Genomic DNA, 71,490 nt, shown 5'->3' on the forward strand with positions numbered 1-71,490 from the left:
TCCTGAAGGTCCCCAGGCACCTCCAGGACCAGGGTTCATAGGACCACAGCACCCCCAACCTCACCAGCTCCCTTTGCAGATGGAAACCCAGGTGGAGATGGGGTGGTGGCTGCGGGGCCCTGACTTGCTTCAGCTTCTCCAGACTGTGCTGAACCTAGAGGGACAGCGGAGCCAACTCCTGCCCTGAAAACAGCCCCACGTCTGTCCTTCCTGGCCCCACACAACACTGCTACCCACACCGTGAGGCCAAGCTCCAGACCCAGAGTTCAGGGAGCCGGACACTGTCACAGGTGGCTGCATCTCGGCCCCAGGTGGCTCCCTGGAGCCTCTGTTCTCAATTCAAACTGGTGACAAGAATTCCTGCTGCGCTGAGGTCACAGAGTTACGGTGAGGAGGACCACTCGCTGACTGGGAGGGTGCCTCTTACCTGTTATTCTTCCAGGTATCTAGGGGGAAGCTGGGGACAACACGAGACTTGGATCTTCCCCTCCCCACATTACAAAATGCCCCAGGCCTCTCCCTGGGCTACAAGGAATATGCAAATGGCTCAGAGTAGAGGACTTGAACAGACACCGTGTGACCTTGGACAAGCCACTTTCCCTTCCCCCAACAGCAAAACTGTATGGTTTACCTAAATTGTCAGAAACCCCTCCACTGAACAGAATGCTGCCCTAACCTGAGCAGTCCCAGTGGCCCCAGAGTGGCCTGCGGCTGCCTTTTCCCCATAGACCCCCCCCACCTGAGCCAGGGGCTTCTACCTTCTCTTCTCTAGGGGAGAGTGGGGGATGAAGTGGGACCCTCAGCGGAGCCGCACTTCCTAAAGGTGACCTGCAGATGCAGTGCTGCAGCCCACGGAGGTCCCTGCCCAGGCATCTGGGCTGCTGCCCCCTACCCCCTGCAAGGTGCAGCGCCAGGGATCCGTTCCGTCAAACATTTCCCTGGCAAAGGTGGTAGGTGAGAAGGAGTCACAGCCCGGCCGCAGCGAGGTTCAAAGACAGCTTGGCAGAGCAGGAACAGGGGAGAGAAGGGGGCGGGGGTCGCGTGCCTCACCTTTAGGGAGAACGCGAGGGGTTGGAAACCCAGGACGAGATCCGGGAGTTACAGGGACCCTGAGTCCTCTACAAAGCGGGGTCCTGGCAGGTATAGCCGGCCTCTTCAAGCCGGCTCACCGGTACTCTTCAGTACACCGCGCCCACCTGGACACCCCAGCTCGCTGCGCACCGCAGCACCCCAAGACCTCGCCCTGCACGCCCCCAACACTCCAGCACCCGCACAAGCCTGTAGCACCCCAGCATCCCGCGCGCACTCCAGCACCCCGGGCACCCACAGCCCCAGGAGGGGCCGCGGCGGTGAGGCTCTAGCTCCGAGGGCCCCGCCCGGCCCCCGCCCGCCCCGCCCCGGCCCCAGCCCCGGCGGGCGCCCCCCGCGGCGCTGCCCCGCCCCCGCCGCCCCGGGCCTCGGCCCGCCGCCCGGCCGCCGGCCCACCTGGCGCAGCGCCGCCCTCGGAGCCCGCGCACCGGTGCATACCCGTGCACACCGCGCACCCCGCGGCCGCAGGAGGGCCCAGTGTCGCCGCAGCCGCCTCGCCAGCTCCCAGGGCCCGGCCGGCCCCGGCGCCCGCGCTCCCCAGCCCGGCCATGGCTCTGCTCGGATACTTCTTCGTGCTTTGCAGCCTGAAGCAGGCTCTGGGCAGCTACCCGATCTGGTGGTGAGTGAGCCTCCTCGCGTTCGCCCCGACCGGGGTGCTGCCCAGAGCAGTGGTCCCCGCGGACACTCCGCGCCGGCAGCAGCGGAGTGGGTTCCTTACCGCCACTGGGACCCGTGCGGTCCGCGGGCGGCCGAGCTTCGGGGACGCTGGCTCCCCTGGCCTGGAGAGGGTGGTGAAGGTCCCAGCTGTCGCCGGCGTCGAACAGGGCGAGGCGGAACGAGGGTCAGCAGAGATGGCACGGACGCCAAAGCGATGGGCGAGAGAATAGGGCAAGCCGGAGGCAGCCCCGGGAGAGAAATTCACCGGACTCTCCTCCTGGGTCCGTATCTTACACACACACACACACACACACACACACACACACACACACACACACACACACACACTAAAACAAAGTCAGAGAGACAAGACCGAACAGCTCGTAGCAGCGCAGTTACGTAAAGACAGCCGGGGACGGCGGGGAGTGGCGGGGAGCCGGCGGCGGGGGGTGCGGGGTGCTGGGCCAGCTCTGCGCCCTGCGCGCCTCCCTGCGCTGCCCAAGTGTGGGGATCCCCAGGGGCCACCTGTGAACCCCCACCGGCGTCCGCCTGGTGAGGAAGGGCTGCTGGCGAGAGGGGTAAAGGAGAGGTGAAGCCGTGGAGTTGAGGAGGGCTTCCCGTGAGGGCCCCAGGACCCCGCGTCGGAGGGCGCACCGGGTCCTCCACTGCAGAGGAGACGCGTTGCTGTGAGTTCCCCCTCACTCTGGGGAGGTACGTGCTGATAAACCAAAAGAAAGGTGTGGAGTCCGAGGCCTCCCTTCCCCACTGCACACGCCCTCGGTGGAATGGGGGCTACTCTTCCCCGGGGGTGATTCCGCAGAGCACCCCTACCACCGCGCAAGGGTCGCCTCAGCTCCAACGCGAGGGCGCTCTCTGACGCCCAAATCCGAGGAGCCCAAGCGGGAGGCCTGCCGGCGCCCCCGCGGGGTCGCGCGGCTGGCTGGTGGAGACCCACTTGTAGAGAAGCCGCCCCACAAATATTCACACACACACACACACACACACACCCAACACACACACCAGGATCTCTCTCCGACGGCTTGCCTGGAATTATAATAATTACATCTAGGGGAAGGAGGGGGAACCGAGCGAGCCGGAGTACATCTAATCTGATAATTTTTCTCCTTCGGGAAAGGAGCTGGCGAGCTCCAGGTGGGATGTAGAGCGGGCGCAGCTAGGCGGGGAGAGAAGGTGGGCAGCCGGGAATTGATGGAGAGAGGGGCCTGAGAGAGGCTTCGGGGCAGCAGAGGCCTGCTTCGGAAAATGCCGCGCGCGGGCGCTCCGGAGCTGCACCTGCGGCTCCAGGTGGCCTCGGAGCGCCAGCTGCGACGGGCGCGCCCTGGGGCGCGGGGACACAGACGCGCGTCCCGCCGGCCGCGGGGAGACAGGGGCAGCGCGTCCGAGAGAGCCCCGCGGGCTGCCCGCTCCTGCGCCAGGCTTCTAATTAGAACCCGCCGCCGCCGCCACATTCCTGGGCGCAAGAGGAAGCGCCTTCGCCCCCGCTCTCCTCCTATAAAGAAGGGCCTTGTCGCCAGGCTCCTGACCACCTTGAGCCCTCGAATCTTTGTCCCGTCTGTCCTGAGAGTTCCGGATCTCCCCACCACCCCCATATACCCTTTTTACCTGGAGTGCACGTATTCTATCCAGAATGGACCCTGGGATATACTCAGGTGCACCCTGGCACTCTCCAGGTGGGGAGGGAGGGAACCCACGGAAGTGAGGTTCTTTCCCCCGTCCCGCCCCTCCCCAGAAGGCAGGGGTGGCATGGGAACCCACCTCCTACTGATAGGGCTGGTGGCAAGGATCACCTCTCCACCCGCCCCCCACTTGCACTTTGTTCTCAGTAGGATTCTCACACTTAGCTACTCTGCTTCCTGAGAAGAGGCTAACCCCCCACCTTGGGGTGAGTGATTCCCTGGGGATAAGATCCAGTCACCAGCTCCTACCTCCTCCATCCCCTCGCCCCAGACAGGCACTCCCTGCTCTTCCATAGCTGAGCAGGAGCACAAGAAGGGCTCCCAGAGAACCGTGTGTATCATCATGGCACATTATAGGCCATGGCATACTGCATTACAAGGAGCAGTAGCAGGCTGCCCTGTGCGGGTTTCCTCTCTTTACCTGCACCTTCTACCCTGCTAAGCTTTAGTAGCCTCTGTGTTTCTCCTGCCTACTCTTTTCCTGAGGAAGTGGTTCCCCAGGAAAGGAGAAGGGGCATCCTTGGCTTTGCTGCTGGCGAGCCTCTCAGGTAGCAGAGAAAGGGTGGGCACTGGGCTTATAACTTGTCACCTTCACCTTCAGCGTCCCTGATTTGTTTCACCTCCACTCTCTAAAATGAAGCCCCTGCCCCCTTCCTCCCCACCCCCTCCCCAGCACCTTGCATATGAAAGTGAAAGTGCCCAGGGAGACCGGCCTCACCTGGAGAAACAAAATCAGAAACAGCTCAAATCCGGAGTGGTTAGGCTTTTGAAGTCAGTGTGGCTCTTGGCCTGCCTCCCTGGACCTGCTCAGAAGGAGGTGGTTCACCAAGGTCTCAAGGACTGAGGTTCTAAGGCCAACCAAGTAGGCCAGAGCTATGCTGGCCTCCAGGATTGTCCATTCTGGGCTCCAAGGGTGACAGAAGGGACTGAACCAAGTCCTGGGCACCTGCAGACTCAGGTGTGACCCCACCTTCCTCCACTATTCTGCTCTTTTCATGGAATTGGGGTTGATTGGAAGAGCCCATGTGGCAGAGGAGAGGCCACAGGACTAAAAGAACATGGGTTCCACTGGAGAGCAATACTCCATAGGCCCCATTGGCTTTGGGCGCCTCCCTCTTACCCAAGTCAAGGCTAACAGCATCTCATGTCAACAGACAGGGCCCTAGAGGTCTGTCTTGTCTCTGCCTCTCCTCCCCAGGGTCCAAACAACTAAACACTTATCTTTCAAGTTTCTCTGCCTCCTTCCTAGGTAGTACTCCTGCCCAGCACTTCTTGCCTCCATTCTCTGTTCTCATCCCTCCCTTGTTTGGCACCCTACACCTTTTTGGTCCCCTGATCTCCTGTCTGGTGTGCCCACTGCCTACTAAATTGCAGCACGGTGCACTTATCCCCTGCAGGAGAGCCAGCCCCAACCCCTCTCCTCTTGGGCCCCTCTTCTGTTCTTCCCTCCCTTTGCCCCTTGCTGGACCACAAGGCTTCTGAGCACAGAGGCCATGCTGCTCAATGACTTCAAGGTTCCTCTGAGGAACCTTCTGTACTCTCTGAGTCTCTGTACCTGTATCCCAGTTTCAGAAATGCTCCAGTGGAGATGGGTGTGGTGGTGCATGCTTGTAATCCCAGCATTCGGGAGGCTGAGACCGGAAGGATGGTGGTTCGCGGAAAGCCTCAGGTACTACTTAGTGAGGCCCTTTGCAACTTAGTGAGACTCTGTTTCAAAAAAAAAAAGAATAAAAATATGGGGCTGGGGTGTCACTCGGAGGTAGGTTCCATCCCCAGTACTGCAAAGAGAGAGAGAGGAGAGAGAGAGAGAGAGAGAGAGAGAGAGAGAGAGAGAGAGAGAGAGATGTTCCAGTGGCCCCCATTTCTGCAGGGGCAGCTGCACATTCCTTGGCTCAGCAGGCAGCACAACCAGCCTCAGCCTGGCTTCCTAGCTCTTGCTGGGCCTGGAGATACTGGTCACCACTGGGCCCCACTGCTTGTGGGAAGAAGCATTCAAGCAGAATGCAGAGGGGGAGTGGAAGAGAACAGAGCAGGGTAGTTGCAACCCTGGGGTGGTGGATGTAAAGGAGCTAGACCCCGGGAAAGCTCGCAGGGTTGCCAGCTGTGATGAGCAGGCAGGCAGGCTATAGCATGGAGCAGATTAGATCAAGAGTCCAGCCAGGTTGGGCATGGTGGCACACTTTTGTAATCCCAGTACTTGGGAGGCTGAGACAGGAGGATCCCAGGTTCAAAGCCAGCCCCAGCTACTTAATGAGGTTAGTGAAAACCTGATTCAAAATAAAAGAATAAAAAATAGGCCTGGGGCTGGGCACTTGTAATGCCAGTGCTTAGGAGGTTAAGACAGGAGGATCTCAGGTTCATAGCCAGCCTCAGCAACTTAGTGAGGCTCTCAGCATCTTAGATTCTGTTTAAAAAAAAATTTAAATAAAATAGGTCCGGGTATATAGTCCAGAGGTAGAAGGCCCCTAGGTTCTATACCTAGTAACACACACACACACACACACACACACACACACACACACACACACACTCCAACCGGGCAAAAGGGTCATGGGAGAAACATTTGTGACTAGCCCCTGCCAGAGCACAGAGAACATCCTTGGCCTATTCTTCTTTCCTCAGCTACCCTGGGAGCCCTGTCTGAGTCTGGGCTCTCCTAGGTTGGCAGCTTCTCCATTTCATTAGGCTTGTGCCTTTTTTTCCTTTTCGGGTAATTTTTCTGTTTTATTTGCGTAAATCTCTGGCCCCCTTTGTAACCATGCAATGGATGGGTTAATACAATCACAATGAATACAATCTCGGGGGACCCAGGTCCTTGTACCAACCTCTGGCCTGGGGACAACAGAAAGTTCCGGTCACCTGGCAGCTCTTCTGGCCTTCCCATGGGTATGGTCAGAAGGAAGGAAGCAGGACTCAGATTCATCACCTCCAACCAGGAATCCTGATCAACACTTCTCAACCTGTAGTCCACCAGCCATCTGTGAACAACTGGTCACTTGTGCATGAAGAAATAAAAACAGAAATTGAAAAATAGTTCTTGGTGACTCCTAGCAGCTTGACAATGCTGCGTTGCTTTGTATGTATCTTGCCACAACGGATTGGAAGTTACGACAAACCAAGTCCTTCTCTGGCCAGTCTGAGGAGCACCTTCCATGCCGGCTGGCTGGGAGAACTTAGTCCTTAGTAGGACTCTCCACAGGGATGACTGCCCAGCTCCTGTGGTTTGAATGTTCACATTTGCCTCACTAAGAGAAGTTGAAGGACTGGGGCCACTGCTGAGAAGTTTCAGGAGAAGATCCATTTGGCCCCTGAGGAAGGAGGATTTACGTCTGCATGACTGTAGTTTCAGCAGCTGTGAACAAAGGTTGTAGGTGGGATGAGGAGGCTGATTTGGGCTCAGGGTGGGAAGAGGCTTCCTAAGCGTTGGAGCTGGTGCCAACAATGGCACCTGGGAGATGGTGAATTGCAGAAACCAAGGCAGAGTGAAGGGAGCTGTCTGTGGCGCGTCAGAGGTCTCATGGAGACTGCTCAAGAAGCAGAACCTTGCAGTTCAAGCATTTGAACTGCATGAGGTATACTTTAGGGACATTTGGCTCAACCATGATCTGTCGATGCAGGCTACATTTGTAGAGGGTCCTGGGCTGCAGGTGCAGAGTGACTGAGGTGTGGATCTGCCATGCCCACTACATGTCCCTACTCACATAAGACCTGCCCCTCCCTCTGGAAACAGGACCTTCCCCTGCACCTACACCATCAGGGCGTGAGGTCAGGGAAGGGACTCCAGACTCAAGCTGTGTGCAGTGTTTACCTTCACCTTTTGGCCTGGCCCTTGCCCTCTGCAGCCCCTCAGTAAGGTTGTGATGAATGAATGAATGAATGAATGAATGAATGAATGAAAAGGTCTTGACTGTGGAAAATGGACACTGCTTGAGCTTGGGAAGACAAGGTAATGTTTTCATCCACCATCCCACTGTTTGATGAGTTCCCAGCCCTGAGGCTTGGGGGAACCCAGCCTCTGCCTCTGCCTCAGTCTCCCTCCTGGCTCCCCAGGTGACACCCTGGAGGTGTCTTACACATGGTGCTTCTACATTCCTTCCCCGGCGGAACGTGCTGCCGCCGCCCAGGGAGACTGGCAAATACATGGCCGCGGGCATGGGAGCCTCCGCCTGCCAGGACTCGCTCGAGGTATGTGTCAGTAATCCGCTGGCCCGGTGGGGCAGGACCAGGTGCTGCTGGGAGGGCTCCAGGCAAGGCTGCGCTGCCTGGGGTGGGACACAGTGGCCCCCATCCTCAGGGAGATGGGAGACCCCCTTACTGGGTCAGAAAGTGCTGTGGCTTCCAAGAAGAGGCCCCCCCTTTTCTGGGGATGTGATCCATGAGCAAAGAGGAAAACCAGAACCCTGGTGGTCTCTAACGAGCAGACCTTGGGGCAGCCCTCTGTCCAGGTGGCTCCTGGACAGAGCAGCCCTGATCCAGAGAGGATGGACTACTGGGGTTACCCATTGACAGGTGAATAGCCCACACTTGGAGTCATAGGCCTGAGGATGGAAACCTTGTTCCAACTGTGGAAAGTCCCTGAGTTCCAAAGACAGTAATTTGGATTAGGACAAATACTCTAGGAGACTTGCAGCACTGAGACACACCAACCAGCTGGGGTCCTTAGAAGCCCCCCCCAACCCCTGCCCACAGTTCCTCCTTGTTCCCTCAGGGTGGGGCAGATCTGCTGTGTCCTACCTGCCTAGATTCAGTTCAGTTCATTGCTTACCTCACCCAGCTCTGTGCGGGCGAAGGACAGGAGAAGATAGGAGAGGCACCTCTGCATTTGGGCAGATGTAGGAGAATATGGGCAGGAGTTAAAGGGTCCCAGGGGGCAGCAGCAACAGGGCTGGGGCACAGGACATCTGGTGGAGGAAGGCCCAGAAGACCTGAGAGAGAGAGAGCAGAATATGGCCTGGTCCCTGTAAGGGCTGAGGACGGGAGACCTGGGAGTGGGCCCACTGTTCTTCCCACTCCTCATGCCCTCTCTTAGAGCCTCAGAATAAGGTCTGACCACTTCATCTGACAGGGAAATTCAGGCCCAGGAGGGAAGATGATGTTAGGGTAAGCAAGTGAATAATGGTGCTAGAGTCAGAGCCCACACCCAGGCTCAGCAGAATATTACCAGTCTCAGTGACCCTGCTGAACCCCACAGCGCAGAGCCCCTGTCTCCCTGGAGAGCCCTCCTTAGCCCTGGAGTCCCTTCTCCCTACCTGTGGTCTGTACTAAGAATGGCAGGTAGGTCCTCTGCTCCTGGAGTTCCCCCGGAAACATACAAGCACAGAGAAATGCTCTAGGTGCACAGGTGCTCTGAGTTTGCCAATTTTACTACAAAAAGAAACCTGAGAACCTGCCAGGCCCAGGATAACTTGCCAGGGAGCAGCAGACCCCCTGGGACAGGATCCACATTGGTTATCAGGACCGATGGTCTCACATGGTGGTGAGGGGCTCTGGCCTTTGTCCTGAGCTTCCTTCCATGAGCATCTGCTGACATGCAGTGAGGGCCATCGCACAAGGACAGTAAAATTCACAAGAGACCAAACAGGAGCCGGAGGCCCTCGGCCCAGAGAGGCCTACGCTGGCCCAGGCTGGGCTGGCCTGCCGCCTGCCATAAAGCCCTGGGCCAACTCCTTCCCCAGCATGTCACAGCCAGCGTCTCCACTGTATCCCTGGCCAGGAGCCCGGCTTTTCAACAGGAGCAAGGGAAGGAGGGAGGGAAGAAAACCATTAGAGCTTGCGGCTGCAGGCGGGGGCTCACGTGGCCGCCACCACTGGCTGAAATCCTGAGTCTAGGTGTAGGAGCCGCTTTCTAAAACAGCATTCTGCATGCTGTGAGTTGAAGGCAATGGCCTCCCCTCAAAAACAAGCTATGATTTAAAAACAAAGGAAACGAACAACACTTATGAAAATTAAGGAAGATGAGCCTGCGATTGGAGAACAAGCATTCTTACTGGTGCAGGTGGATGCCATTTTACCCATAGGCACATTTTCAACAAGGAGGAAAAAAATATCTGGATTCTGTGATCTAAGGCTTGCTGACATGTTAAACATCATCTGCTTTCTGGAACCTTCTCCATGATGACCTTGGAAGTATATCAGCTCAGTGCTGCTCAGGGGAAATAGCCCAACCTTCTTCTATGTGGAAGGTCCCTCCAGCAGGGAACACCAGGATATCGCAGAGAAGCAGTGAAGTGTGTTCCCCTTGGGACACTGATTGGGGGGTGAAGGAGTGGGGAGGAATTGTATTGTCACTTTCAGTTGGGCAGTTAAATAGCTGCTTGGCCAGGTGGCAGCTGAAAGTGGGAATGTATACGCCTCCCAAGACACTGTCCTCTACCATAGGGTTGGCAGCAAGAGGGGAATTGGAGTGAATTCCTCACAGGGTGAATCACCCAGGCCAGGTGCAAAGAAATGGGTGCAGCAAGGGCGGGCCGGCCTCTCAGCTTCTCCCCAAGGCTGGGCAGGGCCCCCTGCCCTCACTGCTCACCCTGTCTCCAAGGCAGGGTCTGGGCCTCACTGTGACCTGGGCAGAGATATGGACAGGATCTGGGATATGAATAGGGGGAACTGATTATGGGGTCCCTACCCCCAGTGATCGCCTGGCAAAAGGCAAGGATGTGCCCTGAGCCAGGACACCCTGGCCCTTCCTGTGAGCAACCTTAGGTAAGTGACCGTCCATCACTATCTGGACACAGGTTTGTACCCCATGAAACACCCATATGAGAGAATAAGCAATGGGGAAGCCCACTGGAAGCTGCAGGAACCCAGGTGGGCACTCCAGGGCACCTGGGGCTGGTTCATGAGGGGCCAGATGAGGTTTGGCTGCTAGGCCTATGGCTGTCTCTCGCAAGCAGGCCGGGGGGGGGGGGCACTGGTCCCATCCCTCTCTCAGTACTTGGCAGCTTTCTGTCCTTGCCTATTCTGGGACAGCCCCCATAGCTTGTGCATGAATCTAAAGTGCTTTGCTCTTTGTAGCACTCTTACAACTTCCAGAGGGGTGAGGTGCAGTTCTGGATACCGGCTGGGTAGGCATGCTCATGGGTTCCCTGGAGGACAGGCTGGGAGAAAGCAAGAGGGCAGATATCAAAGGCCCTTGGGCCCCCTGTTAAGGCAGGCTCAGCCATGGAGGGCAAATGCATTTTGCACATGGTCTCAGGCCCTAGAGGGTCCCTCGTTTACCAGGGGCCTTTGGACACTTGGAACATTTGAGCCTGAGAATCCAGCGGTTCTTACACACCAGCAGGCACTGCCCACCTGAGACTGCCCTGGGAGGACCCTGATCTATGTAACTGGGGAAACTGAGCTGCCTCCAAGAGCCTCAAAGGGTCGGCCAGGACAAACCAGCCCTGGGTGGAGGGAGACACCACACTTTCCCTCACAGTGACTGCTCCATGGTGGAAATGGGGTGGTACTGAAGGCGGGTTACCCTGATGGAGACCTGTATCCTTAGCTTCGTGGTGGCTGCACGTCGGTGCCCTTCGACTCCTTTCATTCATATTGGACTCGTTCGGTAGTGTTACTTTGTATGGACTGGGGCTTAATACATCTTAGTGGCATTGTAGGACATTACAAAGGGGGATCCTGAGTGGGGTTGAGGGAATGTGCCGAGACTCCTGTTCTGCTGTATTAACCTGCCGTCTCTGCCCAGGCTCTGTCTCTGGGCATCAGCCTGGGAGGTCGCCGGCTCACCCGTCCAGACTGTGTGGCTGAAAGGACTCACACAGCAGCCTGTGAACTGTCATCCATGAGGATAGTCAGAGGGCTTTGAATGTGTTTAGTACTGATTTGGACTTAGGTGGCATTAATTAATGAGTGCTCTTGTTGGCATTAAAAATCAGCAAGCTACTGGCCAGGAACTTAAGCTTGCTATCAGGCTGTCAGGAAGCATGGTTCCTTCTGAAACTCTTTCTTTCTTCTCTACCTGTACTTTCCTTCTTTGTCAAAGCCAGAGAGCCATGCTGGTGTGCCTCTACTTGAGAAACACATACAGGCCTTCCATTTTGTGTGAATGATCTGAGATCCTGAGTGTGTTTGCTGTCGGGTTTTGGGCCTCCTGAGAACGTGTTCTGAGACCAAGACCTGGGAGACAGAAGACCTGTCTGCCCAGGTGAGGACATGGTGCCCTGTGGGAGCTGCACTCTTTAGTTTATGAAGCCCTCCTGTGTTGAGTCCAGCCACTGCTCCCTGGGAGGCTCCTCCAAAACTGCCTCTCTCTGCCTGGAGGCCAGAGTCCCTTCCCACATCCTCCCAGAGGCTGTGGGATAAGGAGTTGTAGATGGTTTTCAAGTGTTGATTCCTTATGAACATATTTCTTATTGGATTAGAAATTTGGATCCTGGGGGCATGAGAGAGAGTGTATGTCCAGTTTGAACTCTTTGTGATTTTTTAATACTGGAGATAGAAACCAGAAGAATTGTATCACTGAGTTATATCTGTAGTATTTTTTATTATTTTTTTTATCTTAAAACAGGGTCTTATTAAGTTAACCAGGCTAGCCTCTAACCTGTGATCCTCCTGTCTCCACCTCCCAAGTACTGGGATTAAAGGTGTGCACCACCACATCTAACTTTATGATTTTTTAAATGATCTGACTGATCCTTTAAGGCCCAGCTAAAATCTGAGGACTCCTTGAGCCCTGTGGCCCTTCCCTGCCCTCCCTCATCCACTGGGAGCCGCCTCTCAGCTCCCCGCCCTCCAGGGACAGGGCCCACATCCTCGCCCAGGCTTTGCTGGTGGCCCAGGGAAGGAGAAGCCATTTGGGGAGCAATTCAAGGAACTCTAGGGGCCTTCAGGTCCAGAGAAGAAAGAAAAGCCCCCTCCCTGCAGCCCCCCAAGTCCATGAGGGAAAGTGAGAAGGATTCAGTTGGGGCTGGTGGAGGCTGGAGCACTTGGAGCCACCTGCACCCTGGCCATGTTTGCTAGCTAGGGGAGGTAGCAAGTTAGGGCCTGCCCAGAGGAGGGGGAGAGCAGAGCGAGCTAATGCAGTACCCCCAAAGGAAGGAACTAGGGAGAGGCTGTGAACCTGGGGAGCCCTGTCTCCACCTTCCCTGGAAGGTAACCTTTTCTGACCTTCCCTGGCCCAACAAAGTGGGAAGGGGACTGAGATGGCGCAGGCACTGCCCTGTCTGCAGAGGTTGCAGGGTTCTGGGGTGGGCAAAGTGCCCTCTTCATGAGCTCGAACTCCCACCCACTATCATTAGCCCCATAGTGAGTCCTGGCTTCCTGCAGACAGAGTAGAAGCCATTTGTCCTTTGGAACTGGCCACAGCACCAGGGGCAGTTTCTATTTTGAAGACTGCAACAGAGTCTGAGTCCATTTATGCTCTTTCTAAATAGACTAACCCCCCCCAACTTTATCTTAGTCTCCAAATCAACAAACACATTCAACAAGACTCTCCCTCTTATGGATGGATACACAGGAAAATGCTTCTTGCTTTTTCCCTGGGTGTCTGTGAGCAACTAAAGAGAGAAAGAATGGGCCCCATGAGCCTCAGGATCTTTGAAATTTCCTGAGACCTGAGGCAGGATGTGTAACCCTTCTACCCAACATTGTTAGGGAGATTTTCAAACATTCAGAAAAAATGCAGGCCAGGCGTGATGGCGCACACTTGTAATCCCAGCATTCGGGAGGTGAAGACCTGAGAATCATGGTTCACAGACAGCCTCAGCTCCTTAGTGAGGCCCTTTGCGACTCAGTGAGACCCTGTTTCAAAAAAAAAAAAAAAAAAAAAGACTAAAAAATTGGGCCGGGGGAGTGTAGCTTTTGGGAGGCTGAGACAGGAGGATCAGATACAGGTTCAAAGCCAGCCTCAGCTACTTAGTGAGGCTCTCAGCAACTTAGTGAGACCCTGTTTCCAAATAAAATATAAAATAGGTCTGGGAGTATAGCCCAGAAATAGAAAGCCTCTGGGTTCCACCCCCAGTACCATAAAATAAAAAATAAAAAAAAAAAGAAGAAGCCAGGTGTGGTGGCTCACCCTTGTAATCCCAGCATTTGGGAGGGTGAGACAGGAGGATCGCAGCTTGTGGCCAGCCTCAGCTACTTAGGCCCTCTGCAACTCAGTGAGACCCTGTTTCAAAAAATAAAGAATTAAAAATAGGGCTGTGGGTATAGCTTGGAGGTAGAATGCCCCTGAGTTCAACCCCCAGTACTGCAAAAAAAAAAAAAAGAAAGAAAGAAAGAAAGAAAGAAAGAAAGAAAGAAAGAAAGAAAGAAAGAAAAAAGAAAGGAAGGAAGGGAGGAAGGAGAACTTGGACCACAAACACCTGAGAATCCACAACCCATATCTTACTTGGCCAAGCATATTCATATCCAACTATCCTTCTTATCCATCTACCATGGTCATATTTTTCATGCAAACACCAATCCACAGTCTCTGAATATGTGGGCAGGCACATCATTAATTAGCATTCCACATCTAGGGGAGGATAGTGAGGGTTAGACTCAGGGACATTGTACTTCTGAGCTACACTCCCAACCCTTTTTATTTTTTAATATATTTAAACAAGATCTCACTAAGTGCTGAGGCTGTTCTTGAACTTGTGATCCTCCAGTCTCAGCCTCCCAATACTGAGATTACAAGGCGTGTGCCACCACGCCCAGCAGCATTCCTCTTTTACAAATGATCTTCTGTGTAGAGTCACCATGTGGAAAGGGTGGAAATGGAGCACTGTGGCTGGTGGAGTAGATAAGAATTCTGTCCAGGGAAGTCTCACCAGGGTGACCAGCTCATTCCTGCTTAAAAAACAGAAGACCCCACAGTCCTGGGCAAACAAGGATGGTTGGTCCCACGGCGTCACACTTGACCACAGGCCCGCAGGCAACTCTGGGAGCACAATTTAAAACCCACTAGCCTGACTCCCAGGTCACCTTCTTGGCCAAGTAACCCCTTCTCAGCCTGAGGTGGCCTGGCCAGTGGGCAATGGGGCCAGCCAGAGGGGGACATGTGAGCCTGACCTGGACTCCAGCATCCCCTCCACCAGCACCTGTCCTGTGCTCAGAACATTCACCAGGTCGCTGGCTGCTTGGTTTTCAGGGAGATCTCTTCCTGGAACACTCCACTCAGGAATAAGAGTGTCATGTGCACCCCTGAGGCTGCCTGTGAGGACAGAGTCCTGAGAGGAAAGGGATCCTACGAGTTCTGGGTCACATCCCCGAGGCCAGGCAGGAGCCCAGGCTTTCCCGAGGGAGGCTCACAGCCTGGACAGAGGCTATGTGGTCATCAGGGTGGGGACACAGAAACCAGGCTGGAGCAGGCTGCATGGGAGGCATTGCCGAGGACAAGAGGAGGTATGGCTTAGTTTGCACAGGTGGGAGGCTCTTGGGGCAAGCATGGATGCCAGTGGACGACCATCTCAGAGGGATGGCTAAGGCACTGAGGAAAGAGCTGGGGCTCTTCACGGTCCACTGTCACAGGAGGGAAGCAGGTGTCAAGCAGGAAGGCCTGAGGAAGGTGCACCCAGGAGCTCCTGGTTTGAGAGATAGACAAGATGGCCATCTGAGAGCAGCAGAGCACAAGGCCCAGCCTCTCCCCTCTGTGCTGGGGGCTCCTGGCCCAGCCCTTCTTTGGCTTTTGAGTACAAGGACTGCTGATCCTGCCCACTATGCCATCGTTTCTTGACCCTCAAGCCAGGGCTGAGAACAGAAAGCTTTCCTTCGACCAGGCATGGTGGTACACCCCATTTTTTGTTTTTTGTGGGTCTAGGGATAGAACCCAGGGGCACTCAACCTCTGAGCTACACCCCCTGCCCTATTTTGTATTATTTATTTTGAAACTGGGTCTCATTGAGTTGCAGAGGGCCTCACTAAGTAGCTGAAGCTGTCTGCGAACCACAGTCCTCCGGTTCTCACCCTCCTGAATGCTGGGATTACAAGTATGTGCCACCATGCCTGGCTGGTGTGCCCCTTTTATCCCAACTACTTAGGAGGCTGAGGCAGGAGAATCACAAGTTCAAGGCTAGTCTGGAAAACTTAATGAGACCCCTCCATATCAACATAAAATTTAATTAATTAATTAATTAATTCAGTCCACATCCAGAGGCACTCCGTATGGTGCACTTAGCAGCAGCATGGGCACTAGGGGCAGGGACTTTCATAGTCCATACCCAGTGAGGAAAATGTGAGCCATTTCCCATCTCCTGTGGGGCAGGCTGACTCCTCTGAGCTGGACCAAAGAGAGAAGTGCAGGGGCCTAAGAGGGGGAAAGACCATACAGCTCCCAAGAGCAGAGGTACCTGCCCAGCCTGAACCAGGACCGGCCTTAGAGACAGCAGTGTCTATTGGGTGGGTGTACCTGCAGGGGAACTGCAGGTGATGCCTGGCCAGCAGACCCCACAAATAGCGAGAGGATGAAGGAGTGGACAAGCAAGCTCACCCTGCAAGGTGTGTACACAAGGGACCCAGACATAAGGGTGAAGGTATAGGAGGCCTGTAGGCTAAGGGAAGAGAGAGACTGGCTGGAGGGAGGGCAGACCCCCAGGGCACAGACACACTAGGCACCCAGGACACTGGTTCTGTCTGGAGGGATTGGATGGGGTGGACGCATCAAAAGGCAACTGTACTGTGAACAACTCTGTTCCTTCCAGCCCCGCCATTTGCCAAAATGACTTGGCGAATCTTTCTAATCTTTTACATTGAGATATATGGGAGGGCTCTGCATCTGCAGTTAACCAACTGAGGACAGAAAATATTTAGGAAAAATTGCATTTGTACTGAGCATGTATAGACATTTTCCCCTTGTCATTATTCCCTAAACAATATAATGAAACAACTATTTTGCACAGTGTTTACATTTATGTTAGGTATTACAAGTAATCTGGAACAAATGCAAAGTTATACAGGACTATGTGTATAGATGATATGCAAATAGTGTCATTTTATATAAGGAGCTTGAGCATCTGCAGATCTTGGCATCCTCAGGGGTCCAGGAGCCATTCCCCACCCTGTTGGTAGAGACGAATGACTGTGATCTTGAACTCATCCTATTGAGGACATGTTTTTATATCTTTGGAGCAAATGGCCAAAAGTGGGCAAGAATTATTTTAGTGTGATTTTTGCAGGGAATCGCAATTACCACCCCAAAGCCTGTCTTCCTGCAACTTCCCCAGGCCTGACATGTCCCTCTCTTGGGCCACCCCTCCTCTGGGGGTCCACCCCAAACCCCTCAACAGCTGTCACCCACCCACTACCCAGAGTTCTCAGTTCTAGTCTCGGTGTCCTTCAAAGGCCACGGCCTCTGTCCTAAGGGGAAGAAAATCCTGCAAGCACAGGACAGGAATGAAGTTTTATGTTACACATCGTGACAATTAGTGTTTGGGGCTGTCTTCAGCATGCAGTCTTATAGGGTCCTGGCCTTTCCCTAAAGTCAGGTTTCCTTCATGACAGAGCATCTTACCCCTCAAATGCACATGTGACTCCTAGGTACAGAGTCTGTCTGTCTCCCAGGGCAATCTCTGGTGCCATCTTACCAGCCATCTTAACCTTCCCATCTTCCCTCCAGGTCCCTGGCCATCGGGCCCCAGTACTCCTCCCTGAGCACACACCCTATCCTCTGCGCCAGCATCCCGGGCCTAGTCCCCAAGCAGCTGCGATTCTGCAGGAACTACGTGGAGATCATGCCCAGCGTGGCCGAGGGTGTCAAGGTTGGCATCCAAGAGTGCCAGCACCAGTTCCGTGGCCGCCGCTGGAACTGCACCACGGTGGATGACAGCCTGGCCATCTTTGGGCCAGTGCTCGACAAAGGTACAGAGGGTGAGGGATATGGGGCCCTGGAGAAGCTCATGCAGCCTGGACTCGGGCAGCTTCCTCCTCCCCTTTCCAGGAAGAGCAATGGGTCTCTCAGAGCCAGGGCTCCACGTGGTCTCAGAGAATAAATGGGAGATGCCCCTTAAAAAGGCAAGAAGGGAGATGCCTGGGCGCATGTGGAGGCAGCATCCAGAGCCAGAGCGCTGCACACTGGAACCACGGGTTGGTTTGGGGAAGGCGAGGTCAAGGGGAGGGCTGGATGTGGGTTAGCTGCTACCAAAGAGCAAATTATCCTAAAATGTGTTTGTTTAAAGAATAATTACTATCCTGTCCTCCTACAGCACAAGGTCAGGGGCACAGCACCACAGAGACAGGGACAGAAACAGAGACAGACAGGGAGGAAGACAGAATGAGAGGGACAAACGGAAAGAGAACACATACAGAATGGATGTTTGTGTGACTTTTTAAAAATCTGAGGGGAGCAGCCAGGTGTGGGGGCACAAGCTTATAATCCCAGTACTTGGGAGGCTGAGACAGGAAGAGCACAGACTTGAGGACAGCCTCAGCAAATAGTGAGACTCATCAACCTAGGGAGACTCTGTTTCCAAATAAGAAATAAAATAGGATGGGGGTGTAGCTTGAAGCTAGAATGCCTCTGGGTTCAATCCCCAGCACCCCCACCCCACACACACACATGCCACCACCACCATTACCACCACCATCACTACCACCACCACCACCAACAATCACAACTGAGGGGAAAATCATATAATTTTAAGTATGTTTAAGCATACAATTCTGGCACATTTAGTATATTCACAGAACCGTATAACTACCACCTCTACCTACTTCCAAAAGGAAACACCCTTTTCATTAAGCATGCCCTCTCTGGTTCTTTTCCCTCCTCAGCCCCTGGCAACCACTGATCTGCTTCCTGTCCCTGGCAGATTTTCCTATTCTGAACATTTCCCACAAATGTAATATATAATATGTGACTTTTTCAGGTGAGCGTTGTGGCACACTCCTGTAATCCCAGTATTTGAGAGGCTGAGACAGGAAGATCGTAGGCATAGGCTCGTGGCCAGCCTCAACTATTCAGTGAGGCCCTTAGTGAGACCCTGCTTCCAAGTAAAGAATAGAAAATAGGGCTGGGAATGTAGCTTGGAGGTAGAATGCCCCTGGGTTCAATCCCTAGTATCCCCCTTCAAAAAAAGATGACTTTTTGTCTGGCTTCTTTCACTGGGCATTCTGTTTTCAGGGTAGAGCCATGTGTAGCATGTGGTAGTGCTTTATTTCTTTTAATGGCTGGATACTATCCCATTGTGTGGATGGATGGACCATATTTGTTTATTCATTCCCTAGTTGGTGACTATTTGGGTTGTTTTTACCTTTTCAGGACTGTAAATAGTGCTGCCATGAACATTCTTAGGCAAGCATTTCTTTGAATAACCTGCTTTCAAATCTTTCAGGGAATATAATTAGGAGTGAGAATTGCTGGGTCATATGCTAATTCTATATTTAACTTTTTAGAAAGGCTTGTAATTCTAGTACTTGAGAGGCTGAGGCAGGAGGATGGCAGGTTTGAAGCCAGCCTCAGCAACTTAGCGAGGCCCTTCAGAACTTAATGAAACCCTGTTTCAAAATAAAAAAATAAAATGGGGTTGAGGATGTAGCTCAGAGGTAAAATGTCCCTGGGTTCAAACCCAAGCACCACAAATAGAAAAAAGAAAAAAAACTTATACTAACTTTTTAAAAGTGTGTGTGTGTGTGTGTGTCTTTTTGGAACTGGGGTTTGAACCCAGAGCACCATACCTGCAAAATAGTCACTTTGCCACTGAGCTACATCCCAGCCCCTTATACTAACCTTTTGAGGAACTGACAAAATGTTTTCTATAGCACTTGCTCCATTACACATTCCCACCAGCAATGCACAAGAAGTCCAGTTTCTCCACATCCTCATCAACACTTGTTCTTATTTATTATTTTTTAATTTTTTTAATTTTTTAAAATTTTTTGGTGGTACTGGGGATGAAACCCAGGGGCCTTCTACATCTGGGCTACACTCCCAGACCTATTTTATATTTTATTTGGAAACAGGGTCTCTTAAGCCAGCTGAGACTGGCTTCGAACCTGCTCAATCCTCCTGTCTCAGCCTCCCGGAATTACAAGCGTGGGCTACCACACCTGGCCACTTGTTCTTATTTTAAAAAGCCATCCTAAGCCGGGCGTGGTGGTGCACAGTTGTAATCCCAGTACTTGAGAGGCTGAGACAGGAGGATCGTGCAGATTCAAAGCCAGCCTCAGCTACTTAGTGAGGCTCTTAGCAACTTAGTGAGACCCTGTTTCCAAATAAAATATAAAATAGATTGTAGTGAGACCCTGTTTCCAAATAAAATATAAAATAGGTTGGGGATATAGCCCGGATGTAGAAGGCCCCTGGGTTCCATCCCAGTACCACAAAAATAAATAAATAAATAAATAAATAAATAGCCATCCTAACCCATGCATGGTGGTACATTCTTGTAACTTCAGTACTTGGGAGGCAGAGACGGGAGGATCACAGGTTCACAGCCAGCCTCAGCTACTTAGTGAGGCTCTCTGCAACTTAGTAAAACTGTTTCAAAATAAAGAATAAAAAGCAGGGCTGGGAATTTAGCTAGGAGGTAGAATGCCTCTGGGTTCAATGCCCAGCACCACACACACAGACCAACCCTAATGTATGTAAAATCATATTTCATTGTATTTTATTTGCACACACCTAATAGCTAATGAGTTGAGCATCCATTCATGTGCTTATTGGCCTTTTACATGGCTTCTTGAAGAAATGTCTATTCAAGTTGTTCACCCATTTTTTAATTAAATGTTTGTTTTTGTTATATATTCCAGCTACTGGATACTTATCAGAGATGATTTGCAAATATTTCCTACCATTGTGTTCGTTATCTTTTCAGTGGCCTTTGGTGCACAAAAATTTTGAGCTTTGGTGAAGTCCAATTTATTTAGATGTCATGCCAAAGTAAGTGTCCCCTAATCTAAATTCACAAAGATTTACAGCTTTGTTTTTTTCTAAGAGTTTTATATATGTGTCCTTTTTCTTATATTCAGATAACATTAGAGATCTATTTTGAGTTACCATTTGTGTTTGCTCCAAACATGTCCATTTGCATGTGAATATGCTATAGCTCCAGTACTTTATGTTGAATAGATTGCCCTTTCCCCTTAAAAATGACCTTAGCCCCTTATCAAAAATCAATTGTCCAAAAACAGGGTGTGGTGGAACACACTTGTAATCCCCGCTTGGGAGGCTGAGACTGGAGAATTGCACAGGTTCAAAGCCAGCCACAGCTACTTAGTGAGCTCTCAGCAACTTAGTGAGACCCTGTTTCCAAATAAAGTATAAAATAGGTCTGGGAGTATAGCCTGGAGGTAGAAGGCCCCTGGGTTCCACCCTCAGCACCACAAAAAAAAAAAAAAATCAATTGTCCATAGATACATAGGTTTATTTCTAGACTCTCAATTCCATTCCACTGGTTTATATGTCTATATTATTGTCAGTATCATACTCTTTTGACTGTTGTATCTTTGTAGGATGTCTTGAAATCAAGCAGTATGAGTCTTCCAACCTTTTTTTATCTTTTCAATATCATCTTGACTATTTGGGGTCCCTTACAATTCTATGTAAACTTTAGGATCAGTTTTTTCATTTCTGCAAAAAATGCTGTTGAATCTGTGGACTGCTTTGGAAAGCATCGAAGCATCCTGAACACATCAGATCTTTTGATCCAGGAACACAGGATGAGGCTTCCTTTCATTGCTTTCAGCAATGTTCTGTGGATTTCAGGGCATAGGGCTTGTACCTACTTGGTTTACTGGGGGGGACTAGGGAAGGCTGGGATTGAATCTGAGAATGTTCTACCTCTGAATTATACCCCAGCCCTATTTTATTCTTTATTTTGAAACAGGGTCTCACTAAGTTGCTGAGGGCCTGGCCAAGTTGTTGAGGCTAACCCGGAACCTGTGATTCTACTGTCTCAGCCTCCCAAGTACTGGGATTGCAGGTGTGTGTCCCCACGCCCAGCCATTTTATTCTTTTTGATGCTATTGTACAGGGAGTTGCTCTCCATTTCATTTTCAGCTTGTTCATTGCTAATCTATAGAAATATAACATTTTTATAGAAAAATAGAATATGTGTGTTTTGATCCTGTATCCTATACTTGTGCATAATTTGTTTGTTGGCTCTGTGCAGATTGCTTCCTCTTTGGTGGGTTCCTTAGAGTTTTCTATGTATGGGATGATGTCATCTGTGAACAGATAGCTTGACCACTCCTTTCCTTTCTTTTCTTTTCTGACCTCCCCCTCTGGCTTGGCCCCTGTTGCTCTGCAGGCATGGAGGTGGCAGAGTAGGCACCTTTGCCTTGCCCTGATCTTCCCTCCTTTTGCCAAAGTGTCTGGCATGGCCTGTTGGTTTACCATGTGCCCTCTATCCTGTTGCTCTAAGGGGTGGAGGCTTGCTTGCAGGACTTTGGATATCTTTAAGGAAAACCCTTTGCTTAGCTACTGTTCCACTCAGACAGCACTCTGTGTTTGGCAAAACAAAGTTTTTTGACCCAGATGAGCTAAATCAGACAAACACAATTCCTGGGAGGAAAGGTTTTCTCTGCTCCCAATAGAACTGGCCCTGGGAATACAGGCTGTGGTCCCCAAGACTGCCTTTGCCCACAGTGTGGTGGATACAACCTCAAGAAAACATCACCCTTCCTCTCACTATATCCGTGTCACCCTGTTCTGGGTTGCTATACAACTTTGGCTGTTTTCCAGAGGCCTGACTATGTGGATTCTGGTTTTGCTTGATTTTTTTTTTCCTTAGAGTTTTCCTCTGGATCCTAGGGTAGGGGACACAGACCCCACTGCTTGGTGGCATATCAAGGTCACCTTGGAGAGCAGCATGAAGTGTGGGTTTGCATGGTACAGGTGGCCTGGGGGCAGAGGCAGGTGGTGATGAGAAGGTCCTTCCCCAGACATCTACCTGAGGAGCCTTTCCTGACAGGACAGTCAAGGCTAGGTCCGTCCTGTGTCTGTACAAACCTGCTTCTCTTCTGGCCTCCGCATCTCAGAAGGCAGCCCCAACCTTCTATCAAGAGCCCTGGGGGTTTCCAGTGAGTCCTCTCCTTTCAAAGTCCTTGTTGGCTGGGTGTGGTGGCACATGCTAATAATCCCAGCATTCAGGAGGCTGAGACCGGGAGGATCGAGGTTCATGGGCAGCCTCAGCTACTTAGTGAGGCCTTCTGCAACTTAGTGAGACCCTGTTTCAAAATAAAGAATAAAATAGGGCAGGGGGTGTGGCTTGGAGGTAGAATGCCCCTGGGTTCCATCCCCAAACCCACACACAAGAAAAAAGTCTTTGTTGACAACACTTTCAGCTACAATCCAAAACCTGGTCTTTTGCACCAAGAGCTCACACCACCCATTACCCCTGCACCACCACAAGGGCTCCCATGAGACCCTCGCCCTATTCCCAGAGCCCCACACCAGACTCCCTGCCCTCACCAGCCACCCTCAGTCCTCAGCTCCGGAAGCCCCTGGCTCTGGCTGACCCTGGCCCCTCTTCTTCCCCTCCTTGCTGAATATGTGCATTACCAAAATTCATAGGTTGAAAGACCCCACAAGGTGCTGGGGGTAGGAGGCAGGGCATTTGGGAGATGAGGAATGAGATTTGTGACCTTATAAAAGGGAACCCAGAGAGCCCCTGTCCTTCCAACATGTGACCCGTTGTGACCCAGAAGGCAGCCCCCTGCAGACACTATGTCTTGACCTGGGCTTCGGCCTCCAGAGCTATGAGCAGCAGATCAGTGGCTGACCCTGCCCAGGCCAGGCTGTTTTTTCCAGCAGCCCAGATGGCTAAGGCACTGTGACTGCTCCCCAGCCCATGGCCTCCTGGACACTTCTCTGACAGAGCATAGCAGGGCCCTCTGGGGAGCACTCTCCCCGTTGTCTGCATGGCTCACCTGCACTTCGCTCTGTTCCACCTGTGGTCCTCATACAGTGACACAGTGCCCCAGTCCCTCCCCAGTGGGCTCTTGTCCCTCGTCCAAATTCATGGGCTGCCATTGCTTCACCATCAACTTGCTGATTATATCCATCAGTGTGCCATTCTTGACCTTCCAGAGCCCATGAGCCTTGCACATGCTTGGTTCCTACCTGTGGAAGGAAAAGATGGCCTTGCTCAACCCAATTGTAGTAATACAGAGGGAGGAAGAACAGAGGTGTGTGGTGGGAGGAGACCTGGCTTTGAGCACCACCAGTGTTGGGTGGAGGCCAACTGAGGCGGGTCTCATGTGCAGTCTGGACAGCAGACTCTGGCTCAAAGCCTGGGCTCCGTTCACTTGGCTCTGGCAGAAGGAGGTTCTTGTAGGTGAGGAAGCTGGAGCTGAGGGCACTGGGGTAGCCTCCCTGTCCTTTAAGGAGCGTCAGCTCACTTCCTGGAATGTCAGCTACCCTGTCTATAAAATGGGAGAATCATTACAGCTCACAGCTTCATAGAGCTGCTGGTTGGGGTAATTACAAGGCTGTTCTCCAGGGGGACAGTGGCTGCTGAACATGGAGGAGTTAGGTCTCCAGGGTGGTAGGGCTCATGAGGCATGTGAGTGTATGTGTGGCACATTGTGTGTATGCACATTGTGAGTATTTGTGCACATGCAGTTTAGTGTGTTATCTGCACATACAGTACATGTGTGCACACACACATAGTATGTACATGCATGTATTGTGTGTGCACAGCTATAAGTAATTAGTATCTGTGTATATGGTTTGGTTCCTGGGTGTGTATGTGTAAGAATATTATATGCATGTGTGTGCACATGGCTGTCATATACACATGTATGGGTAGCTGTGGTATATGCACATGTATGCATGTGCATGTGTGTGGCTGTGGTATATGCATATGTATCTGTATACTACTGTGGTATATTTATGCACGTGGCTGTGTGCCTTTGGTGTGTGCCTGTGTATTGTGTATGTGCATGTGCCTGTGCATTCATCTATGTATGTGTGTACAGCTATATGCACGTGCATATGTGGTTTGGTGCATGCACGTGCCTGTGTGTACACATGGTTGTTCTGGTGGTGTAGTTGGTGCCCCTGATCTCCATGCCATCGAGCTGTGTGGCCTGGGGCAGGGAGATGTGTGTAGATGTGTAGAAAGATGTGTGCACTGCGGCTGGGAGGCCCCAGACAGGGCCCTGGCATCAGGTGAGTGTGTACTTCAGAGCCAGAGTGGGTTTCCAAGCCCTACCTCCTCATGTCAGAAGAAGTAGAAGAGATGGGAGGCAGGAAGCCTGCCCTGCTTGGAGCCACAGTGTCAGAGGAAGGTGTTGAGTAGGCTGGGGAGGGCCACAGCCATTCCCTGCTACTATATGGAAGTCTAGGAGACATGTGCCCTGAATATCAGGTGTCCTCTTGGGGAGCCGGGTATTTGAGCCCTGCTGAAAGCAGGGGGACAAGTCAGCCCTGTGGCCCAACTAAGTATTAGAGCTGATGTGGCCCTCACCCCACAGTGAGGGACGGGCAACAGGGGGACCCACCTGCTCCAGTCAAATCCCTATTCAGTGAATAGGAGTTGCCCCACAACTGAGTCTCTGGAGCCCGCCCACCCCCACCAGGCACAGTCTACACAGACAGGCATCCTGGCCAATGAAAACCCCAAAGTCAGTCTACAGCTCTGGCTGTGTCTCAGTGTACTGATGGAGCCTGTGAACATTTCCCTCTCTCAAGTTCCCCAAACCATGGCATGCATCTGAACTCACTGTCGAGGGCTGAATTATACTTCATGTATGGCCAGACCACACTTTGCGTGCCCATCTACCCATTGATGGTGATTGAAGTTGTTTTCACTTCTTGCCTATTATAAATCATGCTGCTTTTTTATGTTTTCAGTCCTCTGGGATACATTCTAGGTAAGCATCACTAGGTCATAGCATCACTCTATTTAACGTTTTTGAGGAATTGCTAAACTTGTACACAGTGTCTGCCTCATTTTACATACTCATCAGCAATGTGCAAGGGTCTGATGTCTCCACAAACTTACCAGCATTTGTTATTTTCTGTTTGTTTTATTATAACCATCTTGGTAGCTAAGGAGTGGCATCTCATTAGGGTTTTTATTTGGATTTCCTGGATACCTCAGGATGTTGATTATTTTTAATGGATTCATTGGTCTATATACCCTCTTTATTTTATTTATTTATTTATTTATTTATTTATTTATTTATTTATTTATTGTGGTACTGGGGATGGAGCCCAGAGGCAACGTACCTCTGAGCTACACCCCCACCCTTATTTTTTTTTAATTTATTTTTGGTGGTACTGGGGTTCCTGGAAACCCTTCTACCTCCGGGCTACACTCCCAGATCTATTTTTTTTATATTTTAATTTGGAAACAGGGTCTCCTAAGCCAGCGCAGCTGGCTTCGAACCTGCACGATCCTCCTGTCTCTCCCTCCCAAGTGCGGGGATTACAAGCATGCACCACCACGCCCGGCTATTTTTTATTCTTTATTTTGAAATAGGGTCTCACTGAGTTGCAGAGGGCCTCACTAAGGAGCTGAGGCTGTCTGCAAACAGCGATCCTCCCGTCTCAGCCTCCCAAATGCTGGGATAATAAGCATACGCCACCATGCCCAGCGTGTGCCCTCTATAGAGAAATGTTTACTCAGTTTTCTACCCACATTTTAATTGTGTTGTCCTTTTGTTATTGAATTGTAAGACTCTTTTATATAGTCTACATACAAGTCCATTATCCAAAATATGACTTGCAAATATATTTATTTATTTATTTATTTATTTATTTATTTATTTATTCTGTGTGTGGTACTGGGGTTTTTGGAAGCCCTTCTACGTCTGGGCTACACTCCCAGACCTATTTTATATTTTTATTTGGAGACAGGGTCTCTTAAGCCAGTGCGGCTGGCTTCGAACCTGTGTGATCCTCCTGCCTCTGCCTCCCAAGCGCTGGGATTACAAGCATGCACCACCACACCCGGGTCATTTTTTCTCCTTTAAAGCACAAAATATTTTAGTGTGTGTGTGTGTGTGTGTGTGTGTGTGTGTGTGTGTGTGTGTGTGTGTGCGTGTGTGTGTGTTACTGGGGATGGAACCCAGGGGCATTTTACCTTCAAGATACACCTTCCCATGAACATGGGAAGTCTTTCAATTTAAATAGGTCTTAAACTGGGCGTGGTGGCGCATGCTTGTAATCCCAGCATTTGGGAGGCTGAGACCTAAAAATCTAGGTTTGCGGCCAGCCTCAGCTACTTACTGAGGCCCTCCACAACTTAGTGAGACCCTGTTTCAAAATAAAAATAAAATTAGGGCAGGGAGTGTAGCTTGGAAGTTGAATGCCCCTGGGTTCCATCCCCAGACCTGCAAGTAAATAAATAAATAGGCCTTAATTTCTTCTAATGATGTTTTGTAGTTTTCAGTATATAATTCTTGCACTTCTTTTGTTAAGTTTATTCTCAATTATTTTATTCACTGTAAAGCTATTGTAAATGGAATTTTTTTTTTTTTTGTGGTACTGGGGTTCCTGGAAGCCCTTCTACCTCCGGGCTACACTCCCAGACCAATTTTTTTTTTTTTTGAAACAGGGTCTCTTAAACCAGCACGGCTGGCTTCAAAACTGCACGATCCTCCTGTCTCGCCTCCCAAGCACGGGGATTACAAGCATGCGCCACCACGCCCAGCGTGTAAATGGAACTTTAAAAAAAAAAAAATACCTTGTTTGAAGCTAGGCGTGGTGGCGCACACTTGTAATCCCAGCATTTGGGAGGCTGAGACAGGAGGATCTGGGTTTGCAGACAGCCTCAGCTACTTAGGCCCTTTGCAACTCAGTGAGACCATGTTTAAAAATAAAGAATAAGAAATAGGGCTGGGGATGTAGCTTGGAGGAAGGATGCCCCTGGGTTCCATCCCTAGTACCACAAGAAAAAAAAGAAACCTTATGTTTACTAGTGTTTCGTTGATGGTAATAGTTTCATTTGTTTTTTGTTTTTTGTTTTTTTTTTTTGCAAGGGCTCCATATGCTGTACAAGTACTCTACTGCTAAGCCATATCCGCAGCCTTTTTAATTTCATTTGAGACAGGGTGTGGCTTGGTTGCCCAGGCTGGCCTTGAACTTGCCTTCCTTTTGCCTCAGCCTCCTGAGTAGCCTGTACTAAGGTGTGTGCCACTGTGCTTGGCACCAGTATATTTTTTAATATGGGTCATGTGCTCTGTAACCTGATTGAAGTTTTCATAGGTCCTAACAGGGTTTTTTTGTAGATTCCTTCAGGTTTTTTATATATAAGACAGTTTTTAAATTTTGTTTTGTTTTTGTTTTGTTTTGTAAAGCTGGGGATTGAACCCAATGGCATTCTACCTCTGAGCTACACCCCCAGCCATAATTTTTATTCTTTTTTTTTTTTTTTTTTTTTTGCAGGTCTGGGGATGGAACCCAGAGGCATTTGACCTCCGAGCTATACCCCCTGCCCAATTTTTTATTCTTTATTTTGAAACAGGGTCTCACTGAGTTGCGAAGGGCCTCACTAAGTAGCTGAGGCTGTCCGTGAACCGCGATCCTCCAGTCTCAGCCTCCCAAATGCTGGGATTACAGGCATGCACCACCATGCCTGGTTTATTCTTTATTTTGAAACAGTGTCTCACTGAGTTGCTGGGGGCCTCACTAAGTAGCTGAGGCTGGCCATAAACCTGTGATCCTCCTCTATCAGCCTCCCAACTACTAGGATTACAAGCGTATACAACCACACCTGGTTTATAAAAGATAGTTTTCCCTTCTTCTTGCAATCCAGATTCCTTTTATTTCTTTTTCTTGCTTAATTGCCCTGGCAAAACCTTCATGACCATGTTGAATAGCAGTGGAAGCTGGACATTTGTTTTCCTCCTAGTCTTAGAATAGCTTTGAGCATTTCACCATTGAATACGATGGTAGTAGGGGTGAGCCATCCCATTTTTAAATCCATGGATCAAGGTGTGAAAAACCTTGTTCTCATAGATAAATAGATAAAATGGGAGAGTTTTATTATAACAAGTCTCTAAATTCTTTGAATACTTTTGTAGTTACATGTGCCAAAAACCATTTGGCAATCTATCAAAAAGTTTTAAAAATCTCTTAGCCCATGACTCAGATCTTTCTGAACTTTTGTAGAAAATAGGGACTGAAAGCAACTAATTTTCACAAGGTCCAATTGTTATTAGCAGCACCCCTCTCCTGATTTCTGGGACAAGGCTGAGCATATTTTAGGAAGATTTCATGAATCTCCCAGGACCAAAGCTGGGGCTTGTAGGTGTCCCCATGGGTCTGAGATATGACAGTATCTCCTATCACATGTTGCAGGTACACACACAGGCCGTGTGCACACAGTTGGTGCCCTGCAGGCAGCACAGAGGTGTGCTGTAGTCCACAGCATGTGTTTTGTTAGAATGTGTTAAGGGAATGTCACATAGATAGGGATTCCTGCCTGGAGGCATCCCAGAGGGCATCCCAGGGGAAATAGCACTTGGCTGGATCTTGGAGGACTGACTTTCTCTCTGCCTGTCAATACACAAAGACTGTGCTTCCCAGGTACTGCTTCAAAGTTCAACATGCAGTAGCAGTTGAATCCTGGCTTCAGCATCTCACTGTTCTCTCCCCACCAATTTCAGTCATTTTCTTGCCACTGGGAGTAGCCAGCCCTGTCTGTCCCCTCTGCAGACAGATCTGAGTCCCACCTGTTTGCAGCCTCCTTTCTCTATCCCTTCCTGTCCCCTTTTCTCCACTACTCTCTCTGGCCCTCCTCCTCGCCCTCATCTGTCCTCTTAGGCTAACTCACCCTCTCCTCATTTTCTACTGAGTGAACTGGCTCTCAAAACCCAACTGTTCTCACTGCTTGATTTAAGTAAAAAAAGGGTGCCCAGGCTAAATGGTAGGATTCCTGGGGGGAGGTGCCACCAGGTGCCCCAGAGAGAAGCCAGCTACGGAAGCTATTGTGGAGGCCCCCTGCCTTCTACCAGCCTCCTCCATAATCAATCTGATTGGATTAGGGTCAGAGCGACCTTAATCATGTCAAAGGTCAACCCAGGCTTTGTAGCAGGGACCAGAGGGATGCCTGGCCACCCTGCTGAGGCGGCCAGGCCTCGTTGAACAGTTTAACATCTACCAGCCTGTGGCCAGCCATGCGTGTGTGTGTGTGTGTGTGTGTGTGTGTGTGTGTGTGTGCACTATGTGTGTACATATGTGTGTGCACACATATATGTGTGTGCACATATATGTGTGCACATATATTTACATGTCTTATGTAGGCACATGCCAGTGTGCGAGGGCACATGTGCATGATGTGCATGTGTATTTGTGTAAATGAGCATGTTGCTGTGCATGAGTGTGCTACATGTACTTTGTACATGTGTACACATGGGTATGTGTGTGTCTCTGTGTGGCATGTATCTATGCATGTGCATCACACAGGTGTGAGTGTATGGATGTGTTATGTGTGCATGTGTGTATTATGTGTATGTGCATATGTGGGTTTGACACTGCACAGGCATGCGCATGTGTGTGATTGCAGCATGTGCATGTGTGAATGTGTGCATGTACAGTTTGTGAGGCTATGAAGGAACGGGTACATGCCCAAACCTCCTGCTTCTAGACCCATCTGCCCTCTACCACCTGACTTGAGACTGGGGGCCAGGTCAGCAGAATGAGCTTGGGGCAGCTCCAGCCCCTGGAACATGGGGTTCAGCCACAGAGGCCGACGAGCCCTGGCCCTGAAGAGTTCTCTCCTATTTTGTTCAAAAGTAGCAGGACTATTCAATCTGCCTCTGGGCAGAAAACATTTGAAGAATTTTGAGTGCATGGAGACTGGGTGCAGCTTATCTGTCCCCGGAGGCAGGCCCTGGACACCTGGAGGGCCAGTCCAGCTGACACCCCTCTCTTGACCTCTGGCAAGGTGACAGGGTGGGGAGGCTGCAAGCACTAGGGGAGGGACTGGCTGGGCTGGCAGAGCCTGGGGCCGCAGGATGGCATCAGGAAAGCAGCAGGCATGCCTGGGGAGACGCCAGAGGGCAGTGCAGGGGGTGTGGGGACCCAGGGCACAGCAGGCACTTTGTGGGTGGCATGTGGCTTTGGGGAACTAGTCTTCCCCTGGCCAGATGGGACATAGTCATCTTAAAGAAGTTACAGGGGCCATGAGGGACCAGTGCAAATGCCCAGGGACCCCTGGACACAGGGGCCTCGGCCTGCACCTATGCTAATGTGGTTGCGCCCAGAAGTCCTCACAAGTCCCCACTCCCTAGCCACTCAGCCCAGCCCCTGGCACATCCCCTGCATTGTCCCAGTGGCCTCTGGGGCTGGCTGCCCTTACCTACCACCTGCCTCTGGTTGAGTGGGGGTTTCCTTCCCATGATCCCCAGACAGACCCACTCAAAGCATATCATGGTCAGACTGGGGGGCCTCCCAAGGGACAGCAAGTGTGCAAGTTTATGCGTGTCAGGATCTTGGGTGAGCTGAGTCCTGCGGCACCTGCCCCTGGGCTGACCCAGGGACAAGCCTTGTGTCCCCAAGTTGGTTCTCCTTTGGAGTCTGAGCAGGGAGGGACAGCCCAGCCTCCTCCCTTCCAAGGCAAAGCCCTTCCTAGGACTGTCCAACACCCAGCCCCTCAGGGGGTGGTCCCTCGCCTCCCTGTGTGTCCGCAGCCTCTGCAGAGAGGGGCCAGCTGGGCAGGACAACTGAGCTGCGGTGTTTGGGCAGGACAGAAAGGTCGGCTCTTCAGGGAAACGGCTCCCCAAATCCAGGTTGCGACCCCTGACCCCTCCCATCCGAAATTGTTGCCATTTAGGACGGTTGGTGGTGGTGGCTTCCCTGGCCCGGGCCTCTCGGTATATCATTAACTCGCCGCAGTGGGAGGGGGGACCCCGGCGCACACCCCGCCGCGTCAGGCTCGGAGCACAATGTCCCCGCCAGGACGACAAGATTAAGCACAAGGGAAAAGTGAAAGTGCTGTGGGCGATTCACACGCCCTTCGGGGTGCTGAATTCAAGCGTCTGAATAGGGATTTCCCCTCGCGCCCAAGGCACTGCAGGCAGCGCATACTTCCAGGTTGCTATGACTGGCCGGCGATCGCCTAATCACCGGCCGGGGGGAAATTCATATAAAATATCGCGGGCCATTGTGGGCCTAACGCGGCGTGACAGTGCCGCACAAAGCCGGATTCATCAGCCCCAGCGGGTCAGCACGGCGCCCGGCCGCGCGGGCCTCCGGCGGTGTCAAGGGCCGTGGCCACGCTGGGGCGCGGGCGCATTCCGCTCTCAGGTGGCTCCAGGGCCTTTTGTGCCGCCGGGTGATTACCAAATGCCACCGCGACACCCCTCCGGGCCGCCCGGCTCCTCCACGGCCTGGAGAGGGGCCGCGGGAAGGAGGGAAGGTGGGCAGCCTTGGAGCAGAGGCGCCCGGGCGGCGGCTGCCAGTGCGCACCTGCTGGGGGCTTGCGCTCCTGTCCATCTGCCAGGCAGCTCCTCCTCCGCCCCTAGCCGGCGTTTAGGAGTAGTGGGGGAGGGGGAGGGGAAGAGGCGTCCACCCGTTGAATGTTCTGGAAACCCTTAAATGAGAATGGGAAGGATGCTTTGCCAGTTTTCAGGTGATGAGGCTGGAGCAGTCAGGTTAGCCCGAAGGCCCACTGGTCTGAGCATTACTGTGGTCACCGTGGTCTCGGAGGCAGAGTCTTCCTTCTCTTCTTCCTCCTTCACCCCTTCCCCCCCTCCGGGGGGTGCTGAACAGGCAGAAGCCAGAGTGAGTCTCCTGCCCCAAGCCTGAGGCAGATTGAGAGGTATCCCTGGAGGGAGAGGCCCAGTGCCAGCTTCTGCAGGGAGACTTCCAGTGCTGTGAGCATCCTGGGGCAGGGAAGTACTCCACACTGACTCTAGGTCCCAGCTGTGTGGGGATTTGGAACTCCCTGCCCAGCGGTGGGGTGATACAGTGGGGGTCCAACTACCTCCAGGTGGGGCTGGCCACTGTGGTTGTTGGGCTCCTGGCCTTCACCACCTGTGGGAACTGAAGATGCCTGGGTGGTTCACACTGCCCTGAGAAGGAGAGGCTCCAGGCGCCTGGGGCTGCTGGGGCAGAACTGTGACCCAGCAGGGACAGGACAGGGAGGCACACCCAGGTGAGTGGCCCTACAGCAGGGTTGTGCACAAGAGCATCTTGTAGTCCCCAAGGGAAGGAGTCAGTTACCCCAGAATCCCAGAACATGGATCCCAGAACATCCCCAAACTGGGGCTGAGCCCTGCCCCTGCCCCAGGTGGCTAGAGCCAGAATCTGAGTCCCAGAGCCCATGATCAAGGGTCACCTTCAGGTAGAGACCAGCCAAGACCCACTGTCAGGAGGCATCAGTGTGTCAGAGGCTCCTCCCTCAGCTGCCCCTCAAGGCTGCAACCTTAGAAACACCTGGAGGAGCTTGAGAGCACTTGCTGGAAGCTGCAGAAACCTCTGCACCAGCTACTGTGCAGCCTGAAGCCCAGGCCAACCCTCTCTGAGCTATTTTTCTATCTGAACTGGTTCTGTCATCTGAAGGTAACCCCTTAACCCACAACCTCAGCAGGGCAGGGCAGCCTCCCAGCTGAGCTCACAGCTCGCTTTCTTTCTTTCTTTCTTTCTTTCTTTCTTTCTTTCTTTCTTTCTTTTAATAATGTGCTGTTGAGCCAGGCATGGTGGCACATGCCTGTAATCACTGTATTTGGGAGGCTGAGATGGCAGGATCCCAAGTTCGAGGACAGTCTCAGCAAGTAGTGATACTCTCATCAACCTAGCGAGACCCTCTTTCCAAATAAGAAATAAAATTGGAGCCGGGTGTGGTGGCACACGCTTGTAATCCCAGCATTGGGGAGGCTGAGACTGGAGGATCACAGTTCACAGACAGCCTCAGCTACTTAGTGAGACCCTCTGCAACTCAGTGAGACCTGGTTTCAAAATAAAGAATAAAAAGCCGGGCGTGGCGGTGCATGCTTGTAATCCCCGTGCTTGGGAGGCTGAGACAGGAGGATCGCACGGGTTCGAAGCCAGCCTCAGCTACTTAGTGAGGCTTTCAGCAACTTAGTGAGACCCTGTTTCCAAATAAAATAGAAAAAAGGTCTGGGAGTATAGCCCGGAGGTAGAAAGCCCCTGGGTTCCACTCTAGTGCCACCAAAAAATAAAAAATAAAAAATAAAATAAAATAAAATACCTTTAAAAAATAAATAAAAAATAGGGCAGGGGTGTAGCTTGGAGGTTGAATGCTCCTGGGTTCCATCCCCAGACCCAGAAAGAAAGAAAGAAAGAAAGAAAGAAAGAAAGAAAGAAAGAAAGAAAGAAAATAAATTGGGCCGGGGGTATAGCTTCAAGGTAGAATGCCTCTGGGTTCAACCCCCAGTATTACACACACAAAAAAAAATAATGTGCTTTTATTGGTGCATTATAGACTCACATCATTATGTAAGTCATGTTGACGGTGTACGTGCACACAGTACTTGGTGGACCCCCCACCTCCCTATTTCTCCCCTTCCCATTACAGAGTACTGAAACTAACATTGGTAAATGCACTTGTGTACACATAGTTGATGGTAGTATTTTCATTAATGAACCTCGTCTTCCCCCTCTCCTTTTCTTAGACCACCTCCTTGGCTCCACTGAGGTTCCTCCTTCATTATCTGAAGTCTTGCTGGTATCCCAATTACTCCCTAGCTTACACTTATTAGAGGAAACATATGACTCTTCACCTTCTATCGACTGGCTAAGCTTACTTAACATAATGTTCTCCATTTTTTTGCAAACGACATAATGTTGTTCTTTATTGTTGAGTAGAATTACATTGTGTGTATTCCCCATAATTTTGTAATTTATTCATCTGCTGATGGACACCGCAGTTGGTTCCATAATTTAGGTATTGTGAATTGTGCTGCTATGAACATGGGTATGCATATGTTACTGTAGTTCTCTGATTTCAGCCCCTTTGAAAAAATATCCAGGAGTGGTATAACCGGATCATATGGTGAATTCATTCCTAGCTTTCTGAGGAATCTCCACACTGATCTCCATAGTGATTAAATTAGTTTGCAATCCTACCAACAGTGTAGAAGAGTTCCTATTTCCCCACATCCTCGCCAACATTTATTGTTATTTGACTTCTTGATAATTGCATTCTGATTGGGGTTAAATGGAACAGCACCTGCTTTCTGAATGCACATTGGTTCCTACTAAAATGACCTCTTGAGCCGAGCATGGCAGTGCACACCTAGTACATGAGAGACTGAGACAGGAGGATCACAGGTTTGAGGACAGCCTTAGCAATGTAGTATGACTTTCAGCAACCTAACAAGACACTGTTTCAAACAAAAAATAAAAAATAAAAAGGACTGAGGATAGAGTAGAATATCCCTGGGCTCAATCCCAGTACAAATAAATAGATCTCTCCATGATAACAGAGACTGGGGCCTATTACTCCACACAGAACATAGTCAGTACTCAATAAATAGTGGCCAACCAATCAGTTCATGGTGAGATGCAGCAGACAAGCACCTTGGAATGGTTTGTGCAAGTACTCTTCAATAGATAGGAATTCAGAAATAAATTCTTCTTTTTTGTTCTTCAGAGATCCTTTTCTGAAAATATGGTAGTAATTTTTTTGTTTTAGCCTTTTTTAACAAAAGACAAACACTTAGCAGTCCTCTTTTATCCCCAAAATGATCTCTGGTACTTGACAGGCCTCTGAAATCCAAATCTTTTTTGGCCTTACTGGGGATGGATCCTAGGGGCATTGTAACTCCGAGCTTTTTAGTCTTTTTAGTTTTGAAACAGGGTCTCACTGAGTTGCGAAGGGCCTAACTAAGTAGCTGACGCTGTCTGCAAACCTGATCCTCTGGTCTCCGCCTCCCGAATGCTGGGATTACAAGCGTGCACCACCATGCTCGGCTGAAATTCAAATCTTGAAATGTGGGATTTGTTGAGATCCCACCAACTCAAACGTCCTAAGAGTTAAGAAAGTGAAGTAACTGCTAAAGCTCATCCCATGGCTCATAGCACCTGAGGGCCACACTGCCCTTGGCTGCAGTAGAGTCCCACTGAGCAGCTCTTCCTGGCCCACCAAGTACCCAGACTTTTTCATCTACCCATATACCCAATAACCTGCCCACCCATATATCCACCCACCCACCCAACTGCCCATCCATGCAGCTATGGTCCACCTTATCTACCTATCCCTCCACCTACCCATAAATGTATTTATCAAGCTGTCGTCCATCCATTCATCTACGTATCCACTATCCATCCATCCCAGGCCTGCCCAGAGCCCATGATGCCAATCCTTGTCTCCCATCCTCTCTCTCATCAACTCTTAAGGTCCCAAAGGCTGGTCACTCAGCACAGCCTCAAAGCAAAGGACTTGACCTAAATAAACCCTGGTTTACTCTCCTTTACAGGGCAGTGGTTCTCCCCACCTGACAGAGGATCATCCATCCTCTGCTTAACCACAGCCCCTTCAACTTTCAGAATGCCTGCATTTTTAGAAATCTCGTCGTACTGAGCAGCACTTCCTCAAGAATTTCTTTCTTTCTTTTTTTTCTGGGTCTGGGGATGGAACCCAGGGGCATTCGACCTCCGAGCTACACCCCCTGCCCTATATTTTATTCTTTATTTTGAAGCAGGGTCTCGCTAAATTGTAGAGGGTCTCACTAGGTAGCTGAAGCTGTCCATGAACCGTGATCCTCCAGTCTCAGCCTCCCAAATGTTGGGATTACAAGCGTGCGCCACCACTCCCGGCCTCTCAAGAATTTCTTAACTGGGTTCGTGAGATTGGAAAGCTTGCACATTACTCATCTCATATTCCTAGTTCTTTTTTTTTTTTATGTTTTTTAATTTATTTTTTTTTAATTTATTTATTTATTTTTATTGGTGCACTGTATTCATATATCACAGTGGGATACAAATTTTTGTAGACATACATGCACACATCGCCCAGTCAGCCCCCACCTGATCCCCACCCCGTTCCCTCCCCATCCCTCCTTCCCATGCTTGGCTTAGTGGTTGACATCTAGTATTATAGCAATTTATCCAAAATTAAAAATGATAATTTCACATAACAGTTTCATTTGTCTGATACCAAGCTTTTGATGACTTAAAGATAACATTTCAATATTTCTTTTTGCTTTCTTTCTTACCAGAGAATATTTCTTTTCTATTTTTTTTAGGTGAAACTATCCTATATTTATATATTTAATTTTCAGAAAAAAATCTATCCTAATATGGAATATGGACTCTAGATACCCAAAACGATCTTGAAAAAGAACAAAGCTAGAAGATATATATTTTCTGATTTCAAACCATATAAAGCTACAATAATTGAAACAGTGTAGTACTGTTCTAAAGGCAGATATATAAACCATTGGAGTTAAATAAAAGCCTAGAGCTAAATTCTTCCCTATATTGTCAAGTTATTTTTGACAAGGTTTCCATGAACATTTGGTGGTGGAAATAATAATCTTTTAACTAAATATTGTTGAAAAATAATAATTACATGGAAAAGAATAAAATTGGACCCTTACCTAATCCCATATACAAATATTAACTCAAAATAGATAAAAGACCTAAATATAAATGTTAAGACTATACACTTTTAGAAGAAAATCTGGGTCATAAAACCTCACAACATTGAAATTGGCAGTGATTTCTTGGATATGATTTCAATGGCACAGGCAACAGAAGAGTATACAAACTCCCTAAAAAAATAAAAAATATTGTATATCCAAAGACAATGTAACATTTCAATATTTCTTTTTGCTTTCTTTCTTACCAGAGAATATTTTTTTCTATTTTTTAGGTGAAAATATCATATATTTATATATTTATTTTTCAGAAAAAAATCTATCCTAATATGGAATATAGACTCTAGGTACCCAAAATGATCTTGAAAAAGAACAAAGCTAGAAGATATATATTTTCTGATTTCAAACCATATAAAGCTACAATAATTGAAACAGTGTAGTACTATTCTAAAGGCAGATATATAAACCCTTGGAGTTAAATAAAAGCCTAGAGCTAAATTCTTCCCTATATTGTCAAGTTATTTTTGACAAGGTTTCCACGAACATTTGGTGGTGGAAATGATAATCTTTTAACTAAATATTGTTAAAATAATAATTACATGGAAAAGAATAAAATTGGACCCTTACCTAATCCCATATACAAATATTAACTCAAAATAGATAATAGACCTAAATACAAATCTTAAGACTATAAACTTTTAGGAGAAAATCTGGGTCATAAAACCTCACGACATTGAAATTGACAGTGATTTCTTGGTTATGATTTCAATGACACAGGCAACAGAGGAGTATACAGACTCCCTAAAAAATAAAAAAATAAAAAAAATTGTATATCCAAAGACAATGTAAACAGAGTTAACAGTTACTAATAGAATGGGATAAAATATTTCCAATTGCTATATCTGAAGGTATATTAATATTCCAACTAGAAATCCTAAAAATTAACAACAATAAAGGCAAACAATACCATTTAGAGATAGGTAACAGACTAACATAAATAATGAATCTCCACAGATAACCAATCTTAATTGTCTGTTGGATGGAAACTCTTGTTTCTCTGGTTCTGGTGTGTGTTACCTATTTCTTCTTTGTAGTTAATCTCTTTGAGTATTTTCTGTAGCGCTGGTTTTGAAGACATAAATTCCTTCAGTTTCTGTTTGTCATGGAAGCTTCTTATTTTTCCATCTAATTTGATAGAAAGTTTAGCTGGGTAGGAAATTTTTGGCTGGAAGTTGTTTTCTTTCAAAATTGGGAATATGTTACTCCAAGCCCTTCTGGCTCTCATGACTTGGTTTGGGAAGTCTGGACTGATTCTAATTGGTTTGCCTCTGAATGTCACTTGGCCCTTTGTTTTTGTTGCCTTTAAGATTCTCTGCTTGGCTTCCACATTGGTCATTTTGACAATTATGTGGCGTGGAGATCCTCTTCTCCGATCCTGTCTAAAGGGAGTTCTATAAGTTTCCTGGACCTTTGTATCAACCTCTTGCTCTATGTCTGGAAAATTTTCTGCTATTACTTCTTTGAAGAGATTGTTGATCCCTTTGGTTTCACTTTCTTTTCCCTCCTCTATTCCAATTATTCTTAGGTTAGCTCTCTTAAAATGGGCCCATATTTCTTCAATATCAGATTCCTGCTGTTGGATATTTTTTTCTAGATTAGAAACTATGAGTTCATTTTTGGATTGCTCATCTTCTAAGAGTGAGATTCTGTTCTCCATGTGTTCTAATCGGTTGTTTGTGCTTTGAATTGAGGCCTTTACTTCATTAATTGCATCCTTTATCTCTTTTTGGCTCTCTCTGAGTTCTTTTCGAAGCACCTCTATTATTTCTACAGTTATTTTCCTGATTTGATCTTCTAGAAATCTCTGATTTTCTGTTTTATCGGGTTCTGATGTTGTGGGGTTGTGGGCATTCATTGCTCCAGTATTATTCCTCTTTCCCATGATTTTGGAAGTTTGTGCCTTCTCTGGGTTCTTCCCTTGGGTCACTATGACTTCCCTTAAGGTGTTCTGGATCTCGAGTCAGTAGTATCTCGGACCCCACTACTCCTTTACTGGGTTTTATCACAGAGTCTTCGACCCAGAGAGTCGATAGAGGCTGCTTTAGACTGTGGGGGGTGCCAGGTTGCACGTTCTCCTATGGTGTGATATCTCTGCCACCGCCCCTCCCCCACTGGGTCAAGTCCCAGGGAGTACAGTACTGGGACTTCTCGTCTGGGGCCCGCAATTTGACTCACTGTTCTTGAGTACGCAGATGTAGCTGTACTGGCCTCGCTGAATTCGCCTCTGCTGCCGCCGGTAGCAATATGGCGCCGCTGCTACGCCCTCGGCTATGGGGCTGGCGTTTTTCTTCTTGATTTTGATTTCTACTCTGAATCCCTGCAGCGTGTGCTGAGCTCGGCCACTGGGAGCTTTAGATGCTCTCTGCGCGGAGAAATCCCGCCTAGCTGTTCCGCAGTGGCTCACCTCGGCTTGCTGTAGCCGTCCTGTGAATTCGCCGGTTCCTCCAGCAGTATGGCGCTGCTGCCGCGTCTGCCGCGTCCTCGGGCGCGAGGCCGGTGTATCTCCTCTGTGGCTCTGTTCTCAGTCCGCTTTCTCTCTGGAGCCTGGTGATTTTTTGTTTCACTGGTGATGGTGTTTTCTGGCTATGAAAGGCGCTGATTTTGTGGTAATGGAGGTTTGTTGTTAGCGGGGCTATTAAGCCCCGCTTTTCTCGGTCGCCATCTTCCCGGAAGTCCATATTCCTAGTTCTGAGTCAGTGCCTGGCTCATAATGGGCTCTCAGGTCCTAGGATGAGTGATGGATGATGGTTGGATGAATGGAAGATGAAGGAAATGGATGGATGCATGATTAATGTATAAAGGATGGATGAATGAGTGGATGGATGGAGGGATACATGGGTGCTGAATGGATAATGGATGGATGGTGAATGAATGTATGGATGGTGAATGGTGTGATAGATAGATAAATGGAAAGAAGAAAGGAAAGGATAATTAATACTTTGCATGAACTCAGTCAATAAATGCTAAATGAGACCATAGCAAGTATTGGGAGGATAGTTTTTGCAGGTGGCATTTTCTTCTCTTCTAGAGCAGTTTTATCACATAAATCCCTTTCTTCTTCCTTTCCTGACACCCGACCACCACGGTGTGGGAAGTGTTGGGTGCAAAAAGAACAAGCTTTCAGTAGCCCCAAAAGTTCATTCAGGCCGCACCCCAGGTGACCTGGCCAAATTGGTCTCCATAGCCCACAGCCTCCTCCTCTTTTGACCCTTTGAAATAAGGCATTTTCCTAACTAAAAAGATCTTCCTGCTCTCTGGAGTGGTTGGCCTTCTCTGGGTGGGATGTCTCCCCAACCTCATCCTTGCTGCCTCTGTTGTATCAACAAAAGCAGAAATTTCTGACCAAAGTATTATCTGTGGCAAAGAACTTGGCTGTGATAAAGGCCACTTGCCCTGCCCTGGGACCCTGGGGAAGCTCTGTTCCCAGCAGTTCCTGAAGGGACAGGAGTGCACACTCAACCTGTTTGTTTGGAACCCCTGGGGGAATCTGATAAAAGCCCTGAATTCTCTCTTCAGGAAAACTCCTCCCAGACACCCCATAGGTTCTGCCCACATCTCAGAAGGGTGTGAATCCCTTAGAGCCCACCCCGCCCCTTGATCCTGCCAGTGTAATCAGCCCTCCTGTGGTTAAAATCCCTGCCCTGTAGGATGTCACCGGGTAGGCCTTTCTTCTGGGCATCCTCTGGGCCTTTTCCACCAGTTTGTTTTGAAATAATTTTAGACTTATAGTAATATTGCAGGAGTGGTCCCAGGTCCCCTCACCCAGACTCCCACACTGCTGACCTGGTACACATTCATGCTACATGTACCAAACTATGAGAGCAGTCTAGTACTAAAGCCAAGACTTAGCTCCCTTTTCTGTCCTGGAATCCCATTTCAGGTCCTTCAGACCCCTCTATCCCTCCCTCCTCCTAGAGCTACTGAGAAGATGGTTAGGTATTTTGTAGAAAGGGCCTCAATTCCACTTCATCAGTTGTCTTCTGATAGTTAGATGCAGGCTGCACATTTTTGGCAAAAATACCTCAAGGTGATACAGTGTTCTTCTCAAGAAGCACACCGTGAAGCCGGGCGTGGTGGCGCACGCTTGTAATCCTCCCGCTTGGGAGGCTGAGACAGGAGGATCAAAGCCAGCCTCAGCTACTTAGTGAGGCTCTCAGCAACGTATTGAGACCCTGTCTCCAAATAAAATATAAAATAGGTCTGGGAGTACAGCCCGGAGGTAGAAAGCCTCTGGGTTCCACCCCCAGTACCACCAAAAAAGAAGCAGCACACAGTGGTCTGTCCAGTTGCTGGTTAATTTGATCCATCCCTTGCTTAAGGTAGCCTCTGCCAGGGTTTCTCTACGATTGATATTTTGGTGGAACTGCAGCTTCACATTTAAAACAGAATCTCCTTGCTAGACCATATGCTTTTCATGTGTCTGGCCTGTGGTCTTACAGCTTCCAGCTTCTTTAAGCCTCTCAGTCCCCATGATCTAAACTTGTTTGCAGAGAATTCTTGTCTTCATTTCTTCATAAACCAATCAAAGTCCAGCTTCAGGGCTTCCTTACCTGGCTAGTTACAACTTTATCTGGAAGGAGCCCCACCTCCTTGTTTGGCATTAGGGGAAACTGAGGCTTGCTAGGAAAGGAGAACCACCTAGCTAGTTGGTGACAGAGTCAAGCAAGAATGAGCTCTTGTTCCTCTTAAGTTTAAGCCCTGCGCTCCACCCTCCCTGCACACCCTTCCCCTAAGTGTGTCTGTAGGCTGGGGCTGTTTGCCTGAGCTTTGATAAGCAGGGTTCTCCAAGCTCCTGTCTGTTTGGGGCAGGGCTAGGGTCAGGCCCAGAGAGCCCTGGCCCAGCCTCCCTTATCTCTCAGGGCCATTCTTGATGGGATGGTCCCTCTGGGAGTTCTCCCCCTGGCCCAAAGGCAACTTCACTTGGCTGGGGTAGGATGTTCAGGACTTGGGGCACCCAGCCTCTAGAAGGACCCCAAAGCTGGGAATGAGGGTGCAGGTGGAGAAGGCAGAATGAGCTGTGTGTGTGTCCAGGACCCACTCAATCCTGCGGCCCAAGCTACCCTGAGCATTCCAGGAGCTCCTAACCCAGGCTCAGTGGAGGGGCTGAGAAGAAGGATCTAAAGTCCTCAGAGATAAACGGCTGGGGCTCTGCTAATAGAGGAACAGAAGGGAAGGGGCCACTTTCCAGTGCTGCCCTGTATTCACTCAAAAGGCCACTCTGGGCCTATTTGTGAACTAAGCACCTGTATTAGTGTTACAGGGCTATGAGTTTCCCTCCGTTCTTGTCTCCTCCCCCCCAACTCACTGGACACAGAGTAAACATGAAAGACGGAGTGGGTTCAACAGGAGGGTCACAGAGCTGGCTAGTCTGGGAGCAGAATAAAGAGGAAGGGGTCCTGTCTGCCACATGGTGAGTTATTTTTTCTGTACTATCCAGAAATCCCACCCCTCTTGATGCATAATAATTTGGGGCAATTACTTTTGGGTTTCAGGCTGCAGCTTAGTGAACTGTCTGTGTCATGTGGGGAATCTAAAGCTGCAAAGTAATAGGCTGGAAGTTTCTGCCTTAGCTGGGTAGGGCAATCCCCATATCTCTTCTCAGAGAGCTTTCTCCCTGTCCCATCCCTCCTCCAGTCCTTCTCATTCCTGGCTAGCTATCTAACATTAGGAAAGGAGATTAGGGGGAGGGGGCTCTCAGGCATTTTAGGAAAGTATAGAGGAAATGGCTGCCCAGCAGGGGAGCCATCTTGGCTCCATCCAAGACCAACCTGAGTCCCTTGGAGGGGCAGAGGTTGGCCTGCCAGGGGCAGCTCACTGTGCCAGCCCAGGGCTCCTGACGTTTTCCCTGACCCCACAAACTCTGAGGAGCTGCTCTCTACGCCAGACTAGAAATAAAAGGTGAGCAAGACTGTCCCTGCCCTAAGCCAGGCGTGGTGGTGCACACTTGTAATCCCAGCATTTGGGAGGCTGAGACAGAGGATCATGGTTTAAAGACAGCCTCAGCTACTTAGTGAGGCCCTCCGCAACTCAGTGAGACCCTGTTTCAAAAAATAAAGAGTATGAAAAAGAAATAGGGCAGGGGGTGTAGCTCAGAGGTCAAACACCCCTGGGTTCCATCCCCAGACCTGCAAAAAAAAAAAAAAAAAAAAAAAAAAGGCTGTCCCTGCCCAAAGCGTCCAGCCTGGAGAATGAATACAAGAGCAGACTGTAGGTAGGTCTGGCTGAGGAGCTGAGTTGCTATAGGAGGGGGGGGCCTCAGAAAGGCCCGTTTTCTTCTGGGATGAAGACCAGTGCTATGCTGTGGGTTTGTTTAGCTTCTGAAGACACTGTCTACATGCTTTCTAGAGAAGTTGGACCACCTTCCGTCCATCCATCTCCTACAAGGCTCAAGGATTCTCCACGTCCTCATCAGCCCTGCTCTTCTTTGGCTTTTTGATTCCAGCCATTTCTATGGGTATGAGCTGGAGCCTCATTTGGGTATGAGTTGCACTGCTCCATGATGAGGATATCCAAAGATGCCAGGCACACATGTTGAAGAAAGGACCATCATTTCAGTAAATGGTGCTGGAAAAACTAGATATCCACATGCAGGAGATTGAAACTAGACCTGTATACAAAAATCAACTCAAACTGAATGAAAGACTCAAATGTAAGACCTGAAACTATGAAACTAAAATGAAACTCAGGAGAACGGGTTAGACAAGTATTCTATGGACAAAAAGCAGGGGCTGCAAAAACCTCTGTGCACTCTAAGAAGTTCTCCCTTCTCCTTGGCTCCTGTTTATGGATGCCCATCTCACTCACCATGGCCCATTTGCCGAGCCCCACTAACCCCATCTCTCCTCTCTCTGCAGCCACCCGGGAGTCAGCCTTTGTCCACGCCATCGCGTCTGCAGGTGTGGCCTTTGCAGTGACACGCTCATGTGCAGAGGGTTCAGCCGCCATCTGTGGCTGCAGCAGCCGCCACCAAGGCTCACCAGGAGAGGGCTGGAAATGGGGCGGCTGTAGCGAGGACATTGAGTTTGGTGGAATGGTGTCACGGGAGTTTGCAGATGCTCGAGAGAACCGGCCAGATGCCCGCTCTGCCATGAACCGCCACAACAATGAGGCTGGGCGCCAGGTATGTCCCTGGTCCCCAAGGGTCCTCCTGGGGCATAGGAGCTTCTTCAGCAGGGCATGTGACTGATGGGGCAGGGTGGAGGGCTGAGGAGGGCTGACTGTGGTGGCCAGGCTGGCCATCTGCTCAGGGACATGTGAAGGTCAGCGATGCCCAGTTAATTCCTACAGAGTGACAAGCCACATATAGACTTGGGGTCAGTGGGAGAGAAGGAGGGCTAAACGCCTGCCTGCAGGAGGCCCCACACAGCCCGGGAAAGAAGACAGTCAGGCAGCCACAGAGCGAGGCAGGGAGTTTTCCCATGAGGAAGCATGCATGGGTAAGATGACCTCATATGAAGGACGAAAGAGAGAGACAGGAGAAAAAGATAGGTGGGTGGATGGATAGATGGTAGAATAGATAGATAAATAAACAGACAGACAGACAGACAATAGATAGGAGGGCAGATATTCATGAGACTATGAAAACAGAAGAGATGATGGAGACAATACTTTGAAAGCTCCATCCTTCTGCCTAGAGTCTCATTTGGGCTTTGCCTTTGACATTGGGATTTCAGGAAGAGAGATGAAGATCTGAACTTCCATGTGCAGAGAGACTGTTTGCACTTTGGCAGCTCATACCAGAGATCCCTGTTTACCCTTCTCAGAGAATAAACCTCCAGACCAATGAATACTCAATGTCATAGCAGACCCAGGAGCTGAGTCTGAGTCTCCTCCAGGTACTGGAGCATACATCTGAGATGCAGCCCAGGGATTTCTAGCAACAGGTGGCTTGAAGAAGAAATGATGCTGGGGCTGGAAACAGGAAGATTGGTTGGAAGTTGATTTTAAAATCATGTTATAAAGCCGGGCATGGTGGCGCACTCTTGTAATCCCAGTTCTTGGGAGGCTGAGACAGGAGGATCCCACAGGTTGGAAGCCAGCTTCAGCTACTTAGTGAGGCTCTCAGCAACTCAGTGAGACCCTGTTTCCAAATAAAGTAAAAAAAAAAATAGGTCTGGGAGTATAGCCCAGAGGTAGAAAATCCCCTGGGTTCCACCCCCAGTACCACAAAATATAAACATAAAAATAAAAAAATCATTTTATAACTCATTGATTCCTCTGCCCAGCATCTTGTATCCAGGAGCAGCCTCTTCTTTATTTGGCAGAAATCTGGGGGAGTGGGTCCTCTAGACTTCTAGAAAAGAGTAAGTAGAGTCTCTGGTCTGAGGGACACCAAGCACATCTGAGGGTGAGCTGCCAATGCGAAAATAGTCTCTGCATATAGAAGTTGAGACCTTAATTTCTCGTCTTGAAATCCCAATGCCAGTGGCAATGTCTGCTTGTTCCTCAGGAGGAAGGTTGGAAGTGAAGTTGGGTTTTGGGAAACCCAACCAATCCAGAAGAAAAGGCTTAAGATGCTGATGTGGGTTCCCAACAAACCAATCTAGCCAAACCACACTATAATAGGGACCAAAGTTGAGGGATGCCTTCTATATAGGATAATTTCCAGAAAGAAAGCCAGTGCTCCACTTTTCAGTATGAACAGATGGCCAAGGATTACCAAACGTCTGAGGAAAAACTCCGTTAGCAATATTAAGAGTAAAACAAGCTGGGCTGGTGGTGCACGCTTGTAATCCCAGTACTTGGGAGGCCGAGACAGGAGGATCCGGGTTCACAAGCAGATTCTGCTATTTAGTGAGGCCCTACACAGCTTAGTGAGACCCTGTTTCAAAATAAAGAATAAAAATCAGGCTGGGGATGTAGCTCAGAAGTAATATGCCCCTGGGTTCAATCTTCAGTACTGAAAAAAATAAAAAAGAGTAAAACAAACTGGGCGTGGTGGTGCACACTTATAATCCCAGAATTTGGGAGGCTGAGACAGGAGGATCACAATTCATGACAGCCTCAGCTACTTAGTGAGGCCCTTTGCAACTCAGTGGGACCCTGTTTCAAAATAAAAGAATAAAAACTAGGGCTGGGTGTCGCTCGGAGGTAGAATGCCCCTGTGTTCGATTCCAAGTACCGCAAAAAAAAAAAAAAAAAAAAAAAAGAGTAAAACACACAAACAAAAACAGAACTTAAGGGAAAGAGTCCTTGTAAGGAGATATGAAAACTTTAAAGAATTATCAGTACCCTCAGAGAAATGAAGCAGTGTGTCTATGACATTGGAACAGAGTCTTAAAGAACAGTCAGAGAAAACAAAAGAGCTCTTAAAATTAAAAATGTGATTTTAAAAATTCCAGCAAAGTTTAAAAGATATGGTTCACACTTTTCCATAAGGTAAAGAAAAAGACAAAGAGATAAAAAATAAGTAAGAACAGGAAATTTGAAGGGTCTAGAACAATGAGTGAATACATGGAGAAGAAATTGGTAACAATAACAACAACAACAACATCAACAACAACAATAACAACAACAGAGTGTGGTGGGAATATGTTTGTAATCCCAGTACCTGGGAGGCTGAGAAAGGAGGATTGTAAGTTTGCGGCCAGCATCAGCTACTTAGTGAGGCTCTCCACAATCTAGTGATACTCTATTTCAGAATAAAGAATAAAAACTAGGGTATAGCTTGGAGGTAGAATGCCCCTGGGTTTAATACCCAGTATTGCAATAATAATAATAATAATAATAATAATAATAATAATAATACAGGAAATTTCCCCAGAACTGAGGCTCAACAGCAAAGAAGAAAAACTCTCAAGTCATTATTGTGGTATTTAGAGCCTATACCATAATGAACCCCAAGCTCCAAGGAGAATGTCTGGGTTTCATGCAAAAGATCAAGAATCAGAATGTCATCAAACTTCTCAGGAGCAACAACAAAGACTAGAAGAAAATAGTTTAATGCTTTCAGGATTCTGAGGGACAAATGGTTTTAAACCAAGAATTTTACACCCAGCTAAACTACCAATTAAATAGCCTACTATAATAGAGAATCTTTGTTTTTGTTTTATTTATTTATTTATTTATTTATTTATTTATTTTGGTGGTACTGGGGATGGAAACCAGAGGCCTTCTACCTCCAGGCTACACTCCCAGACCTATTTTATATTTTATTTGGAAACAGGGTCTCTTAAGCCAGCTGAGGGATCCTCCTGTCTCAGCCTCCCAAGCACGGGAATTACAAGCATGCGCCACCACACCCGGCTGAAAATCTTTGTTTTTAAACATATACATTTCACAAAATTTCATCAGGCCTCTTCTGGAAAAAAGATGTTCCTAAGAAGATGAAACCTATAAAATTGATAGATACTTGAACATCTTGAAGAGGGTATTTAGACAATTAAAGGAGAATTTGTGGTTTAATTAGTAACAAGTACACTAATAACAGCAACAGCAAAAAGTCATGTAGGAAGAGAAATGTCACTGTAGGATGTCATACTCCATGAAGTATGACATTGAATAGAGGGCCAATATACCATCGGCAGTGAATATTGACCTAACTGAAGTTATGCTGTAGTTATTAGGGCTAGAAGGGAGAAGGTTGGGAAGTGTGGTTGAGTCCTGAGAGAGAACTAAATTTCCCCTGGGCTGAGGTACCCGTGGTGGATGGCACCATGGTGGGAGCACATGTGAGAGGGAGAGTTTTCATAAAGATGGGAATCCCAAGAGTAGAAGCAACCAAGTTTGCCTTTCTAGAACAACCCTCTGGCAAGATTTAACCAGGCCGGGTGTGGTAGCGCACGCTTGTAATCCTCGCGCTTGGGAGGCGGAGACAGGTGAATCGCGCTGGTTCGAAGCCAGCTGCACTGGCTTAAGAGACCCTGTTTCAAAAATATAAAATAGGTCTGGGAGTGTAGCCCAGAGGTAGAAGGGCTTCCAGGAACCCCAGTACCACCAAATAAATAAATAAATAATAAAAAAATTTAACCAGGATCCCACAAGGACTACCTAATTCCTCCCTCTTTCTTTCACTCCCTCATGGACATCATAGAAGTAGAATCAGCTAAATGGATTCATAGGGAGGGCCGTCCAGACCCTATACTCTGAAGGCCTTGGGTCCGGCATGACCCAAAGAGAAGATGGTGACATTGGGGACACAGAAAGAGGGTCTCTGCTCTGGTCAGGACTCCTGATGGGGTACAAGCAAAGACCGGGATCTCCTTGGGGAAGATATACCAGGGGTCTGAGCCTCCAATGACCTCAACTTCCCACCTCTTTTCTTTTCTTAATATATTTTTATTTGTAATTGTAACATAGTAATTGCACATATTTGTGGGGAACAGTGATATTCCACATGTATACAATATGGAATGATCAGATCAAGGTAATTAGCATCTCTAGCACTTAAAACATTAATCATTTCTTTGTACTGGGAGAATTCAAAATCCTTTCTGCTAGCCATTTTTAAATGCTCAGTTCTAGCCTGGCATGGTGGCACACTCCTGTAATCCAAGTACTTGGGAGGCTGAGACAGAAAGATTGTAGGTTGATGAAGCCGGCCTCAGCATCTTAGTGAGGCTCTCAGAAACTTAGCAAGACTCTGCTTCCAAATAAAAAATAAAACAGGGCTGGGGTGTAGTTTGGAGGTAGAAAGCCAATGGTTTCATCCCTAGTAACTAACACACACACACACACACACACACACACACACACACACACAGTAAAATGTTCAGTTGTTAACCACAGTTTACCCTACCATACTACCTTTCCATACACTGGAAGATATTCCTCCCATCCAACTTGGGCTCCACTTCTCAAAGGCCCCACTATCTCCTAACATTGCCCCACTGGGAACCAAGCTTCCAACCTTTGGGGAACACACCGCATCCAGACCATAGCAATTTTGTCAGCCACATGTTTTAGTAATACAGTCAGTATTGAAATTATGAATGTGATATCCTACATACTTTTCTGACACTGTCTTGGAATCTAGCCTGTGGTTAGATTCCATTAGGACCAGACACATTTCAAAGGCTTCCAAATGATCAGAGCCCACCACAGTGGACAGTACCACCATAGGCAGCTCTGGCTATCACAGGCCCCATTGCTCCCACCCCCTCTCCTTAAGAATGAAAGGAAGAGTTTCCTATTACTCACAGGGACATAACTTCTCGCCCAGGCCCTGCCTACTGTCCTCCAGCCCCCAAGGCTTCCCAGAGTCTAGAAAGAGACTGCTCAACACACCAGGCTTCTCACTTGAGTGAACCTGCTCTGGGTTGCTCCCAGGTTTTCTCCAGACAGGATGAAGGTCTTCCTTCAGGAATCCCCAAACTGTAACACTCTAGCATCACCGTTAGGTGCTTTTAGGGCATACCACCACACCTACAGCTCGTAACTTGGCTCTACCATAGCCTTGCCCCAGACCCTGGGCCCTGGAGACTCTGGGCAGACTGGTCCCAGGGCCTTGGGCGGGGCTTGGGGTGTGTGCAGACTTGGCTCACCACTGTGTCTCCGCAGGCCATCGCCAGCCACATGCACCTTAAGTGCAAGTGCCACGGGCTGTCCGGCAGCTGCGAGGTGAAGACCTGCTGGTGGTCGCAGCCCGACTTCCGCACCATCGGGGACTTCCTCAAGGACAAGTACGACAGCGCCTCCGAGATGGTGGTGGAGAAGCACCGTGAGTCTCGCGGCTGGGTGGAGACCCTGAGGCCCCGCTACACCTACTTCAAGGTGCCCACAGAGCGCGACCTGGTCTACTATGAGGCCTCGCCCAACTTCTGCGAACCCAACCCCGAGACCGGCTCCTTCGGCACGCGTGACCGCACCTGCAACGTGAGCTCGCATGGCATCGATGGCTGTGACCTGCTGTGCTGTGGTCGTGGCCACAACGCGCGCACCGAGCGGCGCCGTGAAAAGTGCCATTGCGTCTTCCACTGGTGCTGCTACGTCAGCTGCCAGGAGTGTGCACGTGTCTACGACGTGCACACCTGCAAGTAAACTGCGTGCTTGGAGACGGTGCCCTGGCCGCAGCACAGCTGAGAGGGAGGCAGGGCTCCTCCCCTGACAGAGAGACCCTACCTGGGGGCGGGACTCGGACCTAGAGGTGGGACTCCTATCTGGATAGGGCAGGACTCCTTCCTGGGGGGTGAGCTCTTAGGATAGTCAGGGATTCTGACTGGGGGAGGAGCTCCAACTTGGAGGCAGGAATCCTACCTGGGCATGAGGCGGGGCTCCTAGGATGGGTAGAGCTCCTACCTGGGAGTGGGGCTCCTCTCTGACAGGTTTGGGCTCAGACAGGGCAGGTGGAGCTACTCTGGACAGGTGGGGCTCATGGGTGGGAGGAGCTCCCCTGACTGGGTAGAACCCTTCAGTGAATCCAAGGGTCAGATACCCCAGTGGGGTGGGCCCTGGGAAAGGGAGGGGTTCTGGGGTGGATTCTTTCTGAGGTACAGCTAGTTTTTGGTTGGAGAATTGGGCTCACCATCTCCCGTCTTCCCAGCCCCTCTGTGAAGTTTCCTGCACCCCGTCAGTCATATAGCAGAACAGATTCTCCTGATCAAAGGAGCTGCAGTGACACCTTATAAGTGGTGTCTGATCTCCCTTCCATGCCTCTGGGACCTAGAGGGTCTCTCTCCAAGACCTGTGTAGCCCTTCCTCAAACTGGGGCTTCCTTCTCTCCTGACCAAGATCCCTCTTGAGCAAAACCTGCAGCGTTTCACAACCCCATGAACCTGAGAACTCAGCTCCATACTGGGAGAAGAAACAGCTTGGTGGAGGGTGGCTGAGATGGGCCCTGGGCCCCTGGGCCCTTCCCACTGAGGCCTGTCTCCGCCTTGGCACCCACACCCAGGACTCTTGCCAGGGAATGTGCTGCTGCTCCCAAGCCCTGGGTCCTGGCCCCTGAGGCTGCTCAGAGAAGTTGTCCTCTTTGTAAGAGATTTGGGGGCATCAGCCCACAACCTTGGAGGACCCATAGCCTCCAGACAGGTGTCTCCCTCCCAGCCCTGTGGCCAACACTGACCCGCAGGCCTGCTGCTGAGACCGAGGTCATCACATCTGCCAGCCCCCTGCCATCATCAGGAACTTTTGAAGCTCCATCTGGTCTGAGAGAGACCACTAGACTCCTCCTGCCAATACTAGTGACTTCCTACCAAGAGTTCTCCGCCTCTGCCACTGTGAATTGTCTCCATCTTCCAGGCAGGGAGGGACCCAGCAGGCAGGGGTCAAGAAGAGGGGACGCCCCACAGCTGTCCTCTGCCTGGAATTGTGCATTTGGGGTTTTAATTTTATTTCCAATGCTGCTATATCCAACCATCCACTGGAGTTAGACAAACAGATGTGTAGATGTATGTGTGTGTGTATGTGTTTTCTTTCTATGAAAGAAATTATTTAGTGATAGTGTGTAAGTTTCAAATAATGGGTAAAATAAAGAAGAAAACAAAAGCAAAAAGCCTATGGCTTTGTGCTGGATTTTTGTTCCTTTATTTTAGATCAGTACCTACTAATTACACATGTCAGTGGGCTTGGTGTGATATTTTGGCTCATGTAGACAGAATGCAGGAAGCCTATCAGGTGATTAGGGCTTCCCTGTCTTTACGTGGGGATGGGTGGCACATGTTGGGGCGGTGCACATGGCCATGACAAGGAGGCCCTCACCATGTCTCCACTGAGGGCTCTAGAGCCAGGATTCCAGGTAGGAGGAATAGAGACAGTTTAACCAAGGAAAACAGGAACCAGCCCATTCTACCACTACCCGGGTAAGGGCAAATTAGAGACCTCAGACAGGTAAGGATAAGATGGTGAGGTTGGGCACGGTGGTGTACACCTGTAATCCCAGTACTTGGGAGACTGACACAGGAAGATCATAGGTTTGAGACCAGCCTCTGCAACTTAGGCCCTCAGCAACTTCCTGAGACCCTGTTTCAAGATACAAGATAAAATAGGGCTGAGTGTGGAGCTCAGAGATAGAATGCCCTTAGGTTCAATCCCCAGTACCACCCCACCACACACACATACACACAAACACACACAAAAAGAAAAGAAAGGAAAGATGAGGTGGTGGGTAGCCCTCTTGGCTGGGTAGGGGAGCAATGCAGCAATTAAGGCAGCCCCAGTGGGCTGACATGGAGCCCAGGCCCAGGGAAACCACTTGGCCAAGAACTCACAAGTCAGTGGTGCAGAGAGAACGTGGACCAAGTCACCTCGCATGTCTACATTCATGCAGCTGACATCCCAGCACCACCGTGTATGTGCTGCAACCTCTAGAATGGGGACAGTGGCCTTGCTGCTGCTGGCCATAGGGCCAGTTGGGTTCCACAGCATACTCAGGACCCCAGGATGGTGCTGACCACCAGAATGCCTTAGATCCCCATCTATAGAACTGGTACGTGCCCACATCCTCCCATCCACTTCTCTGGCCTCAGCCTCTCCAGGAAGGGGGACCCCACACAGGCAATACATCTCCTGGTTGGTGAGGTGGTGCCATCCACCTCTCCCAGGGTGGTGGTTCCACCTTAGAAGCTGAGGCTGCAGACCTCCCTCGGGGCTACCCTTCTGCCTGTCCACATTCTTCCAGGGCCTCTAGTCCCTCGCGCCTGCCCCATGCTGGCCCTACATTTGATCCTGCTTGATGTCCAGCCAGACTCCAATGCAGCAAGTGCTCAGGGTGTAGCCGAGGGCAGCAGGCCCTGCCCTGTCCTTTCCAGGGCCCTCATCCTGCACATTCAGCCCACAGGGGCCATTTGCAAGCTGCCTGGAAGACAGGGCTGCAGGGGTAAGAAAAGGCAGGATATCCTCCTCCATGTGACGTCGCCATAATGGTTCACCCAGGAGCCCTGTAATTGGGAACCCACCTGGCCCACCAAGGCCGGGTGAGGGATCAGAGTGCAGCCACATGTGGCGGTAGGAGGGGAGGTGGAGCCTGAGGAGGGCTGCATCTGCCCTCTGCTCAGCCAACAGTGGGCTGTGGGGCCTGGAAGAGGGGAGTGTAACCCCCACCTTGCTCCACAATCTTGGAGAAGGGGCAGTGGGGGCATGTTCCCAGCACAAGATTCTGGAATCTGTTAGCTCATGAGAGGCTGGCTCACAGGACTAGAGGCAGTTAGGACTGAGGAGGCTGCTACTGACATCCCCCCCCACCTGCCTGGAGGTCCCATGGGCCAGCAGCAGGACCCCCAGTCTAGATCATGTGGGGTGGAAAGGATGCATACCATTCCCCTGTCTAAGCTCCACTCACTGGGTTTGTGGCAGGTGCTCCCCAGAAGGTCCCTGAAATCTTTGGCAGATGTGGACAAGTTGAGACCCACCAGACACAGCCGATCCCTCGTCCTCTAAGGGGACAGTGAAGTTCCAAAGATTTGGGGCATGGTGGGGCCTCAGATCCAGTGATAGGCACGCAGTCCCTGTGGACTTTGCCACACAGCTGCACCTCCCCATCTGTGCCTTGAGGCTAGTGGCCACCTTCTACCCTGCTGTCACCTGGGATCTGTGAACCACACCAGGGCTTGCAGACCCATGGCCTCGGTCAGCGTCATGCCCCATGGAATGAACAGGGCCTCTTCTGTCACATCATCACCTCCTAAACACCAGGACACTGAGGACCCAGGGCTGGTGTGGACGGAAGAACCCTGGTGAGTATGGATGGGAGTAAGGATCCGGGGTAGGTGAGGACAAGGTGGGGGCCCGGGGCAGGTATGGATGGGGAAATGATCATCTGGCAGTGCTACGGACATTGGTGAAGGTCACAGGGCAAGGTAGGGTCATTCACAGGCCTGTCAGACCCTTAAGCAGCAGAGTCTGGACATGGCCAGCTAAGTGGTCTTGGAAGCAAGTTCCTTGCTGGTGCCCTGCAGCCACTGAAGCACAGAGCTGCCTGGCCTCAAGGTCATGGGGACAAGGGTGCAGGCCCAGGCTCTGGGTTCTCAGATCCCCTTTCTCTTCATCTTCTCACTCCCCATGTCTACCCCTGAACCCTGGCCCTCCCAAGTCTCCCCTTACTTCGGGGTCTCAGGGCCTGTGTCAACCCCAGTAGGCACATCCAGGCAGGTCAGCCACTCTCCAGAGCTACAGGTGCATCCTACCTGACCTTCTGCCAGGTGGGGCCCTGGGGTCAGCCAGGGCCAGACAGGCTTCAGGCGGATGCTCTACAGAGCCAATGACTAAGGGAGCAGGGCCTAGCTGAGGCCAGCCAGGCGCCCCTTCTCCCCTCTGGAGAGTGAGTCACCAGTGGGAGGCGTGGGGGATCCCAAGCCCACTCATCCTGCCAGGCCATCCTGGGTGATAGCCATAAAGCGGTCAGTCCCTAGGGCAGTGACGGGGGCTCTTGGTCAGGCCCGTCCGACAGGAGCGCGGCTTCCCCGAGTCAGGGCCCTGAGCAGGAGCCACCCTAATTGGCACCTGCTGGGGCCCCAGTGCCAGGGGCACCCCAGATGAAAGGGACAGACTCGACCAGGAGGCGGCTGGGTGGGTGGGGGCAGGGTGTGGGCACGGCCACAGGCCACAGGCACCTGAAAAGTCGGAGTCCCACGGGGCGGGATGTTCAGATATTCCTGTGGGGCTGAGGTGCCCAGAATCCCGAGTGGCTTTCAGGGGGCAGAAGAGCCCATATGTCCAGACAAAAGATGGGGCCACCTGGGAAGGTTAAAGTCTCTACGCAGCTCTGAGTGGCAGGTCTGGGAGGCCCTCAGCATCCAGGATCTGTCTACCCTGCTTCATCCAGAGAGGGAGTGGCACTGATCTGAGGACATACAGCATGCTAAGGACCCAGGCAGACTCTGGCATCTGGATTCAGGGCCCTTAGTGGCACCCCACCACAAGTCCAGCCTGAGGGGCCACTGTGAAGATGACCTCAATGGTCACAGAGAAGATGCACATCCTTGCTGCATAGCCCTGGGGTGGACCAAGGGGCATCCCACAAGAAGAGGGCTGAGGAGTAGGGGTCTCCATAGTCCATGGAATTCCAAGACAAACCCCAGTTAATGGCTATGGGGGTGAAAGCCTCAGCTAACTGTGGACTAGGAAAAAGCCCCATCCCTCTGGGCCTCAGTTTCCCTTCTGTGTAAGAGAAAGTGAGATGAGTGGGTGGGGTTCAGGATATGGGGGAGGTTTTGCTGGCCTGAGCTGTCATCTCATTGAAACTCCTTCTGGGACCCTGGCCAGCCCCACCACCACCATCATTAGAAGCCCTAGCCCACAGGCCCCCACTCAGAAGGGCAGCCAGGCCCAGGCAGGGGCCTCAGAAGCTGCCTCTCTTGGGAGTTTATAGCCCCCTCCACCCTGGCAGGGAGGAAATGAGCTTGGTGGGCCTGTTCACAGGTCGTTGAGACAGCCCACGAATAACCATATAAAAGGCCCGGAGGCTGTGGGGCGCCACCCTACCAGGGCCCCCTGGCACAGCCCCCTGCAAATCTCACACTTTGGAGCTTTGAAGTCCTGGAGGGGGTGTGGCTGGCCCCCACCTTGAGGCCCCCACCTGCCCTCCCTCTTGCTCCTACCCCCTCCTCTGGACTCCCACTTTCTATCTTCTAGGTCCTCAGTTTCCTTCCTTCAGATATGAACCTGGAGACTGTGGTCCTGACCTAACTTCCCCAGGCCAGGACGCCCAGCAGTAGGTACGGGGCTGGCTCTAAGCTACGCCTGGCATGGCTGAAAGTCTAGGGCAAGGTGCTGGGTATCCTGGTGCCTCATACCCCGGGGAAGGGGAAGGGTTGCAGTCACAGCCTCTAGGAAATGCCAAGGGACAGAAGGTAACCAAAAATAAGCTTGGGGAAGTTCCTGGGGCCTCCCTGAAGAGGTGGCAACCGGGAAGCTTATTTCTGGGTCTGGGGGAGGCTTAGGACCCTTCCAAAGAGAGATCGCCTCTGAGGACTAGGAATAATGGAGTTGGTGTTAGCCTCAGTTGGCTGGCAAGCCTTAATTTACAAGTCTATATATAGAGGTTGTCTGGCTAACTCTGAGTCCTGGCAAGCCTGGTCCAGCCCTAGGGGTCCTCCGAGGTAACCTCAAAACCTTATTCCCCTGGAACCTTCCTGAGCCTGGCCTTAGGGAAGGAGGATCCCTGGGCCTTTCCCCTGCAGACAGCATCTCCTCTGAAATAAATCATCACTGTGCTGTGGCTCTGAGCTCAGAGCCAGGTATCACCAGAGGGAGCACCAGGCTGAGTCAGGTGGTGGACAGTCCACCCTGAGCCAGAGCCTGGAGCTGGAAAAAGAAGAAGAAATCCACCAGAGGAGATGCTGAGAGAGGGGCTGAGTGGGATGTGAGCCCACCTTCTGCCCAGGGCTCTGGTCACAGCCTCCACCCGCTTGCTCACTGGCCTTGTACTTCTTGAGCTGCCTAAGAGGAGCCAGGAACAACTGTCAGATGAGAACCAACCCTTCATCTGCCCAGAAGCCATGGGACACATCACAACTCAGAGATCTGGGGGACTTAGCACTGTCCTGGGGTCTGACTGGAGCCTGGGGTGGGCCCTCACTCCCTCCAGCTCTCTCCTCCAGCTGCCCACACAAGCTCCCAGCCTGACCCCCAGCAGCTCACCCTCTTTCCTGGCCTTGTGCCCTCAGAAACCTCCATTCTCTCCTTAGAAACTCTTTCCAAGCTGGGTGTGGTGTTGCACGCTTGTAACCCCAGCATTTGGAGGCTGAGACCAGAGGGTTGCGGTTCACGGACAGCCTCAGCTATTTAGTGAGGCCCTCTGCAACTTAGTGAGACCCTGTTTCAAAATAAAGAATAAAAAATAGGGCAAGGGGTATAGCTTGGAGATCAAATGCCCCTGGGTTCCATCCCCAAACCTGCAAAAAAAAAAAAAAAAAAAAAAAAAAAGGCCTGCCCAAGAGCAAGACACCCTGAGGTCGCAGCCTTCAGCAGCTTCCTCTCCAGCAGCCCTTGGCCTCTAGGGCTCAGAGCAGGAGCTGGGCACCCCACCTCCCACACTGCCCGGACAGCCCTACTAGTCTGGTGCCATCCATCTGGAGTCCTGTGCCATTCTGGGGCTATGAGTCCCACTGAACATGGCCTTCCAGGGTGACCTCCAAGGCTGGGGAATGGGTGGGAGTCTCTACCCAGAGTGTTGGGCTGCATCCCCTTTGACACCCTATGGGCTGGCTGGGAGGGCTTCCAAGAGGAGGTGAACATGGAGGCACTGTTTCTAAGGCTCCAAAATCCTCCTGAAATTTTGAGATTCCATGCTGCTTGTGCCAAGATGAGGCAGGGTGGCCAGGGGAAGCCCTGGGGAGGGTCCCCAGCCTGGGTGCTGCCCACCCTCCTGCCTTGCCCTGCCTAGCCAGCTGGAACTGCAGCTAGGGAGCTGCCAGAGGTGCTAATTGCTGTTTAGCTCTGAGCTGGCTCCTTGCTCTTGTCTTCCACCACCCCCCCTCCTTTTTTTATTTGAGCTTCTACAGCACACGGTAAATAGTCATTTGGCTCTCAGGGCCCTGCAAATTGGTGTTTATGGTGTGAAGAAGAAGAGGACTCATCCACCCAAACATAGGCAGGCTGGGAGCGAGGGAGGAAGGGAGGCCCAGGCCAGGGAGGGCACCCTACACGTCCCATCAGAATCCAGCTGAGGAGGGTGCAGTTGATCCAGGAGGGCTTCTAGGAAGAGGTGAGTCTCTTGTAGTAGGCAAGCTCCTCCAAAGAGAAGCTCTAGGGGCTGTGGGTGGGAGGTCAGTGGAAGTGCCTCGAATTTGATTTCTAGCACCAGAAAGAGACAAGCTGGAAGCCTCTCAGGAGCTGTTTTGCACAGAAGTGGCCTTCTGTAGACTGAATCCAGGAATGCAGGGCCTCCATGCAGAGGCCACATGGTGGATTCCAGGCCTGGGAAGACAGAGGTAGGAGGTCCTGCTGGGAGAAGGGGACTTCCCCAGTTGTTTGCCCCAGTGGAGGTGGAGGTGGGCAGGCCCTTGCAGAACCTCTGCACATGCAGTGGGCTCAGCGCCCCTCCCCAGCTCCCCTGCTCCCTCTGCTGTGGAAAGCTCACCTTGCTTTGCCAGACCCAGCCTCGGAAGCCAGTGGCCTTGCCCAGTCCCCTTTCCATTCCTGGCCCTGGCACGAGATGCCCTGTTGCCTCAGTACCCATCCTCATGAAGAAAGTTGGCTCCTGCCTAGTCCCTCTCACCCCAGGCACGCAGCCTGCAGAGATCCTTTCCCAGGAACTCTAGGCAAGGTTATTAGGTATCTGCAGTTTAAAACAGACTTGGACCTGAAGATAACACACAATTTCTCCCAGAGTATATTTACTGCCCAGGTCCTGGTTGGGGCCCTGCAAAGACACATGGGGCATGTAGCCTTCCCCATGTCACAAGCCTAAGCCTGCACCTCCTATGCTCAGGAAACTTCCATGTGTCCCCAGTGCCCATGGGATGGGGTTTAAGTTTTTGACCTATGCCCCAAACATCCAGTCTCACAGAAGAGCCTTCATCTATAGAGTAAGAACTGAGCCTGGGCAGGAGTTTCATCTGGTACCTTTCTGTCTCACCGGCAATTAATCCGCAACTCCATCCCTCCAGCCTCAGGGGCCCCCTGACCTCTGTGCCAGCCTTCTCACCACCTCCAGCAGGAGTCCAAGTCCTCCAACCTCATCTCTCTCAGACCCTTCTCTATAAATTGTGGCTCCCATTGACCCCAGGACTAGCTCTAGCTCACTGGCCGCCCCTGCCCACATTCTAGAGCCCAGCACGGCTCCCTGGAGACCCTAGAAGTGCACTTGGACATGGAATGACTAGGCTCATGCAGGGCAATGAAAGGGAAAGCCACTGCCCCCAGGGCCCACTCCAGGGGCTGTAGTGCCTCTGCAGGGGCCCAACCTACTCTACCCTCCAGCCCTCTCTCCACCTCCTGCTGCCTCCACAGACTTGGCTTTCAGGCTCAGCCATAGGTTGATTAGTCTGAATAGCTAAATATGCATTGCCAGGGCCCTGGGGGGGAGGAGGAAGGTGCCCCGTGATCTGGGAAGAGTTGCAGCACCTGTGAAATGGGCTATGATGACATGTGCACTGAGGAGCTACACCCAGGGCCAAAGGTCCTGGCCTAGATGGGGCCCCCAGGGAGGGAAAGCCTTCACCCACCTATCTTCTGGAGGATATGGCTATGAGGAACAACATCCCCATCTCAGAATGATGGACAATAGCCGATAACATTGCAAAAGGAGAAATTGAGGCTGGGAGCAGGCCATGAATGGTTGCAGTTACTCAGAGTCAGTGGCCACTGGAGGACCAGGACCCTGTGCTGGTCTTTTCTCCCCTGGAAGCACACTCAGGTGGCACCAGCCAGGATAGGCTTAGGGAATATAGCAAGGCTAGGGCTGCTTGGACAGGATCTGGTCAGCCTGGGCAGGAAGGACTGGTGCTGCTGGTACCATGTGCAAAACCTCCATGGACCCAGGCAAGGGCCTTGCTAGCTTCCGGATACCCAGCCAAGGGCCTGCAGCCCTTGCTCCCAAGTCTATCACCAATCAGAGAACCAGACACCTCTGAGGCCATCAAACAGCTGCCCAAGAACTTTCAGCAAACCACGGACCTGTAGTTAGACAGTCAGCACTGGGCACAGTTAGACAGTGGGGATGGCACAGGTAAGGACAATGCAGGTGGAGACAGTGCAGCTGATGACACTGCAGGTGGGGATGGTGCAGGTGGGGACACTGCAGGTGTGACACTGAGGGCTCCCTCTCTTCCCTCCTTATCTCACAGCCTGGCCTCTATCAAAGTAAAGGCTGGATTTTTCTTTGTGTGTGTATGTGGAACTGGGGGTGGAACCCAGGGGCTTTCTACCTCTGGGCTACACTACCAGGCCTATTTTATATTTAATTTGGAAACAGGGTCCACTAAGTTGCTGAGAGCCTCACTAAGTAGCTGAGACTGGCTTCAAACCTGCTTGATCCTCCTGTCTCAGCCTACCAAGTACTGGGATTACAAGTGTGTGCCACCATGCTGGGATAAGGCTGAATTTTTTCTGTCCCCAGGTGTAGTTCCTCCCCTGTGCTATGCCTGGTTCAGGTATTCCTGCCCAGGTTCTGAGGCCAGCATCCTACAGGCCACTGTGCACTGATGTGCTCCCTGAACCAGCCAGTTCAGGAGCAGGAAGGAGGGTGTGAGGACTCCTGTATCCTTCCTTGAGAGGTCTGGATCCTAGGACAGGTGGCAGGTCTAGCCAGCAAATACCTCTGACTAGCCTCCAGCATCCCCAGCTTCCAGTCTGCCCCATCATTGGGTGGTTTCCAGGTTTTTCTCTCTGGAAACAGAAGCCAGCACTGGCTGTGCTGGGTTTCTGCACACAGCACACCCAACTGCTCCGGCTGCCTGGTTCCCATAGCCAAGCTCTGAGAGACCTTGGGCCCAGACAGCAGCCCAACACTGCACCGTGGGACTCTGGCTGGACAAGCAGTCACCCTGCAGGCCTCGTAGGATGATCTGCCACCTCCTCCATGGACTCAGAACGAGGCCCACCTGTGTCTGTCTGCCTGTGTCTCTCTCCCTGCCACCCCTTTCCCCACACTCCAAGTCTCCTTTACTACAGACAAGCCCAGAGAGCGTGAGGGTCCTGGGCCCGCAGACCCCAGCTTCAGGCAGGCAGCCACCCCCCTCCTAGTCTCCCCTCCCTCATGAAGCCATCCACCTCTGAGGCACCTTCTGGGAGGCCCTGGCCATTCCCTGACAGTCCTGACCAGTGCAGGACTAGGACTCAGCAACCTCAGGCACAGCAGAGGCTGGAGACACCCACACACACCCGTGAAAGGGATTTCTAGGCTCAGCCCCGCTACGCCTGCAGATGGAAGGTGCCACAGGCAGCACCTGGGTAGGTGGCAGAACCCTGACCCCCATGGCAGGGTTACTGAGACAATCAGAACATCAGTGTCTGAGGATCAGTGCTTCTTCCTCGAGAATAGAAGGATAGCTCCCTAGGGATGCCCAGGACATGAGCACAGAGCTACTGTCCAGGCTCCTGGGTGGCTCCAGGCTGTGTGCCCAGCCTGCAGGAATATGGAGGGCCAGCCTGGGTGAGGATCTGCACAGCAGCCAGCCTCAGGCACAGATGCTAGGGTTGGGGCTCATGCTGGCAGTGGATGCCTTCAGCTGGGCTTTTTAATTAACCTCCATTGGCTGCTCCGAAGGGCCCCAATTAAGTGGAGAATGCTCTGGCAGAGTGGGGTCAAAGAGAGAGGCGGGTTTTAATTAAAGTGCAGTAGCCTGGGCAGGAGCGCCCCCGCCTGACTGCCTCCTCGCAAGAGCTACGATCACAGACAGCAGTCACATGAAGGCGGGTGGCAGTGAGCCTCAGCCCACCTGCTGCCCTGACAGCGCATCCCAGCTGGGCCAGAGACCCCTCCTGTCCAGTCAGTGTGTCATTAGACCAGGCGTCCCCTCTAGCCCTGCTCATGTGTCACCTGTCTTGGAATAATATCATCCACCATTCATTCAGTAAGCTCATCCCTTGTATCTGTGGTATGTCCATTTTAAGGGCAACCCAAAAGAATAAGACAAATAAATATGTCAAATGTACATGTGCAATGGGATTAAGTAGAGTAAGGAGGAGAAAGAAGCAAAGGGTGGTTCTAGCCACAAGAGGGGGCTCACCTGGAGAGGGGTAGCCAGCGCAAAGGCCCTTTGTAGAAACAGGCATTGCTGGGGAGCTCAGGGGCCTGCCTGGCTACAGGCAAGGATGAGAAGGAAGAGCCAGCTGGCACTGTGGCCAAGCCTGCAATCTCAGTGACCCAGAAGGCTGAGTCAGGAGAATGGCAAGTTTCAAGCCAGCCAGCCTCAGAAGCTTAATGATACCTTATCTCAAAATAAAATAAAAAGGGCCAGGCATGGTGGCACACACTTGTAATTCCAGTTTTTGGGAAGCTAAGACAGGAGGATCACAGGTTCAAAGCCAGTCTCAGCAGCTTAGCGAGGCTCTCATCAACTTAGTGAGATTGTTTCAAAGTAAAACACAAAAAGGGCTGGGGGTGTAGTTTCTAGGTAGAATGCCTGTGGCTTCAATTCCCAGCACCAAATACAAATAAATAAGTAGATAGACAATAGATAGATAGATATAGATAGATGGATAGATAGATAGATAGGTAGATAGGTAGATAGAGCGATAAAATAAAAAGGGTTGGGGATATAGCTCCGTGGCAGAGTGCCTGCCTAACATGCATGAGGCTCTGGGTTCAATCCCCAGACCACAGCAAGAAAAGGAGAGAGAGAGAGAGAGAGAGAGAGAGAGAGAGAGAGAGAGAGAACACGAGAGGGCAGATAGCTGTTTCTTCAGAAAAGACACACAAATTACCAAAAAGCACAGGAAAGAAAAAAAGATGTTCAACACTATTAGCTACCAGGAAAATGCAAATCAAAACCAAGTGCAATACCACTCATGCCCCTTAGGATGGCTGTTATATAAACAAAATGGAGCATACCAAGGAGAACATACCAAGTGTTGTCAATGATGTGCAGAAACTGGAACCTGTACACATTGTTGGCGGGCATGTGAAATGGTACAGCAGCTGTGGGAAACAGAATGGCAGTTCTTCAAAAAATTAAAAATAGAATCACCATATGATCAAGCAGTTCCACTGCAGGATAATTGCCCAAAAGAGTGGAAAGCAGAGTCTTGAAGAGATTTATACACCTATGACCATAGCAGTATTGGAAGCCCAAGGGTCCCTCAACGCAAAGGTAGTAAAACAAAATGTGGTCCATCCATACAATGGAATATTATCCAGACATAAAAAGGAAAGGAATTCCTTTCTTTGTAGCATATATAGACATATGCTACAATGCAGATGTGCCCTGAGGTCATTATGCTCTGTGAAAGAAGCCAGCCAATAAAAAGATAAACATTGTATGGATTCCACACATAAGTCTTAGATCATCAAATTCATAGAAACAGAAAGTAGAATGGTGGGTGCTAGAAGATGAGAGAGAGGGGCTGGGGGTAAATGTTTTTTCTGTGTGTGTGTGGTACTGGGGATGGAACCCAGGGGCTTTTCTACCTCTGGATTATACTCCCAGACCTATTTTATAGTTTATTTGGAAACAGAGTCTCACTAAGTTGCTGAGAACCTCACTAAGTAGCTGAGGCTGGCTTTGAACCTGTGTGATCCTCCTGTCTTAGCCTCCCAAGTACTGGGATTACAAGCGTGCGCCACCATGCCCAGCTGGGGTAAGTGTTTAATGGAGACAGTTTGTTATTTTTGGAAGATGAGAAGTTTCTGGAAATGGATGGTGGTGGTGGCTGCTCAAAAGTGCTTGGACATGGTTACCAAGTAGAGTTGAACCTCAACTGTCCTGTAAAAATCCTTACACCTCTTGTGGTGGTCCTAAATAAAATCTGTCTTACAATTTCTTTTTGTAGTACTGAAGATGGAACCCAGGAGCCTTTTAACTCTGGGCTACACTCCCATAGCTATTTTTATATTTTCTTTGGAAACAGGGTCTCACTAGGTTGCTGAGAGCCTTACTAACTAGCTGAAGTTGGCTTCGAACCTGCATAATCCTTCTGTCTCAGCCTCCTTTTGGTGGTACTGGGGTTCTTGGAAGCCCTTCTACCTCCGGGCTACACTCCCAGACCTATTTTTTTAAAATACTTTTTATTTGGAAACAGGGTCTCTTAAGCCAGCTCGGCTGGCTTCAAACCTGCACGATCCTCCTGTGTCCACCTCCCAAGCGTGGGGATTACAAGCATGCACCACCATGCCCGGCTGTCTCAGCTTCCTAAGTACTGGGATTACAAGTGTGCGCCATCATGCCCGGCTTAACATTCTTTTTTTAAAGAAGTTGAGCTGGATGTGGTGGCACATGCTTGTAATCCCAGTACTTGGGAGGCTAAAACAGGAAGATTGCAGATTCAAGTACAGACTCAGCAAGTAGTGAGACTCTCATCAACCTAATGAGACCTTGATTCCAAAATAAAAAATAAAATAGTGCAGGGGGTGGAGCTCAGAGGTAGAATGCCCCTGAGTTCAATCCCTAGTGCTACACACAAAAAAAGTTAACACGGAGCCGGCCGTAGTGGTGCGTGCTTATAATCCCAGCATTTGGGAGACTGAGAAAGGAGGATCTGGGTTCGAGGTCAGCCACAGCTACTTAGTGAGGCCCTCTGCAACTCAATGAGACCCTGTTTCAAAATAAAGAATAAAAAATGGTTCTGGGGGTATAGCTCAGAAGTAGAATGTCCCTGGGTTCCATTCCTGACACTGCAAAAAAAAAGTTAACAAGATAAATTTTATGTATGGATATTTTATCATAATTAAAAAAAAAGGAGAGAGAGAAGGAAGAATGGGAGGGCTGTGGGTACACCGCCAGGAAACAGAGTCTCACAGGGCTCCTAAGGCAAACACTTGCCTGATGCCTGACCCTTGGTCCTGTAGGGCAGACAAGAGTCCCAGGATGTTGGGCCTGATATTCATGGTCCCTGAGAGAGTCCTTGTGTCCTGACCCCTGTATCCAAGGTATCAGCTGGGCAGGGTTGGTGGACATGCACAAGCTTTCTGTCCCACAGCTGCCTGGCTTTCTTCAGGGAAGTTTGCAATAACTGCAGCTGCAGGGCCCACATTCTCCATGCCTGGCTTCCTCCAGACACAGCTCTGGGGAGCGATGAGTGAGTGAGAAGGAGGAGGGGGGCTTTTTCCTAGGGCCACCAGGAGCCCTATTGCCTGCCTGAGAGAGCCAGGCACCATACCTGACCCTGGCCCTCCCCAAAACCTGAGCACCCAGGACTACACCCTCCACAAGCCCCAGGCTGGGGCCTCTTGGGTCTGCTGGGGTTCCAGGCAGGGGACTCCCAGGAGAGACCTGGTTTGATCCCCCACCCCAGAGCCAGAGTCGCCAAGGCAACAGGCTGCCTCAGAACTGAGCTCTCAGCTGACCAGATGCTTGCACCGACTCACTGGACACATGTCTGCTGGGGAGGCCAGGTGGCCACCTGCATGAAGTTTGGCTGCCTGTGGTCATGTGTGCAGGCACCCATTGGAAAGGCATGGCTTGTGTCACTGAAACACAGGACCCAGAGAGGTCATGCATGAGGATTACCAACCATTTAAGCCACTGGAGATTTGGGGGAACTGGTGAGCAAGCTGCAGAAAACAGACAAGAATTATGATGATCTGGAAGTGCCCCTGGAATGTGTACAATGGCAATCTAATCCCCAAATCATATGTCAAATGGTTTGTGGAGGTGGGGCCTTCAGGAGGCGATTAAGGTTAGATGAAGTTGTGAGGGTGGGGCCTCCACAATGGCATTTGTGGGTTTATGAGAAGAAAAGGCCTGAGCTGACCACCCTGCGGGTGGCTAAAGGGTTCCGGACCAGTTCTAAGCTGCCAATCAAGTAGGTCTCTCTGCAGAACCCCCACCTTTTTTTTTGTGGTACTTGGGATGGAACCCAGCGGCATTCTATCTCCAAGCTACACCCCCAACCCTATTTTTTATTCTTTATTTTGAAACAGGGTGTCGCTGAGTTGCAAAGGGCCTCACTATGTAGCTGAGGCTGTCCTCGAACTGCCATCCTCCTGTATTAGCTTCCTGAATGCTGAGATTACAAGCGTGTGACACCACGCCTGGCTCAGAACCCCCAACTTTTGAAAGTCCCAACTGGTAGATTTTTGCACCAGAAGGACACTGAGGGTCTTGTCTCAGGGGTCTCAGGACTCTGGGCTGGCTGGTGCCTGTCACCCAGAATGAAAATCAGTTCTACAGCAGGTGAGAGAGCGAAAGGTGGAGGGCTGGGGCTGAACCATGGGAAGAGCTGGAACCAGCTGCCCCAGGAGGTAATATAAGGACTGGAAGGGGTGTCCCCTTGGATGGGTGCCAAGAACCCATCTGTGCCAGGCTTAGGGAGAAGGGTTGTGGGGTGGGGCCCAAGATGGAGATGTTGTGAATCTTTCCTGGGATGCAGATTATACTGGCATGTGTTTCCCACCGCTCATCAAACTGCACACCTAATAAACGACAACTTATGCTTGTTGTATTCACATTTGTGTAAGTCATTATGGATACATCGTGCATAGATTTACAAAAAAAAAAACAACTCCATGGGAGCTCTAGTCTCAGTGCTTCCTCACTGGCCACTTGGGCAGCCACCTCAGGTCATCCAACTTTAATTTCCTATTCTGCACAAGGGTGAAGCTGAGTGTGGTGGCGCATGCTTGTAATCCCAGCATTTGGGAGGCTGAGACTGGAGGATCGCGGTTCACAGACAGCCTCACCTAATTAGGCCCTCTGCAACTCAGTGAGACCCTGTTTCAAAATAAAAACTAAAAAATGGGGCAGGGGGTGTAGCTCGGAGGTCAAATGGCCCTGGGTTCCGTCCCCAGACCTGAAAAAAAAAGCTATTCTGCAGAAGGGTGGCTGGCCCTAGGACTCTAGGAAAGACTGAATATTCCCAACTGGACAGACATTATGAAGGCTCTCTCCTAGAATCTGGGTTCTCTGGGGCAGTGGGAATGGGGCATCTGAGTTTCTAGGGGACAGGCCCCAGAGGCTTGGGGCAGGGGGCAGAGACTGGATTGAAGGTGTCGGTTACTCTCCATGGGCTGGGCTGGTCTACCCATGGTGGTACCCATGCCCACACCCCTCCCGTGGATGGAGTGACCCCTCCAAATCTGGGTTGGCCCAGGCATAGGTGGGGCTGTAGGAAATGTGAGTCAGCAATAGAAACAAACATGTGACAGTTGCTCAGCAAGGTAAATTTTTACTTTTTGCAAAAACTGTGCCAACAACAAAAACCTGGTAAGTAAGCACACTGAGCAGGAAGTCAACCCAGTTTTTATCCCTAACACAAATTTCTGCGCTGTACTCCTGTCGGTGGGAGTATGATTTCATGGTATTATGCAATTGGCTAGTTTGTATAGAAGGGAATGCTGGGAGAGGGGTTGGCTTTGCAGTATTTTTTGTTGGTTGGTTGGTTGGTTGGTTGGTTGGTAGGTACTGGGGTTCCTGGAAGCCCTTCTACCTCCGGGACTATTTTATTTTTGGAAACAGGGTCTCTTAAGCCAGAGCGGCTGGCTTTGAACCTGCGCGATCCTCCAGCTCCACTTCCCAAGCGCAGGGATTACAAGCGGGTGCCACCACGCCCGGTGACTGCAGTTTTCACGAAACAGAAACTTACAAAAAAACAGGAACTTATATAATGTTACAAAATGGTGGTTTTACAAAATGGAGTTAAGGGAATCCTTTGATAGAAAATATTTACTTAAAGCTGGGCGTGGTGGCGCATGCTTGTAATCCCAGCGCTTGGGAAGCTGAGACAGGAAGATTGCATGGGTTCAAAGCCAGCCTCAGCTACTTAGTGAGGCTCTCTGAAATTTAGTGAGACCCTGTTTCCAATAAAGTATAAAATAGGTCTGGAAGTATAACCTTGAGGTAGAAAAGACCCTGGGTTCCACCCCTAGTACCACAAAAAAAGGAAAATATTTAATTATATTCTCATAGGATTTAGAGCCCCCTGCCCCTCTGCTGCCCTGGCCATAGGTTCTTAGATCTGTAGCCCCACACCTTCAGGTTCCTAGATGTCTAAGTCTCTGGGACTCAAAGGGGCCAGCTAACTCAGATGTTCAAACACTGGGACATCATGCCCCCAAGAGTGCTGGGGGACCAGCAGTATCCAAATCATTGAATCATCGGGTCACAAGTGCAGATTCCTGATCTCACCCAGCCCTGCTGAATAGGAAGCTCTGGGTCTGGGATCCAGAAGTCCAGTGCCTCCAGTGGACCTGGCTACAGAGCGATGGCTTGGGATCCTCTTGCCCACACATGCAGATGATCAGAATTACCCTCTCAGGCAGCCCACAGAACCCTGTCTGCATTCAGAGGTAAGTGGGGTTGGGGTGTGCAGGGTAGGAACCCCTCTAAGCTGACTGGTGAGGTCCACTAATACCTATCATACATGACACAGTGACAAAAAAAAAATAGACTGTTATCGAACACTTTGCCATCTGTATGGAGGTGAGGGGTATTTTACTATTCTGATGGCACAGTGGATCTGTGTCCTCCTAGGTTGGAACTGATTTTGTTACCAGCACCCAAAGTGATGATGCTGAGTAACTCCATAATTCATTCATTCCTTCCTTCCTTCCTTCCTTCCTTTTTTTGTGATACTGATGATTCATCCCAGTGACATTCTACCTTCAAGCTATACCCTTAGCTCTATTTTTTATTGTTTATTTTGAAACAGGGTCTCACTAAGTTCAGAGGGTCTCACTGAGTAGCTGAGGCTGGCATCAAATCTGCGATGCTCCTGTCTCAGCCTCCCAAGTACTGAGATTACAAGCATATGCCATAATTTCAATTGAGCAGAGAGTCTAAACTATTCCAGGCTTCTGTGACAACTCAGATATGACCCCAAAAGATCTGAGATTTCTATCAGTGATGAAAATCACAGGTTCTAGTATTTAGACATAAAAACAAAACAAATTTTTGTCATTTGTAATAAACATGGACAGAACTGTCAGCATTATGTTAAGTAAAAAAGTAAGGCCCAGAAAGACAACAACTACGTGTTTTCACTCATATGCAGAAGCTAAACTGTGGGTCTCACAGATGAGATTAGAATATTGGTCACTAGATGTTGGGGAGGAGAACAGAGGAGATGGACAGCAGAAAACCCAAAATACACCTAGAAAAGAGGACTGAGCCCCACAGTGCAGGCAGGTGACTACACACAGCAACTTCACAGCAGTTTGTTTCATACTTTACAAAAAACTAGAAGAAGTCGGGCGTGGTAGTACATGCTTGTAATCCCCACGTTTGGGAGGCTGAGACAGGAGGATCGCACAGGTTTGAAGCCAGCCTCAGCTACTTAGTGATGCTCTCAACAACTTAGCCTGGCTCCGGCCAGGCATGGTGGGACATCCCTGTAATCCAAGTACTTGGGGGGCTGAGATAGATATAAATCAACATTCTCAGGACCTCTCCTCAGATTTGAGTAATTTGCCTAAGTGGCTCATGATTACTCTTTTAGTACAGAGGATGTCATAAAAGGTGCAGATGAAGAGATGCAGGGGGCCAGGTATGAGGAAGAGGCCTTCATGCCCTACCCTCCAGGAAGCTCTGGGGACCTTTGGGTTTTATGGAGGCTTCATTACACAGGCAGGACTGATTCCATCATGGGCCATTAGAGTGACTGGCTCAGTCTTCAGCCCCTCTCTCCTCCCTGGAGCCTGGGACTAAAAGCCCTAACCCTGGCATCCTGCCTCAGTCTCTCAAGCTACCTGGGGTTGGTGTAGGGGGCTTATTAGCATACAGATAGACTTATCACTTCAGCTACTCACAGGATCTAGGACAGCTGCCAGGAAAGAGGAAGACCAAATACAAATTTCATCATGGGAGCAGATTAGGGAGAGAAAAGGGCAGGATTCTCCCACTCCATCTTTGAGGAAGTACTCAAGCATATAAAGTTAGTCCTGTAATCAGGTGCTAGGTATCAAGTGCTGACTAAGCACTGAATAGGAAGACCAAAGACCAAACCCCTGATACTACACAGAACCTGCCCAAGTGTTGCTGAGCTTAGGATTCTCCAGGAGTTAACTTGCTCTGAGCCTCCAGCCCAGGAGAGCAGCTGGAAGAATTCATGGGAGGAGAGAGTGGATCAGAAAATCCCTGAGAGATGCCTGAGAGGTAGACTACAACCTAGCCATGTGGTAGACAACCACGACAACAGGCCAGATTGCTGTGTGGTAGTGAGTGCCCCAGCAGAGGGCTCCCAGTAGCACTGCAGCCTGCAGAAACACCAAAGCGGCCATGTCCAGTGGGCCAGGGAAAACCAAAGTGCTGGCAATAGGCAAATGTGGGGTGAGCTCCAGGGGATCCCAGCTGTGTGACACTGGTTATAGCTGCAACCTCTCTGAGCACCTGAAGCCTGGCACGAATGCCACCCACCTCACAGACTACACACAGAGGCTGCACAAAGCATCCAGGGTTAGGTGTGTCCTGGCCTTTCCTGCCTCTGCTGCCCATTAGCTCCCTCCATCTGTAGCCTAGCCAATGTCCACAGGAGCCAGTCTACTTGGGATCCCTGTCTCTGACCTGGTCCTCAGGCACAGGGGGCTCTTGAGGATGGAAACCTGGCCCAGCCCCAGCCTGTGTGCTGCGCTGGTGCAGGTGCCCAGGAAGCTGCCTCCACACAGCCAGCTCACCTCGCCCCCTCCTGGCCAAAGCCAGTCTCCTCCCAGTTCCTGGGAAAGGAAAAGGCATTCAGCCCCTAAGCAACCTGAGAGAGCCAGGCTCAGTTTTTCCAGGTAACTGACCCAGGCTTTTGGGCAGGGATCTATTCCTGGATGTGCCTAGCTAGAGCTCTCCAATACTGTTGATCCTCTTTATCCTGGGTTGGGGATACACAAATCAGAAACACAGAACAAGGAGGAAGCTACACATCTTGACTTAGGGTGGGCACACAGCAATCTGCTTAATTTTTTCCCCCTGCATTACTAGGGATTAAACCCAGGGGCATTCTACATCCGAGCTACACCCCCAGCCCTATTTTTATTTCCTTTCTTCTTCCTTCCTTCCTTCCTTCCTTCCTTTCTTTCTTTCTTGGTCTGGGGATGGAACCCAAGGGCATTCGACCTCCAAGTTACACCCCCTGCCCTATTTTTTATTCTTTAGTGTGAAACAGGGTCTTACTAAGTTATGGAGGGCCTCACTAAGTAGCCGAGGCTGGCTTCAAACCTGCGCGATCCTCCTGTTTCAGCCTCCCAAGTGCTGGGTTTACAAGCATGCGCCACCATGCCCGACTTATTCTTTATTTTATAACAGGGTCTCATTAAGTTGCAGAGGGCCTTACTAAGTAGCTGAGGCTGTCCGCAAACCATGATCCTTCTGTCTCAGCCTCCTGATAGCTGGGAGTACAAGCATGTACCACCACACCTGGCTTCCTTTGTTTTTCTTTTAAAATGGGGGCGGGAGCCGGGTGTGGTGGCTCACACTTGTAATCCCGTGCTTGGGAAGCTGAGACAGGAGGATTGCATGGGTTCAAAGCCAGCCTTAGCTGGTTTAAGAGACCCTGTTTCCAAATAAAATATAAAATAGGTCTGGGAGTGTAGCCCAGAGGTAGAAGGCCCCTGGATTCCATCCCCAGTACTACCAGAAAAAAAAAAAATGGGGGTGGAAACCCGGCCTGGTGGCATACCCTTGTAATCCCAGTACTTGGGAAGCTGAGACAGGAGGATCACAAGTTTAGAAGCCAGTCTCCGCTACTTAGTGAGGCTCTCCGCAACTTAGTGAGACCCTATTTCCAAATAAAATAAAATAAAAATAGGTCTGGGAGTGTAGCCTGGAGATAGAAAGCCCCTGGGTTCCATCCTCAGTAACACACACACACACACACACACACACACACACACACCAAAGAAAGAAAGAAAAATAAAAAATAAAGTGGAGATGGATTCCAGTTCCTACAAAGTTCTTACTGGCTCACCTTAGGGCTATTTGGACACCACCTTTCTTGGTCTGTCTCTAAAATAGGTGGTATCACTGACTTCGAGTTAGGATGGGGTTACAGGATACCCCTGTGGATATCTGGTCATCACTGTGGGCCTCCTTGTCCTCCCTGGGGCTTTGAGGAGCATTCGCTGTGTGTTTAGGGTGGGAGAGAACAACCTGCAAACAGACAACCCCACAGCAGCTGGATGGAGGTGAGACTTAAGCCAGAAGCCCCTGGCAGATGA

General features: G+C 50.3%; 1 protein-coding gene across 1 annotated transcript; it reads left to right on the forward strand.

Moving 5' to 3' along the window:
• Nucleotides 1-1,637: 1,637 nt before the first annotated feature.
• On the forward strand, nucleotides 1,638-49,853 carry WNT3A (Wnt family member 3A; the record flags this gene model as incomplete). Its single annotated transcript, XM_080698833.1, has 4 exons — nucleotides 1,638-1,708; nucleotides 16,978-17,219; nucleotides 43,730-43,995; nucleotides 49,374-49,853. 4 exons carry the CDS (start codon nucleotides 1,638-1,640, stop codon nucleotides 49,851-49,853), a joined length of 1,059 nt encoding a protein of 352 aa, XP_080554959.1.
• Between the last annotated feature and the right edge of the window lie 21,637 nt (nucleotides 49,854-71,490).

The sequence above is a fragment of the Muscardinus avellanarius genome (assembly GCF_963383645.1).
Source record: "Muscardinus avellanarius genome assembly, chromosome: 7".
In the NCBI taxonomy this organism is placed as follows: Eukaryota; Metazoa; Chordata; class Mammalia; order Rodentia; family Gliridae; genus Muscardinus; species Muscardinus avellanarius.